This window comes from Saimiri boliviensis, chromosome 2, assembly GCF_048565385.1.
Source record: "Saimiri boliviensis isolate mSaiBol1 chromosome 2, mSaiBol1.pri, whole genome shotgun sequence".
Taxonomy (NCBI): Eukaryota; Metazoa; Chordata; class Mammalia; order Primates; family Cebidae; genus Saimiri; species Saimiri boliviensis.
The window spans coordinates 45,598,298-45,670,386 of record NC_133450.1 but is presented as its reverse complement, the minus strand read 5'-3'; the positions used below and the strand labels follow the sequence as shown (position 1 = coordinate 45,670,386).

Here is a 72,089-nt window from a genome sequence, read left to right as displayed (position 1 = left end):
TGTAAAACTCTTTACTGTCCCAATTAAGTCCTTCTCTATTTTATATGAACTGATAACAAAAATGTGTTCCCCACTAGAAATATATTCAACAAGGATAGAACTCTATTTATTCACAGTTCCCTGCAGCACCTAACAGCTATTTGATAATTGTTTGTTGAATAATTAATGAATTAAACTTGTGACTAAGTGGTGGGTGGGAAATATCATCTTCACATTATAAATGAGGATTCTGAGGTAAGGGACAAAGAAAATGACTCACTTGCTGGAGATGATATAGCATATTTATGACTGGAAATCAGCTTTTTTCTAATAACCTTTTCAAAACCTAAATAAGAAAATGATATAAATAGATACTATTGAATATGAGCAAAATGCACAATTAAATTTACTTTAAGAAATTGGAACAAAATATAAAGGATTAAAGAGCATAAAATGTCTTTTTTGGACATATTTTGGTTTGACTTTGTCAAGATTTTCCTTTATACATAGATAATATAAGAATAAATAGCACTCAGGGTGCAAATACCCTTTTTGACAGAAAGTCTTATCACTAAGTTTAAGGGATCCTTTATCTAGAATTTCTGATTCACTGATTCCCTGATTTAGGGATTAGGATGTTAGGAATTGTTATGTTTAGGACAGAGATAGCTGCTAGACTAAGTATTCATCAGAATCTTTAACTTTTTTGGAAGTGAAATCACTTTGATTTATCAAGTGTATGCTTCTCAAAACCATGTTACAGCAAAACACATAGCCATCTCTACCTTATTGTTGAGTCTTCGGATTGCAGATACATTTCTGATTTCAGGCTTCAGGTGCCTGGTAAGCACTGTGTCTCCACAGCATAGAGGTAAGTGCCTGAGTCTCTGGTCAAGTATGCAGAAAGCTCTGACCATTCTTCATGGTAATAGAGACCATTTATTTTTCCTCTTTCTTCTTTATCTCCGTTTAAGTTTGTTAGAAAAACTATCATGGAGCTTTTCCTAGAATTCTGTCTGTACTAAAGTAAGCCATAAAAAAGATGTGGGAAAGAAAGTACAGGTGAGATTGGTGCTTTCTTGCTCTTGGATATGGAGAATTGAGGACTCTGCTCACCCTTATGCAGAGAGATATGATAATATATGAAAGAGTTGATTAATCAATACATTCTGCCTAGTAGCACCGTTCCCACAGCAATCTCCAGGGGAACTGTTTATGCACCTGCACCATAGTGTCAAGTTACAACTCATTTAGAAATGCTTTCCACGTGAATCAGGACACGCAAGGAGATATGGGCAGTGGGAATGCAAGGCTAATCACATCAGGACCTACTGCCACTCTCAGGGTTGGGTTAGGCCTTCAGCTATGGTTTCATGTGACCTGAGTCCTCAGGCTAGGAATCTCCAATGTATAGGTGGCTATAACGTTCCTCAGCTTTGACTACGGATTTTATCTTCCTTTTTGCTGCATTCCTAAATTAATGTTAAATAAGGAGATGCAGAGTCCTCCAGGCTTTTGTTGAAACCACTGCACACAGATCATGTAAATAGAACAATTGCACACCAGGAACAAATTTCTCCCCTCTTGGAGGATCAGGACCTGAAGACTCTGCTCCACTTTGATTTGTGCTTTTACCTCTGTTGAGAAAGAGAAAAGTAAACACAGGTGAGAGTCATCACAAAATCACTGTAGTTGTTTCCAAGTGCAGGACATTTCTGTCGTTTCCTCTCGTATGGTAGAGGTCACAGCTCAGTTGAGAGTTGTGTTCTTTCTCTTTCTCCATCTCTCCCTTTTCTCCCTTGCTCCTTTCCATGTTCAGCTGTGACACTCCTCCAGGTTTCCTCTGGGACGTCCTTAACTCACAGCGAATCTGTATCCACAGGAGGCCCAGCAAGATTCCTATTAGCGCCTTCATGATTCTTTACTTTTTGTTTTGCTATAGGGACACACCTTGATATCAAGTTCCTTTAAATATTGGTAGGTATCATATCTTGAATTTGGAACTAATTTTGTTCCTGTGGCTGAGCAATTTCATGAGACAGATTCAGCAGCAGCAGCTCTTGGGAGCTGTCACCCACCTTTGTAGTGGAAATCTCCACCTACCTGTGGTTTAGTCTACCTTCTGCACACTGTAGTGTGTGTGTGTGTGTGTGTGTGTGTGTGTGTTGGGGATAATGGAGGGGTCATCTTATTAGGGTTTAAGAGTCTTTTGGGGGAAGAATGGGAATACAGTAGCTTAGAGAGAGAATAGAGAAACAGTTTATATGTCTTTGAGAAGTCAGAGATAAAATATATTGACTAAGGCAAAATCTGGGACACGATCAGACTGAAAAATTTTTGCATTGTGAATGAATTGTATTAAAAGTTATATATATTTATTTATATATATATACATACACACACACACACACACACACACACATATATATATATATATATATATATATATATATATATATCCTGCAAGTTTTTCCAGCTCTATCAATTCAACATTTAATATGTAGACATACAGACCATTGGTTTTCAACCAGGGGCTATTTGCCTCCAGGGACATTTGACAGTGTCTGGAGATATTTGTGTTTCCCACAGTTGAGGATCTTACTGTCATCTAGTGGGCAGAGACCAGGGATGCTGTTAAACACCCTACAGTACCCAGAGAAGCCCCTTCCCCCAAAAAAATTACCTGGCCCAAAATGCTAATAATGTTGCTCTTGACAAACTCACAGAGACTATGCTTTTCCATTTAGACAATCCTCCACAATTTTCTTCTTACCTTTATTTCTCTATCCTTTTCTTCCCAGCTCCACCTTATATTTTCTCAATTTGCTTTTTAAAAAAATTTTATTGGCCTTGAGTTTTTTAAATTTTTCATTTTTGTGAGTACTTTAGTAGGTGCATATATTATGGAGTAATGAGATGTTTTGATATAGGAATGCGATATGAAATAAGTACATCATGAGAATGGGGTATTCATCCCCTCAAGCATTTATCCTTTGAGTTACAAACAATTCACTTATTCTTTATTTTAAAATGTACTATAGTCACCCTCTTGTGCTATCAAATAGTAAGTCTTATTTGTTCTATTTTTTGTACCTGTTAAACATTCCCACCTGCCTCCCAGCCCCCCACTACCCTTCCCAGCCTGAGGTAATCATCCTTCTACTCTCTGTGTCTATAGGCATGGTTTAGATAAGAACAGTGATCAGAGATTAGAAATAATTTCTGGACAAACAGATCAAGTCTCATATTTGTTCTTGATACTAAAATATATTAATACATGAAACTATAATTAAATAAATGTTAAATTATCTTCTTTAAATCTCAAACTTCATTTTGGCTCTTAGAGATAAAACAGAATTGGCGATAAGAAAGCAGGATCATGTGTGTTATTAAGAATTTTATGGTCCATATTCTCTCTTGCTACTGATCCCCCACCCTCAGCCTAAATTATTAGCCCTTTTCATGTTTCAGAGATTTTTATTCTCCATTCACCCGTCAATCCTCCTGACAGCCTAACGAGTCTTTTCTCAGGTTAGAATACCCCCTAGAGCTAACACCACTTCTGCAGCAAGGCAGATGTTCCACCCAGGGGAGGTACCTGAGTCTGGTCTTAAGCATCAGCAGTGTGTTTTCAGAAAGGCACACAGTGATGCAGGAGCATGGAGAATGTCCAATTTCTCTCAGAAATTATTGCTCTGAATGGAGGCTGTAGGTCAGAGGATTCTTCAACTTATAGCCCCTGGAGAATGATGGCTATGGGAGCAAGTCTATGATTGTCTATTACCATCAGAGTGAGTTCCTTGGAAGCAGGGACTGTGTCCTTTCCATATTGACAGAGCAGGAGCATTGCCATCTTGGACAAGTCCCTCATTCTAAAGTTCACTTTAATAAAAAAACCTCCTAAATCCAAAGGGCACCAGCCTAATGGCTAAGGTCAGCATGACCATAAACCACAAATAGCATCTCCGACCAGAAACTTTCCAAACTCCTCCCCAACCAGGGACATGCTAGCCCTGAGATAACCCCTTCTGGCCAGGAAGGTGCCAACCCCGAGATAACCTCCCTCTTGCCAGAAAGATGTCAACCCCAAGATAACCTCCCCTCCTCCCAGAGAGATTCCAACCTTGCCATAAACTTCTCCTCTACACATAAGCATTCCAAGCTTGTGATAAGTCCTCTCACCCTAAAACCAATATATACTCTTAGTCTGTAAGAGAAAGCACTCCTGAATGAAAACTGCCAGAAGCCCCTCTCTGATTTCATCTATAGTAAACCTGTCTTTAACTGCCAAGCCATGTTTCGTCTTTCTTTCCTCTTACTTTAACTCTTACTCATATTTCTGGCTCAAAACATATATCAGAACATAAATGAGGTTTTGAGTGTACCTCATGGAAGCTATGGCCCCAATTTCAATTTTTTAATTTTTAAGTCCCTTATGCTAGGCATTTCCAAAAACATTGCTTATCTTCACAATAATACTGTAAATTAAGTATTTATACTTACCCCTGCAGTACTTATGAGGAAATTGATGATCATGAAGTTAATATAATATGCCCAAATTTACACAGCCAATAAGGGGCAGAGCCATGAGAAACCCTTGCTCTTTTCATAGTGTCAGGCACTTTTCAAAAAGAGACATGTAAGCCCAGTGATTGTGGAAAGATCCTGGGATATCTTGTTAAGGAAGTAAAACAGAATCTCCTGGCCAACCATAACACCTTTCTACAAAGGTAGAAGAGAAAGAAAACACTTTTGGCCAAGCATGGTGGCTCACACCTGTAATCCCAGGACTTTGGGAGCCCTGATTGTGCCACTCACTCCAGTTTGGGCAATAGAGTGAGACTCTGTCTCAAAAAGGAAAAAAAAAAAAGTTTATTGAATAAGCATTAAACCAGAATGTGATGCATCTCACAGGCAATCCACTAAAGAGATTACAAAGAAAGAGAGAAACCTTATCCTTTTATATAGCACTGATCGTCTACAATTTCTCAAGATAAACAATAACTAGTCCTTAAGAAAGAGGACTTGACAGCACCATTTGTCACACATAGTTCATCCTCTATTTACCTGGTAATTGAGGTAGCCACTTGTTTTGTAATTACCTTCATGCAAAGGAAACATTTCTCATATTTTTCCTACTGAAGGTTGGTTTGCAACTGGCAACAAAGTATCGGCTGAATTTAGGCTCCTATCCTCCACTAAAACTGTATTAGGGCACTACCTCCCTGCTTGATTACATTTCAAAAAAATTGCTCTCAGGTCCTTGAGAAAGACAGTCCTTGGTTGTAAAACTGGCAAGAGGTTTATTTAGCTTTTAAAAAGATTTACCTACATTTCAGAAAAAAAGAACTCACAATTACAAATTTTCTAAAGTACGTGCTTTAAGAAAAGGGAGAGGTGAGTGTCTTTCTCTTTTAGTATCAGAGAGAATTGTTTTCTTATTTTTATTTGTATTTGCCTTTAAAATTTTCAGAATGAAGGAGTTTAATGTGATAAACTTTTTAGGGGATGCTTTTAAAATGAATTACTGGGTAAAGTTAAGAAAACAAGAAAAATAACCTTTGTAATATAAAAGTAAGACAAATGTAAGGCTACAATTATTATTTGCATGAAAATTGTCTGTGGTTAAAAGACTTTAGGATAAAAGCTGGATTCCACAATCTTCCATGAGGATAAGAAATTGGTATGGAAATTTAATAATGAGTCCTCTCTAAATGAAAGGTGAAGTATTTTTTTCTTCGTAAAAAATTATGGGAACATTAATACTTTAAGAAATGGATATGATCAATATAAATGGAGGCCCCATGTGTGTATAAACAGAGTAATTTGTTTATATATCTTTTCCTGCTCTTACACACAGACAACACACACAAAAAGTCACTTTATGTCCGTCTTACTACAGTTAGAATTGTGTTTAGCTACAGCAACAAAAAAACTCAACCACATAATGATTTATGGAAAATGTTCATGCAAAATAAATCTGGGGGCTGGGTTTGACTTGGCATCTAAAAGACTACCAGGCATGGGATAGGGAAAGGGGATTAGGTATGTGCTTTCATTTACAGTAAAGTTATCACTTCCGTGTTTAAAAAAGAGACAAGGAGGGTTAGGGAGATATGTACTCGTACCAGGAGATAGAAAAAAAACATTATGGGAAGGCCCTAGCAGATTTCTGGTCCCACCTCACGGGTCAGAACTGTTCTATATGTATATGGCAATCCCTTGCTGCAAGAGAGGGTACTATGTGTTGAGTTTTCTTTAAGCTGGACATACGGTTGCTCAAATAAAAATTGAGGGTTTTGTTAATAAGGAGGTAGAAGACAATTGTGATTACGTTGGCAACTTGCAGTGTCTGCGTTCCTGACTCCTCTGGTGAAGACTCAGAGTATTAGAAAGAGAATAACTCATTTCCCCTTAAGTAGTCAGAGAAAATTCCACTATAGGGGTGACATTTACATAGGAGCATCAATAACAATATTATTTTAAGAACATTTATTGAGTGTACATGCTATTCCTAGAACTTCAGACAATTTTATGTATTTTATCTCATTTAATTCATAGCAGCTCAGGAAGATAGATATTCTTATTAACATTAATTTATAAGGAAATGTAGATGAGGGTGAATAATTGCCCAAGGACACAGAGCTAGAAAATTACAAAAATGAGATTTTGATCTAAGTTTTTCTGATTTCAAAACTTGAAAACTCACGTGCATTGTGCTGTATCATCTCGCTTTATAGAACAAATACAAATTTTTCAAGTATGAAATGGGCCAGTGGAGGGCTTGCCATGTGGAGGAAACTGCCAACTTCTTTCTTCTTCAACTTTGAACACTTGAAGTTATTTATATTTGCCATGCAAAGTCTCATTCCCAAGCCAGTCCTGTGCACATACAGGCCATTGTAGTTAGCATCTGGGCACTTTCTGAACCGCCAACTGGGATATTGTTTTGAAACAACAGTTGGATGCCATTGAAGTATACTTTCAGCATCTTTCTTCCAAAAAAAAAGTGTAAGTTTCTTCTAATTTTTAAAATGATACTTTGCTTTTTACTGGAGTGGAAGAGTCTGGAAACAGCAGCTTCATCATCTCCAGAGTACTATAAGAAAGCTGTGAAACCATCCATTTCTGCCCCACTGTACTAACGGATTCCTGGCTGTGGTCTTAAGGAAAACGGAATGATCAATATGAACCATGATGTATGCTGAAATTCTCCATGTTGATCCTTTGGATTTAATTGACGTGCCAGCTGAAGATGTTCCCAGTTAAATTAACAGGAAATCCTAAAGAGATGGGAAATCCCTGATGCCAAGTATGAAAGGAAGATTTAAGGGAAAAAGGAAGAAAGAGAGAATAAGGAGGTGAGAAAGGTGGAAGGAGGAAGAAAAAAATCATTTCAGGTTGGGAAAGAATCCCTAGTTCCTTTCCTTGTTTCTACACAGGGGTGGAACACTCAGAAACAGTCTGTCCCATAGCTTCCATTTGTCCCTCCATTTCAACGCTTTGCTCCTACCTATGCTGGGGAGTGCCAGGCCCAGATCATTTAATGATCCTAATAGCAGTCTGCATTTCCAGATATTTGTGTTATAGTAGAGGGGTCTTGTCCTCCAGTGCGTGTGGAAAATGTTTTCTGAAGGGCAGTAGAAATGGTTCCTTTAGGGGCTAAGGTTGTTATCTCTATTCATGCCATAAGCTGTGTGAGGGGGAACTGGAGGCATGTGGCAGCCGTGTGACTGGGGCTGGCAGCAGGGTTTGGGTGCAGGCAGCAGGTGCCTCAAGAGCACTGTGCTCCTGCACAGAGGTAGAGGCCTGTGTCACCAGGCTGGGCCGCAGTGATGTGCAGAGAGCTGTCCTTTCTTGCATCGCCAAACTGAAAGGTTAGTCTCTTCTGCTTCTTCACTTCTCCACCCTTAACTAACATCACCAGGAGGACAGGACCTTCCCCAGGGTCCTGTCTGTACCATTGTAAGTTGGTAAAAGCACTTGAGGAGTTGCAGTACACAGTGAAATTTTCTCCCTCCTGGATGCTTAGAAACCGAGGGCTCTGCTCCAACTGCTGGGCGCTCACCCCTGTTTAGAAACAAAGCAGAAGGCACCAGGGAAGGGAATTAGGGATTCTTTCCCAACCCGAAATGATTTTTCCTTCCTCCTTACTCTTTTCTCCTCCCTCCCTTACTTTCCCCCTTTCTTCCTTCTTTCATAATTCGTCCTTTTATACTTTGCCATAAAATAACTTGTCATCGGGGATTTTCCGTCTCCTTAGGATTTTCTGTTAAAAACCTTTCAACTCACATGCCAACTGAATCCAAATAAATGACACAGAGAATTTCAGAGCCATCTTGTCTTTCTATCACACAGTAGACATGGACCCTGATTTTAGCTGCTTCTGAAAGAGACCCTCCTGGAACAGGCTTCTCTGAGCTAGAAGAGCCTTGATGCCACCCACTTTGAATTCCGTAGAAAGGCAGGAGCCTCAGTGTGTCAGCCAATGGAATCATTCGCTCTCCACCCTCCCCTTCCTTCAACCCAAAGTGTGTGTTGCCTTTTGAAATACTACCCTCCTGTGGAGAGAGAGAAAAGTGATTTATTTCCAGTAATGCTCTGTTTCTCCCAATTGCATTTGGTATGTGTAAATATCAAGATTAAACTAGAAATGTAACTGGGGACCTCACCCACTTCCTTTTTCTTCCTTCCCTCCCCTCTCTTCCCTTCACTTCTTCCCCTCTGGACACTCCTTCTCAGCAATGCATGCTTGTCTAATTATTCTCTTGCTTAAGAAATCCCAGAGGCTAACGTTGAAACAAACCAGGCACAGTCCCCATTGCGGAATCCTCAAGCTTAGGGGGACTTGTGAACGATTTGTCCACCACCACCAGGTTGAAGTCAAGATAACACCAGCCAGGCCTCCAGAGGGGCAATTACCCAAGATAGCATTCAGAACAAGACACGTAAACCCTGCACCCTGCACCATTCCTGCGTATTTCTCATACTACATTTCCTTCTTAAAGCCCCATGGTGAATTTTAAAATTTAAGAATGTACTTTAGAATGCTAGTGTGCCATCTTCTCAGTTTGACGGCTCTCGTTAAACCTGCTTTTCCCATCTACCCTTGCCTCTTGTGTTTGGCTTTCAAATGGCGAGCAGCTGGACCTGGGTCCAGTGACAGAAAGAGTATTTAAAATCCTTAAAGAGTATATAAATATCCTTATTTTAAAAGTGGAAATACATCCTTTTAAACATTGATCATTTAAAAGCCAGAATAAAAGAATAATAGAAGATGATGAAAGTATCATTGTTTCTGATATCCTCAACAAGCGTGTTGAGCCATGCAGTATCTGAGAGTAACTATAATTGTAGTGGGGGGCATATGTGGTGTGAAATGATACTATATTTACAGGGCCAAAGGGCATGAGTAAGTACTGTGCTATAAACCTATTTTTACCAAATTAAAAATGAATAATTCTGTTGTAGATTATTTAATTTGAAATCCTTTGATATTCTGCATTACTCTATTATTAGATCCCTGGTTCATGCCTATCAAAATCCTCAAGACACTATCTTGTATAATTGTGCTTGTTGAATTCATCTATAAGTTCCTCGTGGAAATGGTTGTAGATTTTTTTCACTCTTGTAACCCCAGCAGTTACTAGGCAGAATGATGTGAACACATAATCATGAATTAATATGTAAAGTGTTTGTGCATGATATAGTGATTTAAGGACATAGATGTTATGGTGTGGGTGTATTGTGTATTCGAATATCACAAAATCTTGTGTACCGAAAGTATTGTTTCAGCCACTGTGTACAGTCATTAGTAAAGATAGTCAGCACTGGCCATATGACTGTTAATATCTTAAATGGGAAGATACAATGCATATGCATTTTATTTTAAAAAATTTTACCTCTAAGTGAGGTGTGTGGGAATCCGGATTACTTAAGAGGCCTATAATAGAGGAGGTCAGCCTGTGGGCCTCATGGGAACAAGAAAAGAGCTGCTCAAGGATCATAAGCTATTGACTGCTTGTTTGAGGCATCCCATAACCCAAGCCCTTTAGATATAATATGCATTTCTTTCAAAAATAGAATGACAGATTTAGTTTCAAGATGGGAATGAGAAGAAATTTTCCTTGACACTAGGATTAACTATCATTGTCATACTGATTGGGAATATGGAATGATCTTTTTTAGTGCTTGAATCTCCTGACACTTTCAGTCAGAAGAAAAATTCTGCCGCAGTTTACAAAGGGGATGGAATCCAGAACAGCGTGACTGGAGTCATGCCTGGGGTTGTGTTCTAAGTAAGAACTGCCAGGTATAAGAAAAGGAAATATAGTCATGAATTGGCCTGAGGGATGTAATGAACTAGAGGCACCTCAAGTGTCCCTACAGTAAAATGTTTCCAGCATACCTAAGCATAAACCAGCTCTCATTTAATCCGGGCCCTTGTCAAAGTACACTAGGGCCACGCTGTAGGCCAATTTTCTGAGTGCTTCTTTCATGGCATGGATTGTTAATAACAGCTGAGACTGAAGAGATGAATATGAAAGGGTTTCTGTCTTTGAGGAACATGAGCTAGAGAGGAAAAAAGAACCAAAAAATATTCATAACATGATGGGTTTGTGCTATTGCAAAACTGTAAAATCCTCAAAGAGGGGGAGGGAATGGCTATAATTTATTAATAGATTACTTGGAAAAATCTTTTTAAAAGGATATTGTGTTTCCTGGGCCTTCATGATTGCACAGAATTTTGCCAAGTTTATAAAGGAATAATATATAAAAGAAGGAGGTGTTAGAGTGAGGTCATCTGATGGTCTGAAGTTTAAAGATCTGGAGGCAATGATAGGACTGAGGATAAAAAGTTACTGGGAGTAATGATGTTGATGGTCAAACAAACCTTGAGTTTTACTTTTAGGTAATGAAGAGCTGTGGAAAGTCTTAAAATAGGTTAGTGATCTAATCATACATGTGTTTTAGCAGGTGTAAATCTATTATCCAGAGGTGATAATAGATTGGAGAGGTATAAACTAAGTGGCAGAGGATATACTTAAGAAGATATTCCAATTATCCAGGTAAGAAATAATGAGAGTCTGGATCAGGATAGTAATAAGGATATTGAAAAGGTGTGATTAAATATGAGAAATCTTTGAAAGATAGAGAATGAATATGACTTGTATATCAGTCAATTCTGACTGGTGAGGCTCAGTGGAAACCATCTCAAAATGTCAGTCCTCACAACTACAAATTTGTGTCTATGGTATGTTAATTGTGGATCAGCTGCATTTCTGAGGCTCTGGGGTTATGCTCCTGGTTGCAAGTAGACACAGCAGGTCTATTCTATGAGACATCTTTTCATTCTAACCTATGCAGAACTGAGTCTGCATTATGAGTTAGAAGCTGTAAGAGTGACTATTATATGATACATGCAGAACAGAAATAGAAGGAGCCAAACTACATGAATATATTTAGTTTCTGCTTTGATGTGGCATGCTTGTTATCCACTCACATTTCATTGGTCAAAGCTAGTCATATGGCCAAGAGCAAAGTCAACAATGTGGGGGGAAGTATAGGAAGTATACTATGACTAAATCATGGTAAGGATGGGAGATAAATAGTTGTCATCAAATAATATTATCATCTACTACAAATAAGAGTATGTGAGAGTGAGCTTAAGGAGCTCTGAGATTAACTGATTTATGAAAAAGAAAGTATATTCACATGATTCTAAAACCTTTAAAATTTTTATTATTTTTTTCATAGAGATGGGGTCTTGCTTTTTTGCCCAAGTTGGTCTTGAACTCATGGGCTCAAGCAATTCTCCTGCCTTAGCCTACCAAAGTGCTGGGATTACAGGTGTGAGTCACCCTGCCTGACTACTCTAAAATATTTACAAAAAGATATGGTGAAGACATAGGAAAAATCAAAGATGATAACGATTTGCTTGTTCCTTCTCTCTTTTTTCTTCTTTCTTTTTGTGTTGGAGGACATGTCTTCAGGAAACTGGTTCACATCAACAATGTTCTTTGTAAGATCTTGTTTCACTTTATCAGAGCAAATGGCTCTGCCCTGGTGACAAAGGCTCTGTGGTCTCTTAAATAATTGGAATCCAGAAGTGAAAATCTGGAATATCCAGCAGCTGGAAACTTTTTTTTTTTTAAGCATTAACAACTATTTAGGGTGAACTAGGATCTTGCTTTAAAGCCATGTACTCCAGCTTTTAATTTTATTTCCACAAGGTATCACAGTAAGTGCAAATGAGCCAGATTTGGTTCCATTCTTTCATCTTTTGGCTTCTGAGGACTGCCCTATGTCCACTTTGTTTACATTTATGGAAGTCTCCAGATTAATAGTTCATCAGAAGCCACACCACATGGCATCAAAGAAAACTCCCAAGAACGTTCCTAATAGCTCTTCCACCCAGGTTTGATGAAGATTTGGTTTGGGATGATGAACATCCAGATGAAAGAGATTTTGCTCTTTCCCTGCCATATTCTGCTCCATCGAATACACGAAAATATAGCTCATTTTCTCAGGAGCTCTATTATTCCTAATATATGACAAAGTTAAGTCACAGAATTTAGCTATTCATATTTTGAGATATATATTCTATCCCAAATGTGCCCCTTATAAAAGATGTTTGTTATCAATATGTTAAAAAGAAAATAAAAACACTTCCACTCAAACTGTACAATTATCACTCTTGGTATATAATTACAAAAAAAATGTGGCTTTGTAGGAGTATAGACAAAGAAGCATAAAGTTCATTCTTGATTAAAATATTCTAAGCAAGCCATTTCTTCAGAATCTGATTTTCCAACTCATTCTTCATTTAATAAACACAGTTTTAGGCCATGTGCTTGGTTTGGGGAAGATAAATGTGACAAGATATGGTCTCTGCCTTCCAGGTCCTTACTATCCAAAGGACCTGCTGTCAAAACAATTTTCAAAACTAATATGTCAAAAAAGACCTGCAGCAGCATTACAGGCAAACATCAGACATGTAGTAACTGCTAACAATGGGGCCATGGAGAAAGACTTTATCCAAGGTTTAGAAAGGCAGCCCAACAAAGATTTGGAATCTAACCTGCCTTTACACATAAAGTAGAGCTCAGTGACATGTGAGAGAAATAGAATAGCCCTTTGGAGGTTGCATCTGAGAGAAAAGGGTCAGGATCAACTGTCGACCACCCCCTCAATGACATTTTCCACATTTCTCAGAGCTTAAATAGAACCTCTAGCCACACTCTCAAGTCCTCCAGAATCATTCCATGGTGAGAGCCTCTGGTCCACATGGACAATTCTCCTTCTACTCTGAGTCTGCCCTGAGTAGCCTCCAGGGAGGTGGAGGGAAACTGAGTTCAAGGTGCCAGTTCTGTGAAAGACTCTCTCTAGTGCCACCGATGTCCTCAAGGGAGCTCAGGATGACCAGAAAAATTAGAATACTGAATATAAAACATTTTGGATATAAGAGAAAACTTTCACAAGTATTTTTAACACTTAAAACTCTTGGTATAGGAGTGATGAATTCTGCCTAAATTACTTGATACCAGATTCAGACATACTTATATTAATACTCCATCATTACCATTTGTTGGCTAGGTCACATCAAACAATTTACTTAACCCACTCCTATAATAGTTTTCTAATGAATAAAATAGAAATTATTATTACTTATGCCACAAGGATGTCTTGAGGCTGCGTTGAGATTGTATATATAAACCGGACTATGTTTTGACTAATCTGTCTAGATGATTCCCTTGAAGCTCAACTTTACTACTCCAATTCATTCTCAATAGACCCTAGTAAAAGACCCAGCCTAGATGAATCCTCATTGAGAAAAATCCAAGAATACATCAGCCTCATCAGCCACACTCACCCTAAGTGAAAAATGCCCAGAATATAAGACCATATTGTTCTGTGACAAGGGTTATGTGAAAAAGTGGAACAACTATGTAAAATTCAATAATTAGTCACTTTGTCCCTTTTTAAACAACTCTAGTACACAGATACCAATCAAAAACACATAGGTAGTTTGTAGACAGTCAAAAACACACATATTTTTGATATGGCAAGCTTGATAATACATACAATTAACAATGTTATTGAATTTTCTAAACACTTCATATAAATCAACATGTGTAATTTTCGCAACACTAGGAGGAAGTTAACATTATTCCCATTTTTCAGATGAGGACACTGAGACACAGAGAAGTTCATTAATCTTCCCATAATCATACAGCTAGTAAGTGGGCAGAGCCAGGCTTCTAATCTAGACAGTATGGCTAAAGAATGGACCTGCTTTGCTCCTGTAGAATACTGCCTCTCAGATAATGTAAACCTTTCTCAGCAAACCAGCAGCATCAACATGACTTTGGAGCTTTTTAGAAGTGCAGAATTTCAGGACCTACTGAATCATAATCTGTACTTTAACAAGATGCCAGTGACCCACATCGAAGTTTGAGATGTAGAGGTGGCACACAGCCCCAGATCATTGTGTTAATTATTAACAATTAACATCTAATCTAAGTGGACATGTATACTTACCTATTTTAATTACTTTGAATGTATGAATGTTTTAACATATATTTCCCTTGTCAGCATCTGTGGATATTCATTTCCTTGATCCACTTCCTCAGTTCAGCTATTGAGATATTTTTATTTCCTTAATTTAAGTCTGTAATGTAGATACTGGGGATATCTTGTGTTTTTGTCTCTTTAACCATTGCAGGGAAATCTGTTCTAACCAATTTTATCCAAAGCTGAGATTATTACATCTTTTCCTTCAAGGAAAATACCTCCTATTTTAGTCAATGTCTGTAAGCCAATTGGTAGCTTTACATAATCCTAATTTTTTTTTTTTTTTTTTTTGAGACAGAGTCTCCTCGCTCTGTTGCCCAGGCTGGAGTGCAGTGGCACAATCTTGGCTCACAACAACCTCCATCTCCCAAGTTCAAGTGATTCTCCTGCCTCAGCCTCCCAAGTAGCTGAGATTATAGGTGACCGGCTAATTTTTGCATTTTTCAGTTGACACAGGGTTTCACCATGTTGGCCAGGCTGGTCTCGAACTCCTGACCTCAGGTGATCTGCCTGACTCGGCCTCCCAAAGTGCTGGGATTACAGGCTTAAGCATCTGGCCCATAATAGTAAAATTCTTAAAATGACTATAGTGTAAATGTCTAGAGCCTAATTTTGAGATGAAAGTTTTAATTTCTTTGGATGTTAACAGGTGCTATAAATTAATTAACTGGTTTGTGTTCCTGATTAATTTATCAAAGCAACTCTGTTTTACATGCATAACTATCTCTTTAGTGATTTAAACCTCTAACCAGATTGAAATTTAATATACGATCCATTTCAGAAATAGCCTACATTTTACTTCACCCATGCAATAAGGCTTATCTCATCATATGTATAATTCTTCCTAGTTATATATTATTTGATACAAATAAATCTTCATTTTGGAAGATAATTCAGAATAATCCTGTAAGAGGTATAGTAGGTAAAATTGTCTCCATATGATAGAGGAGGAAGCCTATCTAAGATCACAGAGTAGGTATGGATAGATGAGAAAAGTCGGTTTCCTCTTACCTGATCCTCTCAAGGGAACAGAGAGTCAGGAAAGAAAAATTGTGAGGTGGCACAAAGAACAAGCTATGCATGTTGTTGAAATGGAAAAGACTGGGAAAAAGTCACCATAAATTAAAGAGATCAGCACTGCATTCACTGGTAGGAGATTGTTGAGATTTAAGCCCAAATGTACGTGTAAGAGGGGAGTGCTCATATCGTAGGTCCCAACTATTCAGGAGCAAAAAATAAGATAATATACATTAAAACACACCCTGAATGAAGAGACATCCCCAAACAGGCTTCATGTGGGCAACCCATGGCTATTTATTCATCTGGGTGCAGGTAGGCTGAGTCCAAAAAGAGAGACAGCAGAGGGAGGTGGGATAGGGGTTGGTTTTATAGGATTGGGGTAGGCAGTGGAAAATTACAGAAGTTGCAGTTTAGGGCAGTTTTTGCAAGCTGGGAAGAGGTCATAGGGTCTGGAGTCACGAGGTTGATCAAGGTCATGTACAAAGTCCAATTGCCTTATCAATTGAGGTGGGAATAAGGAACAATATAAGAATGTCCAAGTTAATTAGGTGCTGCAGGGGTTGATCATTCTTCCCCTTTTCATGGTCTTCCAGTTGCTTCAGATTTTCTGATTCCAGGAGGCCATCCAGAGGTATACGTGCAGATCACAGGGGTCCTCATGGCTCGACTTAGTGTATGGCCTATGGTGCAGCCAGTTCAAAGAACCTTGCAACATAGCTAACATTTAAGGGATAGAAACAGAAAAGCAACTATTATAGGCCAATGTATATACTTGAATAATCTTGAGTATCATATAATGCCAAAACATGAAAGAGAAAACCGAGTTACTGACATGGCTAAGGCAGAGGAAGAGAAGTTGATAATGATCCATATTATTTCTTTTTCTTTTCTCTTTTTTTCTTCTTTCTCTTTTCTAGGTCCATATAATTTATGAATAATATGTATTAAATGTTATATGCTTGTATTTCCAGATCGTTTTTTCAGAATATTAAAAATATTTGATTCACTGAGTTTGCCTTTCCCTATACACCTGTTGAGAATAAGTTTGCTGCCTTGACACTGGGAGCCATAAGCCCAACAGCACCACTCGGGACAGACTCCGGGTGCCAAAAGTACATAGCACACAGAGGTCGGTGGCTGAGCCTCAGGGTGGAAAACAGAAAGGTGGAGGAAGCTCTGCCTCCTTATTAGTAAGGAGAGCTCTTATCTTCTCTCTTCTTTTTCACTCCAGTTGAGATTTATTATGAACCGGATATTGGTAGTCCTTGGAATGTTGCTTGTATCTGTTAAAGCATGAAAAGAGGCTTTGATTTCCTTCCCCCTTTGGCATGCAGAGATCAAGAATTTTGCTCCCTGTTGATGGGCAGAACACATAAGATTGTAAATTCAGGATTACTACAGAATTTACATCCTTTTTATGCCTTTCTCATAGGGAACTCTGAGTAATCCACAGTAAGCATGACTGTTTGCCCTATCCTTTAGCTGTTGAGAAAAGTCTTTGACAACCTCTGCGCTCACATCCAGTGTGAAAGCCACAAGGGCTGAGCTGGGGGATCCCCAGGTCTTTTCCATCTGTCCTGGCCAAATATCCAAACTTAAGAACTGTTGAGATCTAATGCTTCAAAGAGACAGACCTGTGTATGTGATTATAAAGACAACCAAGACAAGCTCTCTTCTTTGCCCAGTAATCATTCTCACAAACCAATTTAACTGTAAATGGTGTCACTAAGGTCTGTGAGCGGAAACACAAAAGTAGCTTTCTTATCCACTATGCTTCTATTCATGTTAGGTGTGCATTCCAAGTGGAAGCTTTCTGTTTTTCAGGTTTATGGGGTCCCCAAAACCTTTTGCAAGCCTGGAAATGCTTTCTAATTACAAACAGCCACCCAGCTCTTGGGTCTTACTAATTCTCAAAGAGTTGTCAAGAAACGACGGCCCTGCTGCTCAGGACCCACAGACCCCTTTCTTTTCTCCTGGAACAGCCAAGTTCTCTTTTCTATTTATCACCCAAAACCCCCTTCCACCTTTCCTACTTCCATAAACCCTATCATTCTTGAATGAAAGTAGATTTTTCAAAACAAGCCAGAAAACTCTATAGGGAAACATAGCTTTCTGTCTTCCCAGGCATCATCACTTACCATGTTGAAGCACAGAGACATCACCTGCTTAAAAAGAGGTGAAGGAAGGAGAAACACACAGATAACTAAAACATAAATTAAGTTGGCAAAATGAGAGAAAACGATATAATGTATATACAACTGTGTCTATACACCTGTATAATACCTATTACATAGGTCCTCTCTTTTTTGAATAATTACTTCAATAAAAGAAGAGTTAATCTAATTTTTTCAGGATTTGATTTTTTTTAATTGTCCAATTCTATTTTTTCTTATCATTGAGTTATGCTTACACATTTATCTATACCACTTTCATGATCCTCTTAGATTTATTTTTTTCTTCTAATCACTAGAATTTCATGCTTACTTAATTGATCTTGCTTTTATTTATTACTAATGAAAATGACATTAAATGATGTAGTTTAGCATAATTGTCTTTATTGTTATTGTTACCTGGTCAGTAGACCAAGGAAGCATAGGACAGATGGGCTTTCTTATCGAAAAGAAAGAGTAAAGCATTCTGTCCTTGCTGGTGTGTTTTGTGTGTGTTTTCTTCAACTAGCTTCCAAGGCTGCCATACTTTTAATTTTTTTTCATGGGGATATAACATGGTAGCAGCCTCATCTGTCACTCTCATGCCTCTCGGAGTATATACAACAGTGTCTCTCTGTTTCACCCTGGAAGGTTCAGATTGCTGGCCCTTCTGTTTGGAAAATTGACAAATTGTTTATGTTATTTGTCGCACGAATCTTGTACCTTGAATCAGAAAATCTAGTGTTAGGAAAGGATGCTATTAGCTCCAGACTATGTTTTCGTTTGTTGCTGAACTGGTTGTAAGATCCTGGGTGACCACTATGAGAGACTGTGGGGTCTGAATGCTGTTTCCAGGACTAGAGGAGAGCCATGGCATAGAGGCACTGCCGAGCCTCAGTGAGCATTCATCCCCAGGAGAGGATGCAGTGGGGGCCCGGCTTCCCATTCCCGCTAGAATGGAGGCCATACTGGGAGACTGGGACTTGTTTTCAATGAGGTCTGTGATCCCAGAGGACACATATCCTAAAGTGTAGCACTGACTAGGGAAAAGGTAAGAAGAAAAAGATTCAGCCCTTTAGGTAATGCTTCATTCAACACACAGGGGCTTCAGAGATTTACCTACTGAAGAAAGGACATTTGGAAGAAATTCAGAAGTTCTGATGGTCCTCACAGGTCTCCAACGCCCAGTGCATACACTCTTTCCTTAGGACCTCATGTGTTCTCTGTCGTACCTGCAGTCACAGAGCCCTAGCACAGAAATAAGGATGTTTACGAACATGCCATCTCTGTTCATCTTGTCTTGCCTTGTATTTTCTGGCTCAGCTCTACATCCCATTCTGCCTTTTGCTTCTATCACTGAGTTTTTCTACATAATTCTTTCTAGCCTGACCCTATCAATCTGTTTGTGGTAATATGTGGTACACATCAATCCTTTTTTAATTCCCACATTAAGATCTTCCAGGAAAGAGCTTGCTGCTATAGAAGGTGACAGTGGGAGAGAGAAGAGTCATGAGAAGCTGTAATACACTGAGGTCTTAATGAAAGGAAGCTTACACAGTGTAGGAGTAAGCTGCCAGTCTCCCGCTTCATTTATATAAAGGCCTGTCTACTGAATAATGGAAAAATTTGGCTAACTATCATGACCTTCTCTCTTGCTAATTGGATTAAATAATAGTCTTGAGAATAAAGAGAATACTTTCCACACAGTTCATATAACAATAAAAGAAATATTGTGACCCCAGTTAATGATCAGGGCTGTGTCAGGGCAGAAGAGAAAAGATTTTCCACATCATTAGGACAAGGAGAAGTAGCTGAAAAGAACATGACATTCATAACCTTGTAGAGAGATGTGACCAGATCTAGGGCAACAAATAAAGATTACAGAATGTTGTTCTAGGTTTTCTTTTATCAAGTCCGGCAGACCTGGTACAAATGGCCATCAGGAAGTGTGCCCATCTGTGTGATTCAGTATCTGAAGAAATAATACATGTTTGGTGGTTTCAAAGTGTTTCTCCTGCTTTCTCTCTACTTTTCCTCTATTCTAATCATCTTTTACTCCCAATAAGTATATTCAAGAGAATAGATTAATGATATCGTAAGTTGAAGATACTTGGCTTAAATTTTATAGCTAGGGTTTCAAAACTCAGTGTTCTTTTCATAATGTACTAGATTTGTGACTATGAGTAAAATTAGTTATATTTTCTGGGTCTCCATTTCTTTACCTATGATAATTTATTAAATGTTTACATTGTGCTAGAATATGAGCTAAGGCCTTGAAAGATATTTTATTATTTGATAATCGGAACAACTTCTGACAGGATGATAATGATGATGTCCTGTAAGCAGATGGTAAAATTGAAGTTTAAGGTGTTTATTAACTTTTCTACTATAATTCAAATAATGACAGAGTTGAGAGCTAAACACATTCTATCCAATGCATAAACTTATTCTTTTAAATTACTTATTATATTGCTCTTTCTAACAGAAATTATTTCTACCTTTATGTTATTATAATTAAATTACACAATATAAGCAAAATTTTACATAAGGCATGCTGCACAGTAAATAAACAACCAATGAAGCACCAACACAGACAGTTGAAGAGAGCACCCAAAACAAGAGAGTAAGAAGTGATCTGAGCTGGCTGTAGTAAGTATTTTCTATGAGATGGAGCTCATTGGATCGATTTTTCTTTTTTCTTTTTAACTTCTCTATTAAAATTGATCTTTCAAAGTTAATAGACTATTTTAGAGCAGTTTTAGGTTTACAGAAAAACTGAGCGGAAAGTACACAGAATTCTCATATACTCCCTCTGTACCTGCCCACAGAAAAGAATCAGATTTTTATACTCTCAAAGATCAAATAGGACAAGAAAAGCTGATTGTTTCTTCTGTCATGTCCTATAATGCTTCTGACAGTTAAATGGGATGTCAGTGTGTTGTTACATGGTTATATTGAGATGCCTTCAGCAAGAAATAAAGAAAAAGGTGGGCACACTGACATGGGGAAGAGTTATATACTCCTCACATCCAGTCCATTCTGCACTTACAGACCTATTATATGCTAGTCCCAGCTAGTCCAGAACCTAGCCGGACGGTTCTTTGTTATTCTATCAGCTTTCCCATTTGTTCTTAGGCTTGACTCACTGAATGACTTGAATATTCTTGTGCTTATTCCTTGAAAAGTTAAGGAAAAACATAATGACATAGTTCCATTTAATAACTAGTGATAGCTCATGTGGTGTGAAAATATGTAGATGTGTTGTAAGGTACCTTATAATGTATTATATAATTCATCATGTGTATAACAGAATTCATTTTGTGTCAATCTTCATAACTGGCATCTTATTTAAAGATGAAAGACTAAAGTTATCTTGTAACCTTTCTGATATCATTAGTATAATGAAGGCTTATAACCTCCTCCAGAGCTGTGAACTGTGATGTAAATAAAATTAATCTCATTTTAATCTTTGAGCATAGAAGAGAAATATGAAATATGAGGCATATCTTTTTCCAGTTGGGTACCCGGTGCAGTAACAGCAGAAAATACTCGTTTGCCTGAACTCAAAAACAGAGTTTCTTGGATTGCTAGGATTATTTTTTTTTTCTATGTAGGATATCATCCCTAGAGACACATCCAATGAGGAAATAAAATTATTGATTTGAGCCTTTTTTGTTTTTCTAATGTAAATGTTTACTGTTAAAAATTTTCTTCTAAGCATGACTTTATGTGCTTTCTGTTGTTTAGTGGTGTTCCATAAATGTCAATACAATAGTGCTGACCAGGTCTGCTGTATCTTTGCTGATTTTCTAACTACAGTACTTAGTCTATTATATAGTGAACACAAAGGGTTTAAGTCTCCAAGTGTAATTGTAGTTTTGTCTATTTTTCTTTTAGTTCTAACAATTTTAGCTTCAAATATTTTGAAGCTCTGTTGGTAGGTACAAACACTTTAAACATTTTTTTAAGTGAAGAATCCTTTTATAATTATGTAATATTTCACTTTATTTCTGCAATATTTCTTTTTCTAAGTCCCATTTGTCTGATATTAATATAATCCTTCAAAATACTAATCTTTTGGTTAGTATTTTCATGGATATCTTTTTCCATTCTTTTACTTTTAATCTTTGTCATTGTATTTAAAGTAAATTTGTGTGTAAATGAGTCTTCTTTTTTGTTGTTGTTTAAAAGAAAGAATGCATACTGACCATCTCTGTCTTTAAATATCTATGTTTAGACTATTTATATTTAATCTAACTATTAATACAGTTATATTTAAGTCTATTATTTCAGTATTCATTTTCCACTTCTGCCCTTTGTTTTGTTTCTTATTATTCTATTATAATGTATCTATTTGATTTTCCACTATTTCTTTGTGTATTATATTTTTAGTGGTTTCTATTAGGATTGCCTGCTACTACTATGCTTACTACTTAATCCTTCACAGTCTGTTTATATTTATTATACTGCTACATGAAAAATATAGAAATTATATATAGCTTATTTTACACTAATTCCTTCATGTTATAGTTGTCAGATGCCTTCCATCTTTAGACTTTGAAAACCTAAAAGGTAATTTCATAACAATTTATTTCAACAGTCATATGCATTTTAATTAAATTAAGAAGAGAAATTATTGTGAATAATGCTTAAATTAACATGGAAGTACAGATATCTATTTGAGATCCTTATTTCAATTCTCTTGGCTATATACCCAGAGGCGGGATTGCTGGATTATATGGTAGTTCTAGTTTAAATTTTTTGAAGAATCTCCATAATGTTTTCTATGGCAGCTGCACCATTTTATATTCCCAACGACACTGTACAAGGATTTCAATTTTGCCCCACCCTTACCTATACTTACCTTTTTTAAAAAAAAAAAAAAACAGTGGTCATTTTAACATCTGTGAGGTGATATCTCATTGTGGTTTTGATTTGCATTTCCCTGATGATTAGTGATACTGAATACCTTTTCATATACCTGTTGGCTATTTGTCTGTCTTCTTGGGAGAAATGTCTATTAATGTCTATTTGAGTCTTTTGCCCATTTAAAATTTTTTTCTTTTTTGTTATTGAGTTTTAGGGTTCCTTACATATTTTGTATATTAGCCCCTTATGAATATACGGTGTGCAAATATTTCTTCCTTTCCATAAATTGCTCCTTTGCTGTGCAGAAACATTTTAGTTTGATATAATATCATCTGTCTCTTTTTGCTTTTGTTTTTTGTGCTTTTGGTGTCATATCCAAGAAATCATTGTCAAGTCCAATATTATGAAGCTTTACCTCTACATGTTCTTCTTATAGTTTCACACTTTCAGGTATCATGCTTAAGTCTTTAATCCATTTTGAGTAAGTTTTCGTGTATGGTGTAAGATAGGGTCCAATTTTATTCTTCTGCATGTGATATTACAATATGCAAGACATGGAAACAAAAGTTTAATGACAGATAAACACACATAAATAAAATGTGGTATATTCATACAGTTAAATATTACTCAGCCTTGAAAAAGAAGAATATCCTGCCATTCATGACAACATGATTGAACTTGGAGGAGATTATGCTAGGTGGAATAAGCCAGTCACAGTAGGACAAGTAATGCATGATTAGACTTATATGAGGTATCTAAAATAGTCAAATTCATAGACGCAGAGAACAAAATAATGGTTTCCAGGAACTGGGGGGAGGGGGAAATGGGGAGTCATTGTTCAATGGTTTTTAAGTTTTAGTTGCGTAAAAACAAGTTCTAAAGATCTACTATACAACATCATACCCATAGTTAACAATACAGTGTTGTGCACTTAAAAATTTATTGAGGGTAGATTTCATGTTAGTTTTTCTTAAAACAACAGCAACAGTAGCAATAACAACAAGAACAAAGAGTCACAGGAAACTTTTAGAGGTAACAGATATGTCTATTGCCTTGATTGTGATGATAGTTTCACAGTTGTATGCATATGTCCAGACTCATCAAATTGCATATATTAAATATGTATCATTTTTGTATATAAATTATACCTCAATAAAGCTGGTTGTAAAAGAGTAATGAAAACTAGTTTATTGTATCTTATCATATATTTACTATTTCTGTTGTTCTTCCTTCGTATTTGAAGTTACCAATTTTCCTCTGGTATCCTTTCCTTTCAGCCTGAATAACTTCTTTTAGGAGTTCTTTTACAGCAGGTCTGCTCACAATGAATTCTCTCAGTTTTCCATTTGAGAATGTCTTTATTTTACTATAATTTCTTTGTGATATTTTTACTGGTTTAGAACTCAGGGTTGCCAAAGTTATTTTTCTGTTGGTGTTTTAAAAATGTAACGAGAGACAAATCATGCATCCTTACAGGTCATTGTAAGTACTTTGATGTTACTCTGAGCGAAATGGGAAGCTATTGCAAGCATTTGAGCAGATGAGTGACCTATCTGTATTTGAAAGATCTCATTGGCTGCTGTATTAAGAATGTTCTGTAGGAGGACAAGCAGGGAAACCATTTAGAAGGCGATCACAGTAATTCATTGGGATGAGGGTGGCTTGACCAAAGAGGTAGCAGCGGTCAAACTATGGGTCAATCTTTTAGTTAGGACCAACTGAATTTCTTGATGGATTCAATGTGAATAATGAAAGAAAAAAAAATAAGAGTAAAAGGTAACTCTGAGGCTATGGCCAGAGATTGTGAAAGAATGAGTTGCTGTCAATTGAAAAACAAAAGGTAGTAGAAGCAGCATGGTGGCGGTGAGAAGGATCAGGAGTCCAGTACTGCTCACACTAATTTAAAATCCTGACCCTCAGGAATGCAGTGTTTCCAAGCAGAAGGAGGATACTCATACAAGTCTGACTCTTGTAGATCTTGTCTGATGTGACCCAGTAGTAAAAGAAGGAATGTGCTGAAGTTTCCATTTCTTCTCAGGAGCCAAGCACTCCCCATGGCCCTGTTCTTCCACCTTCCCCACTTTCATCAAATGAGAGACCGTGCTACAAACAGGTCAGGCTGTGCCCTTGAATTGCTGAAAACCTCATGTCTCAGGAAGTTTGTGTTCAGCTCCGCCTGCACTCCCAGGCACTGTGTCACTCGCAGCACAGAAGTACACAGCTGTGTCGCTCACATGGGCTGATGGCTTCCTCAGATGGAAGGAGGTTTCACTCTTCCTAAATTCAGCCTCAAAACCTTTGATGCCTTTCACCTGGGTGGCCCCTGTTAGGTCCTTGAGGAGAAGCTGGAGGCTTTGGCTGGGGTATTGGACATACCAGAAGAGATAAGGAGTTGTACTATAGGAATAGTTGCACCTCAACTTCAGAGGAGCTCCTTCAGAGACAGTGATGTGGCCATCAAGCTGGGTCACCGACTGGGCTCTGGTTCCTCCTGCAACATCAACACTCTGTTAGTGAGACCAGAACAGACCTACCTGTAATGAGACAGAGTGTCTATTTAGATTCGGGTCGGAATGTTCCTTGCATGGAGGCGGGAGCAGGGAAAACGATATCATACTTACTCAGTGTGAAGAACATTCCAGTCAGCAGAATGACCACTAAGAGCATGGCTAGGCAGTGCAGAAGCTGAGAGCTCTATTCTAGAAGATCTCCTGAGTGGGAAGGAATGTGCCAGAGGATAATGAGTCCTTTTAATGGGGAAAATCTAAGATTCAAGAGTTTCCTGTTGAGGTAAGGCCTAGAGACGGTTAGTAAGAGCCGCTCTCTTGACAACAACCACTCTGGTGTTGATCCTACTCAGAATGTGCACCTTAGTGAGCTGTGAGGTAAAGCCGCTCAGGATTGACAGAACTCTTCAGCAGAGACATTTCCGGTCTATGAAACATTGCCCTCTGGAGGTCAAATACGGAAACACACTTGAGTCTTCTGGGTTTCTGCTCCATTTCCTTGGTTTGAATTTCTTAGCAGTATAATCCGGTGAGGGTGTTTCTGGAGGTCTGCTTATAAGCAAGCTATTTGAATCTTATAAAGTAAATAATATTATTTTATCCTATGAAGTAAATAGTGTTATCATCCTCATTTTATAAACGGGGAAACTGAAGCAAGGAAGAAAAGGTGCACTTTGTCCAAGATCACAGTAAGTGATAGTGATGCAGGTGATCCCCAAAACTGGGGCTCAGCCCAGCAGAGTTCTCAGCTTCGCACAGGAAAGAATTAATGAATGATCTGACAGAGCAAAGTGAAGGCAAATTTATTGGAGCTACAGAATACAGGAAAGTTGTTGCTCCATAGGCAGAGTAGTAGCAGCAGCAGTGACAGCCCTTGTGGATTGTTGGCTAGCTATATATATGGGTATTCTTTGATTATATGCTAAATAATAAATGAATTTATGAATTACCTGGGAAAAAAGTAGGGAATTCCCTGAACTGAGGGTTCCTCCCCTGTTAAGCCATATAAGGTAACTTCTGGGAGTTGTCATGGCATTTGTAAACTGTCATGGTGGTGGGAGTTTCTTTTAGCATGCAAATATATTCTAAATAGTGCATAATGAGCAGTGGGGGCAATCAGAGGTCACTTTCATCTCAATCTTGGTTTTAGCTGGTTTTGGCTGCTCTCTTTGTTGCAGCCTGTTTTGATCAGCTCCTGTTTTGTTCAGCAGGGTCTTGTAACCCGTGTTCAGAAAGCAAGTCCTGATCTCCTATCTCAACATAATTGGAGTTTGTCTCATAAATATGATTCAATAATCCACATTATTGACCACTGATAACTATTGCACATTTTACACTATAGCCCTTTAGAATAGATCTTATCTTTACTGAACAGACAGGAAACCAAGTCTTTATGAAGTTAAATAATTTGCCCAAGGACACACAAGGATTAAATTCCAATTTTCTTTTCCACTCCAAGCTCAGTTCCTTGCCCACCATGTTATCTGTGATGTAGTACTACTCTCTAAGACTAGATGCAATTTTACCAAGATGAATACTTAGAGCAAAATTTAGGAGAGAATAGGGACTTTAAAAAATCCTCAAGGAACCCAAACACTGAAGGGATAGATAGTGGAAAAAATACTAAAGAAACCTCAAGGCCAGGTGAGGTGGCTCACACCTGTAATTCCAGCACTTTGGGAGACCGATGTGGGTAGATCACCTGAGGTCAGGAGTTCAAGACCAGCCTGGTCAATGTGACAAAACCCTATCTTTACTAAAAATACAAAAAAATAGGGCGGATGTGGTGGATCGTGCCTGTGGTCCCAGCTACTTGGGAGGCTGAGACATGAGAATCACTTGAATCTGGGAGGCAGAGGTTGCAGTGAGCCAACATTGTGCCACTGCACTCCAGCCTGGGTGACAGAGTGAGACTCTGTCTCAGAAAAAAAAAAAAAAAAAAAGAACACCTCAAAGAGTATCCAGGGAGGTAAGTGGCAAATCAGAAATGGCTGGATTTCTTAAAGAGAAGGAAAAAGGAATTCCGAAAAGAAATGAATGGCTAACAGAGTGAGTGTTAAATAAATGTCTACAAGATTATAACTTTTCAATGCCTATTGATTTTTTATTGATACATAATAATTGTACATACTTACAAAGTGCATGTGACATTTTGATACCTGCATACAATGTGTAATTATCAAATCATGGTAATTGAGTTAACCATCACTTCAAACATTTATTATTTATTTGTGTTAACAACATTCAAAATCTTCTAGCTTTTTGAAATGTGTAATAAGTTATTGATAACTACAATTACCATACTGTGCTATTTAAATATTAATTTTTTTAACAGCACAAAAATCATGATTTTGGTCTTTTCAGCAAAAGGTTAACTGTAGTGGGAGGAGGCGAAGACAAAGAAGAAAAGAATAGAATGTAGAAATACCCTTCTAGAGATGGCTAGATCATCTGAAGATGAGAAAAGAGGCATGGTGTTAACTGGATGAGGATGTTGAAGTGGTAATGGTAGGGTTTCTAAAAATTGGAGTATATTTACATGCTTTTAAAAAGAATGTATAAACAATGGATTGAAGTTCTGAGGAGACAGATGGGATTGGAATATGGATTACAGGTAGAAGGACAAAGTTTTGGTAGGAGGAAAAACAGTTATTTTCACTGTTTTTCACTCCTTATTGCGTTTTAGTTTTGGGATACATGTGAAGAACATGCAAGATGACTGCACAGGTACACACATGGCAGTGTGGTTTGCTGTCTTCCTCCCATCACCTGTATCTAATATTTCTCCTTATGTCATCCCTCCCCAACTCCTCACTCCCTGCTGTCCCTCCCCTAGTTCCCCCCACCACAGACCCCAGTGTGTGATGCTCTCTTCCCTGTGTCCATGTGTTCTCATTGTTCAACAGCGGCCTATGAATGAGAACATGCAGTGTTTGATTTTCTGTTCTTGTGTCAGTTTGCTGAGAATGATGGTTTCCAGTTTCATCCATGTCCCTACAAAGGACACGAACTCATTGCTTTTTATGGCTGTATAGTATTCCATGAAGGAGGAAAGGATTAGAGTTGTTTAGATTTAAGTGATTCTTTGGAGTGTAAAGGCAGAAATTGGAAATTTCTATTACTTTCTAATGGAATCGTTTTTGTTGTTATAAGCAGAGATTAAATGTCTCCCAAGAGAGCAAATGGAGGAGGATCTGGGTTAGGAAGTCTGAGGTATATGAGAAGTTTTGAAACAGCCAGTAGAAAACGGCAGTGAGATGTGATAACAGAGAAGAAGGACCCTTTCCTGGAAACACTGTGGGCCTAGTTAGTGTTGAAAATAACATGTTTTGTTTTGTTTTGTTTTTATTTGTTTGTTTTGAGACGGAGTCACACTTTGTTGCCCAGGCTGGAGTGCAGTGGCATAATCTCAGCTCAGTGCACCTCTGTCTCCCAGGTTCAAGCGATTCTCCTGCCTCAGCTTCCTGCATAGCTAGGATTACAGGTGTGTGCCATCATGCCTGGCTAATTTTTCATATTTTTAGTAGAGATGGGGTTTCATTATGTTGGCCAGGCTGGTCTTGAACTCCTGGCCTCAAGTGATCTGCCCACCTTGGTCTCCCAAAATGCTGGAATTACAGGCATGAGCCACTACTCCTGGCTAATAACAATATATTTTAATGACACTAGTTGTCACACCTGTGTACTCTGATCACACCAGATACACATTACAATAAGGAAGATATGGATCCATGACTGGGAATTAATTAGCTCACTGCTATGACACAGAATTGGCATGAGATTAATAAAGTTAATGACTAAAGATTGAAAGCAATGGGTCATAGATTTTAAGCACTATAGGTAAGAAAATAAAAGATAAGCTTCTGAGAAATAAGTTAAAAATAAAGGGGAGCAAAGCTGGAGGCATCACACTCCCCAACTTCAAACTATACTACAAGGCCACAGTAACGTAGGTCTCAAAATAATCCTCATTTAACCAATGGAGATTAAAATATGTAATATATTCAGGGGTTTCCTAAAAAGATATTGACCTTTCAAGACTAAAAGAAAGGAATCCTTGATAGATTAAACCAGGCGTCCCCAAACTACGGCCTGGCCCGTGGGCCGCATGCGGCCCCCTGAGGCCATTTATCCGGCCCCCACCACCGCACTTCAGGAAGGGGCACCTCTTTCACTGGTGGTCAGTGAAAGGAGCACAGTATGTGGCGGCCCTCCAAAGGTCTGAGGGACAGTGAACTGGCCCCCTGTGTAAAAAGTTTGGGGATGCCTGGATTAAACTATGTAAAAATTTAAAACTACATTAAAAATAAGCAACAAAAAAGGTAGTGTTAAAATAAAATATTTAAATAAAAATAAAAGTAATGTATTATTTAAGATATGAAAATAATTCTTATGAATAAAAAGAAAAAGGAAAATAACTAAATAGAAAAGTATTCAAAAGGTAGGAATAAGCATATGGCCAAATGAAAAAGTGCCAATACATGTAGAAAAAGTTGCTCAAAAACAGCACAAATTGGGAAAATGACTAAAGATAAAATATCTTCAGACTATTAAAAACTGGGCTGGGCATAGTGGCTCACGCCTGTAATGCCAACACTCTGGAAGGTCAAGGCTGGCAGATCTCTTGAGCTCAGGAGTCTGAGACCAGACTGGGCAACATGGTGAGACCCTGTCTCTACAAAAAATAGCTAGGTTTGGTGGTGTGTGCTTGTAGTCCCAGCTACTCGGGAGGCTGAGGTGGGAAGATTGCTTGAGTCTGGGAGGAAAAGTTTGCAGTGAGCTGAGATCCAGCCACTGCACTCCAGCCTCGGTGACAGAGTGAGACCCTGACTCGAGATAAATAAATAACAAAATTAAATAAAAATAAAAATTGTTAGTAATTCTCAATTTTTATAAGAATGTAAAATGAGTCCTTTCACCTACTGTTGGTTGGAAGTTATTTAACATATGTATTATATTTATTAATTATATAATAATTATAATAGGTACATTATGTGTATTATAATACATATATATGTATTATATGGAGTGTAGTTACATCATTTGGAGGGCAAATTGCCACTTTCTCCAGAAATTTTAAATGCACCTTCCCTTTGACATAGCAATTTTAATTTCAGAAATCTCATTAAAATAAACACTTCCACATACACACATACTAAGGTGAATCTATAAAGATGTAGAACACAATATTCTTCATGTCAGTGAGGCAATAGAAACAAATATGCATAAATAAAATGTAATTATATGATGGAATGTCTCATAGTACTAAATAGGGACCAAAAATAAAGCAAACTTCTCTATTGATATAGAAAGATCTCTAGGGCACTATTAAATGAAAAATAAATGGCAAGTTAAAGAATCTAATACATCCCATTTACATGACAAAACCATGTGCATGTATATAAGTTTGTGTGTGATTGCATAAAATTATATGCAAAGATATACAACTGAAATTAAACCGGCTATCATGATATACCTTAAACTGTCAAAACTAGTGTTCTTTGAGAAGAGCGGTGTAAGACAGGAATGAATGAGGAAATGCAGTGAGGTCTTTCACTTTTGCTTTTTCTAAGTCTTTTATGGTGAGGTGGATTTGTGTGCTACTTAGAAAATGAAACATCATGAAAACTATTTATAGATTCAAGACTTCAAGACAAATAAAAATAAGTTAATAAGTTAATATTCCTTATTTAATTTTTGTTTCTTTCCAAAGGGAAAAACCTTCATCACAAATAGGCATGCTCTAATAACTAGTGTTACTGCACCAGTAACAGAGAACATTGCAGATTTTTCTTTCAGAAACATCAACTTGTTTCTGGTAATTGGGACAACTATAATAGGATGCATTTCAAAGCTTGGTCTTGCCACCGGATCCATATTGAAAAAGCCTTAGGGACGAGCAGAATTATTTTCATTTTCCTTACTCGTTCATTTTTACTAACAAACTGAAATGAACTTTTTTTTTTTTTACATGAAGTGGAGTCGTCTAAATTCTTAACCTTCTTTATTTTATTGCTATGCTCAAATTATAATTCACAGTCTCTTCATCATTTTTCTCAGCCACATCAACAAATAAAATTCTTATTCCTGTCTTTTTAGCCTTCATCCCATCTCCCTTATTTACTTTACCTATTTTCTTCCTTCTCTCATTCCCTTCCTTTTCCCCTTTTCTTGTTACTTTTTGACTCCTATTGATATTTGGTTCCAGATGAATGCTACCCTCCTCCTCACTTGCCACCAGGGAGATATTGCACAGGTGCAGCCCCATCTGTCCCAATGTGCAACTCTCACGATGCAATAATACACAGCAGTGTCTCTCAGCGTAGCATGAGGCAGGATCAAGATGCTGGACTTTCTGTCTTCTGCAATGATCAGAGAGGCCATTTCATTGGTCTCATTGTTTTTTAGACCATGAATGACATACTGTGGCTCCTGGGAGTAACTCTGTCGATACCAATGTATGTACTCATTTCCACTGATGGTAGAGTGATTACAGGGTAGGTTTGCAGCTCTTCCTTCAGCACAATCCATGGAGGTGGGCTGAGTGGTCTTAGCATCAATTATAGTCCCTTTGGGGTTAAGAAAATCAGATTAGCTCCTGACTCTCAAGCCAATGTAATTCTGTGGATCAAGGATACAACACTCCCTTAACACTTCAAAACTTTTATGTCCTGGGAGAACACAAAAAATATCATTAGTGTTAATTATAAAGACCAAAGATACATGCCAACAATCTGAGACTCTCTAGGCTGTATTCCATTGGCTCTTGACTTAGTAAACCCATAGATTTCTTACAACGGTATACTACCAATGGCTCTTCTGGGATTATGGTTATGGTCTAGTCTGTCAGGCAGCAGTATGCACTTCCTAGACAAATGCACAGAACAATTCTCAATTATATTCCTAGCATGCTGGATAAAGCACAGGGAGAGTGGAAGGCAAATATCTTTTGGGGTCCCTTGTCCTCAAAAGCCCTCCCTAGGTAGACACAGAGTACTTACCAAAGGTCAGAAACACAGTTACTCTTGCCACCAGCCTCATACTTCAAGGACAAATGAGGATTGGGGACCCAATCAGTTTTTGTGTCTGATCCTAGGTTTAAAGAATTTCCAGAGAACAGAAGTAACAGCTACTAGTAAAGACTAGCAAGGAGTACAGCTCTCATTGTTTTGCTGTCAGGATCTTGTCAGCCAATGACAGAGCTGTTGCTTTTCTGTGTCTTCCTCCCCCGGGTTAGTCATGTTCCTGAGAAGAGAGTGAGGTTATCAACCAGACATCCTCAACTCAGGGGTTGTCTACTGAAATCATATATGAGGTTTAAAGTCCAAGAGGCTGACACTGAATAAGGAAAATCCATCATTAAGGATGTGTTTATTCAGACCTTTTCTTCCATCATTTCTTCCACAATGTACCAAAGAAATTGTCCTCTGCTTCATGGAGCTAGTGGAAAGTGTCATTTAATCCCAGAAGCCTATACCGAGCTTTGTGTCGTAAAGAGTTGAAAATTCCCATCTACATTCTAGAAAACAGAAGAGAGAAAAGGAGAAAAGAAAAAGTAAAATTGACACTGAAAGCTAAATCATCCAAAACTTGGGTTTTCTATAGAGGTCCCTGGAATCAAATATTGACTGCTGTCTAGGTAGACATTTCTCCATGCATCTGTTCTTGATATAGTGACTAATGACATAAATGGTGCTGGCTCTCTTCCCGCTTAAACGCATGGCCTTAATGTTCATTTCCTAATTCCTATGCCCATGCCTATGGCTACTGTGTGTTGCCAAGGGCAGTGAGGCAAAAAACAAAGAGTCCAGGAAAAGCAAACAAGAATGGCGTGGTGGTGGTAAGAATAGGTAATGGAAAGGAAGGAAAAGGTGTAAGGAATAGGGGAGGTGAGAGATGATTAGAGAAGAGAAACTTGGAGAAAGCAGTGTTATGGGAGGTGCTCTGAAAAGACTTAGTTCATCGGTATAAGGGCCCCTGAACTCTTAAACCCATAAACACACTTATTAAGAGATCATAAAGCATGATTTGTCTAAAGAGGATAAAAGTGTATCTTCTTTTTCCCGTTTTCTGTGGAACTTTAGTGGAAAACATAAGCTTAGCATCCCCTCTCCAAGGAAGAAACTTTAAGTTTTAAGGTGAAGCAGCCCCCTCTTGTGACTGTCTGAATGAATGAACTGTGTAGCTAGAATCAGGCAAAAACTCAGCCAGCAAACTTCTAATTCTTTTATCCAGTTTGAAGGTAGATATCTTAGTTGTAATACCTCTGTACTCATTTTTGTTTTATCAGTCCACTAACACTCCAAGAAAGGTTTTAACTATTTTTTAAATTACGTTGTTATTTCAATAATATCCCCATTATGATTCTCAACTGCTGACTTGGATTTAATTTTTCTTTTGTTTCTAATCTTCCCATAATTAAAAGCTGGTTCAAAAGCCCTTACTATTCAATGTTTATAAGAGATATTGGCACAGAATAAGTACTCAATAATTACTTGCTTCATGAATGTGTAGGTGAGTCATAATTGACAAATATACTGAGAGAACTTAAGCCAAGCAAATCTTCGAATTATTCTGTATACACTCTTTCAGTCTTCTGGAATATGTTTTGAACAAAAGACTACAATGGGGTAAACATAGGGTCAGATTTGTCTGCAAAAATTCAATGATAGACAATAAATTTCCCCAGCATGGGTGTGAAAAATTGAGCTACAAAGATAAGGAGTAAAAGTCATAGTAATAATATTCCATTCATTTAAAAAATATTCACCATGAACATACTCTGTGCCAGATCATAAAAACGTAAGTTAACAGGATGGTACTGCCAAAAATATAAAAAACAAACAGTTACTTAAAGTAGGGAGGACTATATCATGTTGCTATATTTAAAAAGGCAGAAGAAAAGTAATTAACACAATTTTCTTTTTTTGCTTTGGTTTACTTGCCTTTATTTTTTAGAAGACAATCAAGGCCACTAATAGGTGATAGTTTTAATGATATTGAAAACCATTAAGTATTTTGCATAGCACTAAAGAACAAAAATATATTTGTTTAATCTATTGAGTATTTGCAAAGTATCTTACATTTTAGAAGATTATTTGATCTCTGAGATCATAGTGGGCAAAGTTTTTCCTCTTTTGCCTGGTGAAAAACCAAAATAATGGGCTCAACTTATTTTAAACTTATCATTTGCTATCATAAAATATACACACATTTATTAAAATTTTGAATTTATAAAAATGTACACACACAAGAGAATTTGATACAAGGCCAATACTCTCCCATGATGAATACTCTCAACAATCTAGAAATATAGAAAAGAGTTCTTAACCTGATAAAGGGTAGCTATAAAAATATCCAAGGCCAACATTATAATTAATGGTAAAATACTGAACAGTTTCCCTCTGAGGTTAGGACCAAGATACATTATCACTACTTCCATTTATTATCACACTGGAATAACTGGCATCAAGTCAGGAAAAGTCAATAAAATGCATCAAGTTTGGAAAGGGATAAGTAAAATTCCATTTCTTCATAGATAACATAATTATGAATGTAGAAAATTTAAAAGAATCTATAAAGAAACTACCAGAACTAGTGGGTGAATTGCACAGTCATTGAATAAAAAATTCAATTGTATTTCTAAAGTCTAGCTAAAAGCGATTGGAAAATAAAATAAAAATGCCATTTGCAATAAAAATAGCAAATGAATGAATTTAAGGATATGAAATTTCATTAAAATGAAAATTATAAAACATTAATCAAAGGAATTAGGCAGGACCTAAATAAATGGAGGGCTATGTTTATAAATCTAAGAAATTCCATAAGTCAAATTATCAATTTTCTCAACCTGGTCATAAACTCACCAAATCTGAATCAAATTACCAGCAACTTGTTGTGGTAGAAGTTTGAGAATCTATTTTGCAATTTCTGTAAAGGAAAGAAATGTAAAGTCCTATAATAAGCTGAATAACCCTGAATAAAAAAGATGGGGAATAGTTGGAGGACTCGCATTTCCAGATTTCAAGACTTATGTGAATCCTCAATAATTAAGAGAAAATGGTCTATTGGTATGATAATTTTTAAAAAGATGATTAAGCAGAATTATGTCCAGAAACAGACAAACACATATGTAATTACTTGATTTTCTCCAAAGGTGCAATGCAATTCAATGGGGGAAGGAATGGTCTTTTCGACATAAATGCTAAAGCTATTGTTTCTTCATATATATAATCACACACATACACACACACGCAGGCACACACACACACACACACACTCGTTCCAGATGGGTCACATACCTAAATGTGAAGGTGAAACTGTAAAGTTTTAAAAGAACACAAAGGAGAATAACTTTATTATATTAGAAGTGGACAGAAATATCTTTAAAAGTACATTAAAAAAAAACCCTAACCATAAAGAAAGAAAAATAAATTACAGTGTCAGTGGAGACTACAGTTGTCCCTTGAACAAGTTTGGACGGTATGAGTCCACTTGTATGTGAACTTTTTTTCAATAAATATATTAGAAAAAATTTGGAGATTTGCAACAAGTTGAAAAAACTTGCAAACACACCATGTAGTCTAAAAATATCAACAAAACTAAGAAAATATATGTCATGAATGTACAAAATGCATGTAAATCCTAGTCTGTTTTATCACTTACTACCATAAAACATACACAAATTTATTATAAAAATTTTAAATGTATCGAAACACACAAACATAGACTGTATGTGGTGGCACTTGAAGTCCAGAGAGATGCAAACTTAAAGATGCAGTATTAAATCACAACTGCATAAAATTAGCTACAGTACCTACTGTACTACTGTAATAATTTTGTAGCCACCTTCTGTTGCTATTGCAGTGAGCTCAAGTTTGTGAATATCTACGTAAAATGCAAAGCTAATTACCTCCACATGAGCAGTTCATCTCTTCAGTAATTTGCCCATTGTAGTAAAAAGTAATCTCTCACAGTTCTCAAATACTTTTCATTGTGTTTAGTGCAATAGTGTAAACCTTGAATAAAATCATGGGATCCATAGAAAATTCCACTGGTGATGCTGGAAGTGCTGCCAAGAAGCAGAGAAAAGTCATGACCTTACAAGAAAAAAACTTGATTGCTTGATAGTCTGCAGCTGCAGTTGCCTACAATTTCAGACAGATGATTCATTTTGTAAATGGCTGCATAAACTTACGTGACTGCTGTATAAAGTATGGTACTGTAAATGTATTTTCTCTTCCTTATGATTCTCTTAATATCGTTTACTTTTCTCTAGCTTACTTTATTGTAAGAATATGGTATATAATACATATAACATACAAAATATATGTTAATTGACTGTTTATGTTATTAGTAAGGTTTCTGATCAACAGTGGGTTATTGGTAATTAAGTTTTGAGGGATACAAAAGTCATATACAAATTTTCAAGTGCAGGGGGTTGATGCCCCAAACCGTCATGTTTTTTGAGACTCAACTGTATATAAGGACCCAGAAGTCCAATCCCCACCTGGCAGTTTGAGGATCCTCCCTGGCCTCTGATGTCAACAAGGCTGAATGGGGACCTTAGATTCTATCTCTACCAGGCAGTGAGGTGGTGTTCCCCTTCCTCTGCTGGAGTGGCATCAGAGAAAGGCAGATAAAACAAAGATTTTAAATAAGATCCAGAGTTTCAAACACAATACTTAAATGTTCAGATTTTAATTTTTAAAAATCACTCAATATACTCAGAACCAAGGACAACTTGGTTCTGAGAAGAAGATCAATTCAGTTTGAGAAGAGAACTCAAACTGAATTTTATAGAGACAATCAATAGGTGCCAACCTTGAGATGAAAGAGATGGCAAAATTACCCAACAAAAATGTTAAAACATTCATGACGAAAATATTTGAAAGAGCAATTACAAACATGCTTGAAACAGATGAAAACAGAAAACTTCAGAAGGAGACAGAAAGTCTCAGCAAAGAAGTAAGATTCGGGAGCAAATAGAAAGTCTCAGCAAAAAAGTAAGAAACTCAAGAAAGAACCAAGAAATAAAATGGAAATTTTAGAACTTAAAAATATGGCTGAAATAAAAAGCCCACCAAATGCACTCAATAGCCAAATGGATGGGACAGAGAAAGTTATTAGTGAACTGGAAGATAGAACGAAAGAAATTACTCAATCTGAATAACCAGGAGAAAATAGAACGATTAAAAGATGAACGAAGCCTCGGAGAATTGCAGGACTATAACGAAATATCTAACATTCCTTTCATTAGAGTACTAGAAAAGAAAGGGAGTAGGGCTGAAAAATTATCAAGGAAGTAAAAGCCAAAACTTCTCAAATTTGGTAAGATATAAAATACAGCAGTATGCTGTGTTTAAAAAGTCAATCCTAAAAGGTCATTTATTTAACACATATGAAATTACAAAACTGTAGAAATGAAGGACAGATCAATCGTTCCCAGGAATGAAGGAGGGGATGGGGGTAGAGAGGAAATAAATATGGCTACAAAAGGACAACAGAAAGCATCGTTGTGGAGATTGAAATGTTCTGTGCCTTGACTGAGTCAGTGTCAATATCCCGGTTGTGATATTGCACTATAGTTTTATACTATTGAAGTAAACTGAGTAAAGGATACATATAATCTCAATTTCTTAACATATATGGGAATTAATCTCAAAATAAAGTTTAATTAAAAATGCATGTTAACAATATTAAGTACTAGCAAGGTTATATAGGATTAATCCTCCTTTCCATAATGATATAACTTCAAAAACAGCTTGATAGTTTCGAATAAGGTTAAAGATATGCCTGTCCTATGACCCAGTAATTCTACTGTAAAAAAACTTATATAAGAATGCTCAACAATTTCACATGTCCACAAAAAGACTAATATAAAAACATTTATAGAAGTTTTATTCATAGTAGCCCCAAACTGGAAACAACACAAATTTCTATTGCCAGAGAAGTAAACAAGAAGGCATTTTCATACCATGGAACACTATTCAACATAAGAAACATATAAAACGTAATGTATTATTTCATTAATATGAAATTCAAGAAAAAGCAAAACTAGCCTAAGGCAATAGAAATCAAAATAGTGATTATTATCTTTGGGTGGGTATTGATTGAAAAGAGGAATGAAATACTTTCTGGGTTGGTGAAATATTCTGCATCTTGATTGGTGAAGGATTATTACATAGGTGTATGCATAACTAAACAGTCACAAACATTTGATGAATGTTTGTGTAATTTACTGTATACATATTATACCTCAATACAAAGACCAAAGAGGCATGTTGAATTGATCAGAACTAAATATGGTGACAATACAAATGAAATACTGTATCTTTCCTAATATCAAGACCACCGAGGTTTTCCAGACATTTCTTATCTACTCTGCTGAAAGTCTTTCAGGCTTTTGAATCAATTCAAATAAAGTAACCATAGGCTTGTCCTTTGTTCTTGGGCATCAGAAAGCACTCCGTCTCCTAACAATTTTATTTATGTATCACCCTATATGTACGAATGTTTAAAAAAACATGAGTTCAACTCCACTGGGTCTGCATAGATTTCTCCCTTCATTATTAATTACTTTTCCAAACAGTGAGAATTCTGGCTCTCATGATTCATGATCTATTATGTATTTTACTTATATACATTTGTTCAATCCAAATACTCACATAAATTAGTTTAAGAACTGCTAACCCATACCCCTTGAGAAACAAATTTATTAACTACAGAATGGTATTTGTGTGTCATTCTTTTGCCTTTAGCCTTACAATATTTACTCGAAATACTGTTTGCAAAAATTATTTAAGTTAATTATTTTCTTCCACATTAAAGAGAATGTCACTGTGTTTACATTATTCACTGTAATATGGTTGGGTGCATTTGTTACAGTTTCTATTTCTTTTGGGGTTCCACTTATATTCTGGTTATCGAAAAATTTTATACACAGTAAGATTTACTTTTGGTGGTATACAAGTCTATGGTACAGTTCTCACCAATCCCAGGCAACATTTGATCTGTTTCCTATCTTTACAGTTTTGCCTCGACCCATATGTATTAATAATATAAATAAACTCACACAACATATAGTCCTTTGGACTTAGTTTCTTTTATATACCAAGACACATTGAAGATTTATCCATGTTGTTGCATGAGTCAATATTTCATTTCTTTTTATTGCTGAGTAGTCCTCAATCACACGGATGAATGAAAATGTGTTTAACCATTCTCAAGTTGAAGGACATCTAGTCATTCCCAGTTTTTAGTGATTGTGAATTAAGCTGCTATAAACATTCACATGGAAATTTTTATGTGAACATAACTTTTATTTCTCTTGGCTAAATGTGTAGGAGAGGGATTCATGAATCATATTGTAAGTGAAATTTAACTTTATAAGAACTGACGGACTGTTTTGCAAAGTGCTAATCATTTCTCTTTCCTATCAGCAATGTGTGAGAGTTCCAGTTGATGTGTTGCCTAACCAGCACTTGATAATCTCATATATTTGAATTTTAACCATTTTTATATGTGAGTAGATATAAGTTACTTAATATCTTGAGGCTTCAATTTCTTTCTTTATAAGTTGGAAATTATAATACCTGCTTCATAAAACAATATTATTCTTACTTGTTTTTAATCTTATCGGAAAGCAGAGATGTGAACTAATGGACCCCGTTATGGAATAGAGAATCACTCTAGACAGCATGGAGATACAGATAGGATGTGACCAAAAAAAAAAAAAAAAAAAAAAAAAAAAAAAAAAAAAAAAAAAAGACAGAAAGAAAAGAAAAGAAAAGGAACAGGGAAGAAATAAAGACATGATGAATGCCTTCTGATGGAGGTCTTTTAATCAGATTCTAATAATATGTTTTTATACAGTAGTTAGGTGTAGTCTTCAGGAAAACATTCAAAAAAATCTCCTATGAAGAAAGGTGCTTTGGAGGAAGAAGGCAAATACTTAAATTTGACACTAAGTCAAATAGAAATTGTCAGTCCACTCCTTGTTTCTGTACACGGTGTCTCCCAGACAGAAAATTATGGAGCATCAAAGGATGAGAGCTCCTCATGTGTGCTTAATAAATACACACTGGGAAGAAAAGAGAAACAGTCAGTGATGGAAACCAAGAAATATCAGACTATACTCTCCTTAAATTTGGTAAAGAACCAGAACTAGATCCTAATTATACTAGTAAGGTGGTGGGGTTTTTTGTTTGTTTGTTTGTTTGTTTTGTTTTTTTGTTTTTCTTCTGATACGAATCATCTCTGGGAGCTGTTTCGATGGATGAAATTATTCCCCCACTGGCTGTAAAGGGCACTTTTTGATCTTTCCAGAATTATTTATGAGGCCTTTTATAATTCATGTCTGTTTTCTAATGCTTGTGATTTTGTTAATTAGTGTTATTTTTTATTTTGGTATGGTTGTAGCAGAAAAACACAGAAAATGTATAAAAGAAAAAGAGAAAGGAAGGAAAACTGCGAGAGAAAAACAGAACCTCCCACCCCACCCTGAGCCAAAAATAAATAAATAAATAAATAAGGTAATAGCTTAAGAAGATCAAAGTGCAAAAGGGCCAAAGCTATGGCAGGAGAGGAGAAAATAATTTTTAGAATAATTTTAACATAACTGTTTTTGGCACAACTCTGTAATAGCCTTGGAAATTTATAATGGATGGTAACAACTACTAAATAATTATGGTACTCTTAGAAATTAGCCTAAACATGCATGTGTTCCCATCCATATTTTTCTATATACATATGTTGTTTTGTTTTATAAGTGGCATAGTACTATTTTGTATTTGGCTTTGTTCATTTGATATATTAATTCCTATGTTACAAAATTTTCATCACAATAATTTTATGGCTACAAAATGTTTTATTAAAAAGGTGCAAACAAGCCAGGCGCAGTGGCTCACGCCTGTAATCCCAGCACTTTGGGAGGCTGAGATGGGTGGATCACAAGGTCAAGAGATCGAGACCATCCTGGTCAATACGGTGAAACCCCGTCTCTACTAAAAATACAAAAAATTAGCTGAGCATGGTGGCGCGTGCCTGTAATCCCAGCTACTCAGGAGGCTGAGGCAGGAGAATTGCCTGAACCCAGGAGGCGGAGGTTGCGGTGAGCCGAGATCGTGCCATTGCACTCCAGCCTGGGTAACAAGAGCAAAACTGTCTCAAAAAAAAAAAAAAAAAAAAAAAAAGGTGCAAACACTTTATTTGTCCTTAACTGGCGAATCTCACTTGATTTTAATGTTTAAACTCTCCAATACAGTTGCATTTATCTTCTCTTTCCCAGGACAAAAACTTTTGTAAGTACTGAGAAATAAGGTAATTGGTCAAATCAGAACACACTTCGAGATCTATGGCTAACTTTTCCCCGTGTTAGACCAATGAACATGGCTACCAGAACTTCTGTCATCAGCTTCATCTGGCCTTGGGGAATGTAATTGCAGATAGAAGAGTGAAAAAGAGACCGGGCCCAAATCTTTTCATGGGTCACCTTCCGGTTTCGTCTAAACTCCTTATTTTAAAAACAGCTCTCTTCACTCAGTTCTCTGGAAAGGTAGTTACCGCATGCATAATCTTTATGCTATGTTGGACTGCATTGCATTGAAGTAGATGAGTTCTGCAGGGGTGACTCTGCAGGGAATCGGTGATAAACTTCTTTTAAATTGTGCATACATAATGAAAAATGTTTAATTTTCAATTTTTTAAAAAAAATATGGAACGCTTCACGAATTTGTGTGTCATCCTTGAGCAGGGGCCATGCTAATTTTCTCTGTATCGTTCCAATTTTAGTATATGTGCTGCCGAAGCGAGCACATAATTTTCAAATCTTTCACAATACAATTGAGCTAAAACCTTAAAGAAACTGCTTGGAAACATCTGGTACCACCCAAACAGGGGTCCCAAACCCCTGGTGGGGGGAGGGAACCAGGACCGTTCTGTGGCCTGTTAGGAACCTGGCCGCAGAGCAGGAAGTGAGCGGCAGGTGGGCATTGCTGCCTGAGCTCAGCCTCCTGTCAGATCAGCAGCGGCATTAGATTCTCGCAGGAGCCCGAACCCTATTGTGAACTGCACATGCGAGGGATCTAGGCTGCATGCTCCTTAAGAGAATATAACTAAGGCCTGATGATCTGAAATGAACAGTTACATCCCTAAACCATCCCCACACCCCGCTCCGTGGAAAATTGTCTTTGACAAAACCGGTCCCTGCTGCCAAAAATGTTGGGGACCACCGCACTGCAAGATGAACTTAGACTTTTTATACAAATACCTGTACCACAACTTGTTAAAGTCCACTGATTCTTCCTAAGACAATTAGAATTACTTGAGACACCTGTGTTAGAAGAAAACCGATAGTTAAGTTTTAGGAAATAAAACCGTTAACCTCTTCCAGGTCCTACAGAGTGAATTTCTACATGCATCCTTATGCTGTGGGAAAGAGTTGCTCGAGATCCTCACGGGCATTGTGACTTCGGCTTTCTCTGCCTCCTGCTCTTCGGGGAGAGTAGGATAGTCTGCTCTTGAAGACCCAGGGCAAGATTTAGAGGCAGGCAGCAGGTGGTTGGGAAGCACTGTGCCCCGTGCAGAAGTAGGTTCCTACATCTGTAGTCTGGGTGGTTGTGATGAGCAGGGAGCTGTTCTTTCTTGCTTCTCCAAACCGAAATGTCAGTCTTTTCTGCTTCATCATTTCTCCACTCTTCACTAACTTTATCAAGAAGACAGGATGTCCCCCAGGCCTTTGCTTATACCACTGTAAGTTGCTTAAAGCGCTTGAGGAATTGCAGTATATGGTGAAGTCCTCGCCTTCTTGTACATGCTGGAAATGAGGAATTTGCATTATCTGTTGTCCATTCACCTCTGTTTAGAAAGACAGTGGGAAGCATCACATAAAATCAGATTAGATCTCTAGTCCCTGAGCTACGCACGATTCTCTCACTCCTTTTTTCTTTTTCCCCCTTCTTTCCATGTCTCTCTTCCCATCTCCCTCAATCTTTATTCATGCTGTCTCTCTCTCTCTCTCTCTCTCTCTCTCTCTCTCTCTCTCTCTCTATCTCTATCTCTTCTTGTTTCTCAAACAGAAAGTCCATTCCCTGCCTGCAGATACTTCTCTACCCTGTTGGATTTATTCTCTGGAAGCAATCAGGGAAGTCTCAAACTCACGTGGCAATTGCGTCCATAAGACCAACACTGATGTGATGAGCAGCATCTCCCTCTCCCTCGTCATCCAACTGCTCCTAAATGGGTTGCCTGGTACAAGCTTCTTGCAGCTCAATAGAAATAGTTGTGGTCTATTTTGGAAAGTAGATGTGTGCGTTTTGGAAAGAAAGGGGAAGAGATGACTGCAATGTAAGAAAGCCAGTCAGGCTATTTTGCCCACCCACTTCAAAAGAGAGTCTACGTTTGCTGATGCTACCCCCCTGTGGCTGGACTCAAACATTGCTGACTTGACAACCGATTCTTTTATTAGTAAAGTTGCCTTCTAGTTTAGGTGGTATGTATGTGTGTCAAGGATTGGAAGGAAAGAGTTTGCCTGTAGTGACATTAATTTGCCTCTTAAAAACGGAGTCTGTGATTTAAAACTAGGGCATCTGAGGAAAAGAGAAACTCCCATTTTGTCGCTTCCATTGTCATTAAGAATCATGTTGTGCCAGGTAGCCTGTGCTTGTAAGCGTGCTCATGGGACATATTAGGTCACAGACATTTTAATAAATGTGAGAGACACTCGTGAATTATTGTTAGACAACCCATTACCTCAAAACAGAAGAAAAGAAATACATATTTCTCTTGCCACCCAGATTTCCCTGGTAAATTACCCAATTTAGAGATCATATCTACCATCCCATTATGTTACTTTTACACGTCAGCAATGACGAGGAAAGACATTAATATAATTAGAAAAAAAGTCTTGTTTAACAAATAATCAATTTCTATAGGAAGGCTTCCTGAAAACAAAACACTTGGATAAAGTAGCTTCCTGTTCTGATCTGGCTGATAAACAGCTGCAGTAAGTGGTGGGAAAGGTTAGAAGACAAAAACAGAAAGTAACTTAAAAAAACTGGACTTCCACAGAACTTCAGTCACACTTTTCACAGTGTTTATATTCTACCTGTATAACTACTGATTAGTTATCTGAGTTAGCCTTTTTGTACCTTGAAGGTGTGCACTGTATCATCTTAAAGCACCGTCCTATGTGGTAGCTACTAGCCATATAAGGATATTAAATATAAATTAAATAAAATTTAAAATTTAGTTTCTCATTCACACTAGCCACATTTCAAGTGCTGAGTATCCATATGTGACTCCATACAGATGCAGAACATTTTTATCATCTTTGAAAATTCTATGCGACAGTACTACTCTAGAATATAGGGTCTATGAAAACAAGAAATTTCATTTCTTTTGTTTGCTGATGGATCACTAGTATACTCCTGATATGTGGTAAGCCCTTAATAAGTATTTGTCTATTATTCACCAACACATCCTACTCTAATAGCTGTTGAATTATGGATACTCAAGTGTTCATTAAATGATAAATAAAAGTGTGTGTTTATATGTATACCATGTGATTATTTAAACTAAAAATATCTCAAAAAATAAGATGTTAGAACCAATGCCATATTCAAATGGTATTGGTTTGCCATGTGCCCGTCTATAAAAAAAAAAGTTTGGTTGTAGTCATTTAGAAATATTGGCCGGGCGCGGTGGCTCAAGCCTGTAATCCCAGCACTTTGGGAGGCCGAGGCGGGTGGATCACGAGGTCGAGAGATCGAGACCAACCTGGTCAACATGGTGAAACCCCGTCTCTACTAAAAATACAAAAAATTAGCTGGGCGTGGCGGTGCGTGCCTATAATCCCAGCTACTCAGGAGGCTGAGGCAGGAGAATTGCCTGAACCCAGGAGGCGGAGGTTGCGGTGAGCCGAGATCGCGCCATTGCACTCCAGCCTGGGTAAGAAGAGCGAAACTCCATCTCAAAAAAAAAAAAAAAAAAAAAAAAAAAAAAAAAAAAGAAATATTACCTTTGGGAGATACTAGTTTCCTAGGGTTGTTATAGCAAACAAACTTGGTGGCTTGACAAAAGTTTATTTTCTTTACAGCACCAGAGGCCAGAAAAGGTGTCAGCAGGGCCATGCTCCCTCTGAATGCTCTAGAGAAGAATCCTTCCCCATCTCTTCCAGCCTCCAGTGGCTCCAGGCATCCATCACTTGGATGTGGCTGCACAACTGCAACCTCTATCTCTGTCTTTAGGTGCCGTTCTCATCTGTGTGTTTCCTTTTTTTTTTTTTTTCCTTTTGTTCTGAGACAGAGTCTTGCTCTGTTACCCAGGCTGGAGTGCAGTGGTCTGATCTTGGCTTACTGCAACCTCTGCTTCCCAGGTTCAAGCGATTCTCCTGCCTCAGCCTCCTGAGTAGCTGGGATTACAGGTGTTCACCATCATGCCTGGCTAATTTTTGTATTTTTAGTAAAGAGAGGGTTTCAACATGTTGGCCAGGCTGGTCCTGAACTCCTGACTTCAGGTAATCCATCTGCCTAGACCTCCCAAAGTGCTGGGATTACAGTTGTGAGCCACTGCACGCGGCCTCATCTGTATGTTTCCTAAAAGAACAATTGTCATTGGATTTAGGGCCTACCTTAATAATCCAGGTGATCTTGTTCCTGATATTCTTAACTCAATTACATTTGCAAAGACCCTTTTTCAAATAACACCACATTCCCTGTTTCTAGGGATTAGGACATAGACATATCTTTTGCCAGCATTCACCCACTACAAGAAATCTAATGCCTTGAAAGTGTTCCCATGTAAATGTCTTAATGGCAAAAATCTCAATATTTTGTGTAGGGTCAAAAGTGAATCTAAATCTAAATTACTGCATGAAATGGAAACAGACCAAGAAGCAGTTTTAGAATATGCTGAAAAATTACAAATCCCATGAATTAAGAAATTTGAAATGCACAACATTGGGATGCTTTTTCCTTCTTAGGAATACTGGATTGGGATCTCAAAATGAAGACAAAGCTAACAATTTAAACTTCTTTTCAAAAACCTTCCTTGTGCTTCTGCACCTTCCCAGAAGACCTGGTGGAAATGATGAGAGGTAACAAGAACTCTGCACTGCCACAGCACAGGATCAGGTGGCTGATTGCTCAGGTTTGGGCCCTGCAATCAACAGAAATCTGTGTTTCTTATTTAACATGATTTTTATATCTCACTCACTCTTCTCATTCCACATGGCTAAACTAACAAAATTTGCAAGAACACACCTATCTGTGTCTCTATAAATAATCAGAATTTAACCACATTATTTTCAATTTTAAGATCAGTTTTAGAATCTGAAGAGACTGAAAATTTTGATCCATATTTACTTGGTTACATACAGCTTTCATAAATACGTAGATACTTTTGTAAGGACCTAGCACTACAGATTTACATTTTTCTTATGTTTATAACAGATTTTCCACATTACATATCAGTATATCCAGGAATTAATCAAGTGTGTGGGAAGATCTCTATATCATCGCAGCCTAAGGCAGGCAGAGTTCTCAAGGAAGTTGGAATCATGGGCTGGTTTCAAGCAGCGTCATTCCACACTGAAGTGTTGCATGAATGTAATCAGTTTCTATGTGTGCTTTGACATGAAGGAGACTGAGGCATCGTGTTGCAGCCATGCACAAATGAGCCAGGGGTTCATCTTTTCTTTTATCCAGGCTTTTGATTCTACCAATTCAGAGTTAGTTCAAACTACAAGATCATTGCTGGAAATATTAGAAGTTCTTCCATTGGTCTTTTTGACAATAATAATGGAGAGCTGGTTTGGAAATTTGTCCAGCAGCTGGAAGAGTGATCAGTCTTCTTTTGCGTAGTTCTTCTCCACCAACAGTAGTGTACAATGAACTGTAGCTTCTCTGCACTTAGTCCTGAGCTATATGCTCCCGATTCTGTATGTGTTCAGATAATATTACAAATTTAGCCTCTCCCAATCTGATGGTCAAATAGACTCATTACTATCTTGTGAATAAAGTTTGAAAAAAAATATTTCTATGTATATATCTCTAAATGGATTCAGTCTAAGGGATGTGTATACACTCTAGTATTATTTTTTAAATATATAGTTTTTTCTAAATATATGATAACAATAATAAGATTTAAAAAACGAATTCACAAAAGAGAGAGAAAGTGCAATAGCAGCATAATTTAGGAAACTGGACAGGAGTTGGATAAGAAATGATTAATGTAGATGTTTACAGAAAGCTGAAACTCCAGCTTTTAGATGAGGAGGCCCAGAAGCAAGTTACTTCATTTAACCCCCCAAGGAAGCTTGGAATTAGAGGCCTCTAGAGTACCAGTGGAACCTTAAACTGATGGGTTGTTTGGAAATCTGCAGAAAGAGCAGAGCACCAGCACCAGATGTTAAACCTTCTTCATATACCTGGAAATTACAAATGAAGAGACTTTGATAATAGAGTTCAGTTAGTCATCCAATATCACAATCACAGTACAGGCTGGGAGATAGACCATATTAATAGTGAAGGTCCTTCATCAGTGCTCCTTTATGATATTATGAGTGATATTTAAAAATGAAAATAGCCACATGTGAGAAGAAATAAAAATGCAAATGTTCATGTAGGGGGAAAGTTGAACTGAAGCAAAACCAAAATCCCCAATGGATTAAAGGAGGCAGCATCACCTGCTCTGGTATTAAACATGCATATTTCCATGCCAGGTGTGTGAGGAGGGGGCATGCCACATGCTCCATTTGTGCTTGTGGAAAAAATACGATAGAAGAACTCATTTTTAGGACATAGGGATAATGAGAGGGTAAACATTACTTTTATTTACCCAATTGTTTTAGATAGGTTTGAGTGACTGTTGGGTCCTTTCAAAATCATGCCAAGTGAGCAGACGATGGGTCTGAGTGAATGATGTAGTTAACGTGTTGTTGGGAGTTGGAATTAGTATTGTTTAGTAACAGCCAAGTTACCAGGTAATGTATTATGCTTCATTAGCACTCTGATATCTATCATAAAAAATAGGTTTACTTAATTAGCTTTTGTGGTAGTTAGCTGTGATTACTAGCATGCTTATTTTCCTGTTTCCATAATCCTCTTGAAAAAAAAACTGTAATTCAAGGAATTTGTCTTTTCCATCCTATCTTTTCCATCCCACTCACGGTTCTTTGTCAATACTGAGTAGCAGTGCAACACCAGCCACAGGTTTGCGTATGGGCTGCAGGTGTCTGAATAGCACTGTGTAATGGCACAGAGGTATGTGGCTGAGTCTTCAGACTGGGATCCTTTGATGTACAAATAGCTGTAACCCTCCTTTGTATTAAGGGTGACATTTATTCGTCCTTTCTTCTTTTCATCCCCATTTAAACTCATTACAAACAAGTTCTTGGGGCTTTTTGCAGTTTCCCATCTGTACCAGTGTAAGGCATAAAAATTGCTGGAAGGGAAGCTGCAGGTGAAATTGGTGCCGTCTCCCTCCTGAACACGCAGTAACTGAGGACTTTGTTCCACGTTCAGTATGCTGCTCACGCCTGTTTGTTAGAAAGAGTCAGACATAGAAATTGGTCTCTCTACAGAGTTCTCATTTTCTTCACACATCCCCAAATAAAACCTAGGGTGTCTGACTGCATCCTCCTGTTTCCTCATCATCACCCAAGACTACTCAGAATGTCTCCTGTAACTCCTGGACTTACAGTCAAGATGAAGCCAGAGGATTAGTAATGGGGCTGCCAAAAGATTCTTCTCCATGTTTCCTGCTCATGTGCTCTCAGCAGAAAAATGTTTTGCACCCAAAATCTGTGGAAATATTCTGCTTCAGAAAACAGGATCCTGCATCTGGTTGCCCAGCCAATCAGAGACCACCTCCTGTAAATGTCCTAGAAACACTCTGCCCTATATTCCGTTTCCTGTGGTTCGGAAAGAGGGGTTGAAGTAACTGTTTCTTCAAGCCAACTTCATTAACATTGAGGAAATCCCCCTGAGTCGACACAAAGAGAATCAACAGCCTTTCAGAAGTGACTGCCTTACTGTTGACTGCTGTTATTCAAATTTAGAAGGAGTTACAGGTGGGATGGTAATTTTTGGTAGGAAAAATACTTTTCTTTGAATCTTCAAATATTAAAAACCAACATTTGAATCCCCCTCAAATTATAAATGTGTACATATCTAAGTGCTAAACTACCTTTTTCTTTATGTACATTTTCTAATACAAAAGTCATGAAATAGAGATAGTACCATTTCCAATTTACAAACAGACAAACAAAAAACCCAAAGCTCAAGGAGATTAAGTAATTTACTCAAGGAGATTAAATAATTCACTCAAGGTCAGTTAGCTAATGGCATATTAAGAATTAGAACATATATCTATCTATAGCTCTAGACTCTATAATATTTGAAATCTGACATACCACCTACGTTTGTGATGCACCATGAATGTTTTACATGTTAGCTATGTTCTAAAAATAATGGAAGTCTAATTTGTGGATATCCTTTATAATGGCTAAAAAAATGAAAACAACCCAAATGTCCATCAGCAGATGAATGAATAAACAAAGTGTAGTATGTTTATACAAGATATGAATGATATTCAGCAACATAAATAAGCAAAAATAAAATATATAAAATAAAACATCGAATATATGCTGTAACACAGATGAGTCTCAAAAATACTATTTTAAGACAAAGAAGGCAGACGCAAAAGATTCCATGTTGAGTGATTCCATTTATATGAAATGTTCAGAAAAGGAACATCTATAAAGACATAAGCTGGTTGCCTGGGGCCAGGGTTGGGTTAGAGATTAACTATAATTTGGCATAAAAGATCTTTCTAGGGTTTTGAAAAGTATTTACAAATAAATTATGGTAATAGTTTCATAGATCAGTGATTAATTAAAAATCATTGAACCATACATTCAAAATGGATGAATTTATAGAATGCAAACATACTCCAATAAAGTTATTTAGAAGTAAATAAGAATTACGCTGTCTTGTTCTGTCACAGTCCAGATATAATGTTAGTTTGATTCATTATACCTGTATTTGTTTAAACAGTAATTTTTGTGCTTTGAGTTTCCCTAGGAGCTGTGAGGAATTAAAAATTACAAAGCTACAGCCTCATCTAGGGGAAAGGAAAAGAAAGAAAAAAAAAATTACAAAGCAGCATTCCCTTCCCTGTGAGCCCAAAATGTAATTGGAGAAATAAGATATATCCAAGGGAAATTTACTAGTACAAGATAGCATTAATTAATTTTTTTCAGAATATAAATTCAACCTCTGGGTATTTGGTGTATGAAATGCCTTTAAAACCTTTCCAGCGAACAACTGTAATAAGCAAAGGGAACAGCATGGGGTATGTACTAAAACCAGGGGACAGCACTTTCCACAAACATTTAAACCATGCTCTAAAAAATTAGGACAGGATTAGAAAGTATCTCAATGGTTAACTTCTAGCTTTCCTTCCCAGGAACAGAGATAAAGGTATGGGTAGTAAAGGAAATCCTGGAAGCCTCAATAGTGACTCCCAGTACAGAAGCATGAGGACTAGGGTTAGGGATGGGCTGCTTGGCAAGCCATTCCAGACAAGGTAGTTTCTTTTCCAGATCACAGCATTCAGATTACTTCATCATAGGAGAGTGAAGGCATGGCCACAACCACTCAGAAAGCCTACATGCTGTGGAGTTCATTTCTGGTGAGAATACTGAGCCACTGAAAAAGTCACCCACAAGTTGGAGGAGCAGTGTCCAGACCAAGAAGGACAAACCTCTAACAGCAGGGAGAATTCCTCTGTCTATAACAGTTGGACAGAATCCTACAAAGTGGAGCCACACATTTGACGTAAAGCAAAAGCCAAGCCTGTTGGCAACTAAATAGAGCCTTACAGGAAAAGTAAACAATGAGGTTCTCTTTCTGGAAGAGTGCATGATCCTAGTTTCCTTCCTCTTCACTTTGGCCACAAAACAACTCAACTAGTACTATCAATCTTTATCATTCTTAACAGCCTAATATATCAAGGGAGGATTCTAAATGTACCCACCTTGATAATGAAGAGAAACAAGGTCAATTTACTTTCTCTGTTTTGAGCAAATAGTGGGCCTGTATATCTATTCTTATGGAAGGTGTGTGTGTATGTGTGTGTCTGTGTGCGTGTGTGTGTGTGCACAGAATTTTTTAAAACATAAATATATATACATTTACATGAGGCCTCTGAGAAACTTTTGCACATAAAAGACAAGATGCATGTACTACAGAGAAAAATATCTCAAAATTTCTTCCACCTTATCTCCCCAATGAGTAAAGTGAGGGATTTATAGTAAAAATTTTTAGTAAATTATTTATTAATTCACCAAAAGTGTAAAAAAAAGCAATGGAGATAAACCAAAGCTAGCGTTCACTATTTAGCATTTACTTATTTAAATATTACATTAAGAGACTTACAGGGTAGAAATCCTGACAATTCTGGATAAATAACACAAAGATCAATCCAGCTTAAACTTTTATATTAATATTTGAATTGCAAGACCTCTGGACATAATTTTACCTTTCATGAACTCACTCAACAAACATATATTGATTATGTCTCCTGTGTGCTAGGCATTATTTTAGGCATGGAGAACATGGTAGTGAAGAAATAGAAAAGGGGCTAGCATGCAGTGAAAAGAAACTAAATAAATGAGTTTTTTAAAAATAAGATAATTCTACATAGTGATAAGCTCTATGAAGACAATATAAAACTGTAATGAGATAGAGAGTTATTCTTTGGGTGAGAAAAGGTATCTGCTCTACATAGGGGATGGAGGAAAGGCTCAACTCTGACATTTTGTGATGCTAGGCAAGACATTAAACCTTTCTCGTATTCAATTTCCTTTTCTGTAAGTAACCAGTAGCTTCTTGTTGGTACCAGGCTAAGCATTAGGATTTGTCATCTTGTTTATTTCTCAAAATAACCCTTAGTAGTAAGTACTATCAATATCCACATTGTAGGGATAAGGAAACTGAAGCATAAAAGTTATTAAGTAATTTGGTCAAGATAATTCAACCAATGAGTGGTAGGTCCAGAAATCCAATCCAAGCCTATGTAATAGCTATGCCATTACTTTATAAGTAATGGAAAAAAACAGAAATTACTTTTGTGCAACCTAATAAATCATCTAGTACAATAACTTCTGTGTCTCAGGCACTCAACCAGATACCTTCAATATAAAAAATATTGGGGGGGAGGGGGTTGACACAATCTGAAACTGCAGTGCAGTCTATCTACAAGATAAAACTCAGTATTTTTCCAAGAGATATTTTGCAACTTGCATAGCATATTTTATTTACTGTAATAAATATCCATGTTCTATCATGTTTCTTACTGATAGTTGGAAATCAGTTGGATTATGATGCTTGTTGGGAGGTTGGGAGACATATGATAACGTGGATAGAGTAGGCTACACGGAGTTCCGTACAGTGGCTTATTTTTCTGCATCGTTGACTCTTGCTCCCACTTCTTAAGATATTTCTATATGACAGTAAGGGACAGCAGTAGACGAACTCTCACTTAATACAGAAAAAGCTCCCACTTCGTGCGATAATGCCAAGATTTGTTTCCAAGGTATTCTGTTAGCCTAAATCATCCCAAATATTACATTTGTCATTTTGAAATCACTCGTCTTCACATATTCAGGGAAAAGATTTTAAAAATGAAAAAAAAATCCCAGCCAGTCCTGCTGAATCCTGTCTCACATGGTTACTGTAAGGGAGGGTTACTGACATTGGTTCAGAAATGTTAGCTCCTGTTGGAACCAGGCTTCACCACAACTTAGCCCACGAACACTGGAGGGCAGCAGGGAGGCCAGCGTAAACCTCACCAAATAGTTTCGTGGGACACCAGGTGGCAGTGCTTCAGAACTTGGTGCTTTAGTTCTCAACACATGGACTATGCTAGAGCCTGATTCTCAAAGAAGGAAAATATAAATGAAAGATTTTGATAAAGGCTTCACAAGGTGGTGAATTTTGTGTAAAGCCATAGAGGAGTTCAGAGGTACACCATGAAGTTTTGTGGGGGTACAGCTTTGCAGGCAGAGTGGGCAAAGGCCAAGGGCAAAGGTCCTGATAGAGAAGCCCACTTGGAGTGTTTAAGGCATAGTATCCCGTCTTTCCCTCTAGCCTCTTGTGCTTCACAGCGCACTACTGTGGAAGAGACTTGCTAATACATTCAGGACTCTCAAATGCTTAGTCGGTGATTTCCCCAGTCTGTTGATCATGAAGCAGTTTGTGCTTAGATTGGGCATCATCTTGTCACCCTCACTGAGAAAGCCAATGCTGCTTTGGGGCCAGTTGCTTCTCCATAGTCCAAACTTTGCTTTTTCGGAGCCCTCTAAGATGTTACACCTGGCTGATTTTAGTTAGAGATGCTTTTCAAAGTTAGGGAAAGTTGTGTCTCATTTCCCAAATATAAAAAATTGGAACACTAAAACCTATCTCGTAGGGTGTATGATGCTTAAATTAGATAATAATATGAAATGTATAAATAGTGCCACCTGACATATAGGACGGCCAATAAATATCAACTTTCTTTTTTCCTAGTAAAACCTGCTTTTCTGTCTGTGTCCCAGTCTGGTGTCTATTACTGCTTTTTCTTCTTCCATTGAACATGCTTCAATGATGGAAGTGTTAAAGAAAAGCTTTAGATCAGGCGTCCCCAAACTTTTTACACAGGGGGCCAGTTCACTATCCCTCAGACCGTTGGAGGGCCGCCACATACTGTGCTCCTCTCACTGACCACCAATGAAAGAGGTGCCCCTTCCTGAAGTGCGGCAGGGGGCCGGATAAATGGCCTCAGGGGGCCGCATGTGGCCCGCGGGCCGTAGTTTGGGGACACCTGCTTTAGATGCATTAAATTTTACAAAGTTTAATTGAGCAAAGAACCATTAGAGATTCAGGCAGTGCCCCAGACCAGAACAGATTCAGAGGGACTCTGGCACTGCCACATGGTCAAAGAAGAGTTACGGACAGAAAAAGTAAAGTGAGTTATAGAAAAAGGAAGTAAGGTACAGAAACAGCTGGATTGGTGATAGCTTGGCATTTGCCTTATTTGAATGTAATTTGAACAGTTAGCCACCTATGGCCAAAACGTAGGGGTTGGTAGAGGGTAGACTTCAGCCTGTTTACGTATCCTGTTAGGTTACAGAGAACTATGTATGGAGAAGCCTTTGCCCTGAGCTTAAAATAAATAAGGAGGCAGCTTTAGGCTAAACTTAATTTAACAGAAGTTTCTAGAAAACCTACTTAGCCATCCCTTTCCCTGGAGGTAGTGACTATTTTTCATTATCCTCTTGTGATCGTTTCCTTCTGGCTACATTAATACAATTTGGGTGCTGAAAGGGCACAAGTGGATCATTCAATAGTGTTTAATTTTCATTTACCTAATGAGTAATTATATTAAGTGCTTTTTGTACACTTATAACTATTAGATAACATATTTCTCAAGTGTCTCTTCAAGTTTTTGCGATTTGTATTGGTTTTTCGTTGCTTATTAACTTGTACAAATTTTTTATATATTCTGCATTTGAATCTTTTTCAGAAATATACCAATGCAAATGTAATTTTCCAACTGTGCACTGACTTTCCACCTTCTTAACAATGATTTTTGACAAAGAGGTTAAAGTTAGACTTTCATGTTCACAGGGAGCTAGCTAGAGAGTTTTCTTTTGTTCTATAAGTACTTTAAAAATACTTTTTCTTCTTTGGCTTTTGTTAATTTTGATGAGAATTCAGGCATTATTCTTAAAGACATTTTCCAGAACATGATATATCAACTTTCTCTGGCTGTTGGCAAGTTCTGTTTTGTTTTATTTCACTTAGACACTTTGAATATGGACTTGCCTTCCACATCTTCAATGCTTCTGGCAGAACCACAGTGGTAGACTTAGAGAATTCCATATTCAACTTATGACATTCTGTATAGCACTGCTCCTAACCAAGGAGCTTGTTTTATAGAAAGTCAAGTGTACCAGTGAGTGGAGGGGCTTGCTAAAAACAAACAGATTATGAAATGGGTAAGTGAAGAAATGGGTTATGGAAATGGTAGTTATAGAAACCAGCTACAATCATGTGACAATTTGTGGGAAAAAAGACTATAATGTTGTAAACATTTCTTTTGAATTGTGATATGAAAATATTAAAATACACATTAGCCATTTTTTACTCTCCTCTCGTTTGCCTATACATGGTAGTGAAAGGCATGTTAATAAGTTAATCTTATGTCTCATATCTCAGAAGCTAAACAACAAGATATCAATGGGAGAGTATGACTCAGCTGGAAGAGGAAAGAATATCACCCAAAGATGAGTAAATATACTTTGTATTCTCTTTGGGGGAGAGAGTTAGGGTGTTTGTGGTTGAATGAAGAATAGTGACATCATCTTGTCAGGAAGCTTGCTTTTTAAAATTCGTTATTTGAAAGCTAAGTGTTATTTAAAGAGACACATATGGATGTCAAGTTTACAAGGTGGGGGTACTGTGGTAACTTTGTACTATCTCATCGTAACTACCTAGAAATATATTTCCAAGAAATTCCTTCCCTATATTGTTCTCAATTAAGTTGAAAAAAAGTTGTTTAAGACAGGTGCCAGGCTCCAGGCACTGTGGCAATTCACACATGTTGCTACTGATCTGCTAACTCATCTTATTGTTGACTCACAACTCCTCCACTACCCCCCAGATCACCTACTTCAGCTTCTCTTTTTCTTGGGCCAAGTACCCAGAGAGCATGATAGCAAATAACATCATTTCTTCTGAAGATCACCACCACTATGAGATTGAAGGAGATAAGAGACAGACAAGTTTTAGTTTGTCCTCATGGGTTCCATCTGTCACCACGGGTTCCAAAATGTCCTTATAGATCACAGTTTTTGCATGCTCTTGTCTACCTTCAACTTTCCTTCCTAAATGTTAGTCTAGCTGACCCAGAGTAAATTCAGGCTCAATACTAGATGCAAAGGCAACAGCTTTGCATAGGATTAAGAGTAGATTATGGCATTGTATCACAGAGAGAGCTAGCATGCTTATCACAACTTTATTTTACAAATAAAAAACATGTCCAGCCACAGAATGTAATAAGTGAGACTGAATACTTTGGATCAATGAGATAGAAATGCAATATCAGGACAATCCTAGGACACATGATCTAAGAAGTACAATTCTACTTCTGAAGGCAACAGGACTGAATATCCCGATCCTCTTCAGTCCAACAAATAAAACTCAGTGTCAGATTTTGAAAAGATTGCATTTTGTTCCTGTTACAATTTCATAAAACATGAGCAACTCAGTAATTTCTGAGAGCCACCAGCTCCAGAAATTGCATGAGTTTCAATCTTTATAACTAATCTTATTCTACATCTTTCATGGTGGTTCTGCTTCTCTGATTGTACCCTAATTGACATAAAGCCTAAAAGGAAAGGGCTAAGGCAATGATTTTATGATGATTCCGGATAACTAGACCCAGATTTCTTCTGTGAGCATCGTTAAGTGAAACTGCCACTTTAAGTTATTATGTGGTAAGTCTTTCCAACTTTAGACTTTACACATTTTCTGCATGATATATTTTAAGCAAAAATTTAAGTATTAGAAGAAAGTTCCTCTGAACACCTGTTTCCAAATGATATAAAAGGAGATTTTACTTAGAATTAAATCATCTGATCCAGACCACAGATTAAATCCACAGACTGCAGTTGCTGCCTTCTCTTGCCTGAGATCTGCACGTGTGCATTGCCAATTGGCTCCTGTAGCAAAGGATGGGAGTAGAGGGGTTCTCTTATTGAGCCTAGGGTTTTTGTTTTGCTTTTACTGCCACTTCAAACACTGTGAGTTCCCAGAGAGCACAGAGATACGTTGCTGAATCTTCTAGCTGTAAGGCTGAAATGATGAAGTCGATGGATTTCCTTGCTTTCTGGAAGTTGACAGAATAGCGATCATTTTTTACATTCTGGTCAGAAGAACACTGGCGAATAAGGAAAACTATCTTTCTGCTGGGAAGTTGCTTGTACCACAAAATACAGTAAAACTCCTGACGTGTTTCATACAGGCAGTTCAGGGTGACTGTTTTCCCCACTGGCATGGATATTGGTAGCTGGGCTTGAGTAACCTTCTGGGCCACACTGAATCCTGTGGGAAAAATCAGAAAACAGAGCTGATCCTTTGATGTAGTGAAAAAAATATTATAAAAACTAGACTAATTTAGGAGCCGGCGACAAACCAAATTAAAATCATAGTATGCTCGCTTTTCTGCATTTTCTCCTTTCCTTCTCAAGTCCGTGAGAAATACCACATGCCTGTTTGTAATCCTCCCATCCTTAACATTTTTACCCACATTTGGAACCGTCCATACCAGAGTAGCTGAAGGCCACAAATATGCACAGCAGGTTGGAGAACTGCATGTGGCTTGTAGCTCTCTGCACAAATGTGAGCTGTGCCGCCTCAAGCTCAGAGTTTAGTGCCTCCGAGGGCTCTGTGGTGTGTATATAGTTCCTGGGTTCTGATGCTATCTCCCCAAACAGGAAATTGAGTCTTATGTTTACAAACTACATGTCTACGTACAGATGAGAAAAAATGTCTGGCTCACCCCAAATCTTTACTTTGCCTAGCTGTCATTCCCTCGTCATTAGGCCAGACAGAACCTAGAAAAGAGATACAAGAAAAGCAGTTTCTATTGAGGGTCGTAGCTGAGGGGAATTGCAGTTGAACCAGTTGACATACATTGATATTATTCAATGGAATAATTGTGGGGACCCATTTAAAGTAGTCATTCATTTAGCATATATTTACTTTGTGCCATCAGAAACTCATTAAATTTAAAGGAAAAATCTTAAGATCTTTGACTTCTCTGTGAAAGGCAGTCCTATTCTAAATAATTACTGCATCTCTTTCTTCCTCCTTACTGAGTTCTAGGGTCCTAGTTAAGTTCTACAATAAGTAAAGCTACTTCAAAATCAAAGGATAAAAATCAGTCCTTGACTTTCAGAAGCTGTTCAGTTGACTATGTTTTTATGAAATTCTAACAGGAATAAAATGTCATCCTTTCAAAATCTCATGTTAAGTTTTATTTACTAGACTGAAGAAGATCAGGATATTCAGTCTTGTTACCTTCAGAAGTAGAATTGTACTTCTTAGATCATGTGTTCACGAATTGTCCTGATATCACATTTCTATCCCATTGATCCAAAATATTCAGTCTCACTGGTTACATTCTGTGGCTGGGCATGTTTTTTTTATTTTTAATGATAAGCAAAAGATATTGTTTGTCATGATAAGCATACCAGATCTCTCTGTGATACAAGTGATACAGTGCTATAATCTACTCCCACAGAATGTGTTATCTAAAGGTTTCAATAATTTTGTGCATATCAATACCACAGAAGTTGCGGATAAATTTTTTGTATACTGTTATGTGATTGTATGGAATTTAGATGTTAACCTTTCATGTGATTTCACTGTCGTTTTAAAAATTTTAAATTAAAACAAAATTATTTTAGAGTCGGGGTCTCTCTCTGTCACCTACACTAAAGTGCAGTGACACAAACATAACTCATGGCAGCCTGGAACTCCTAGGCTCAAGTAATCCTGTCACCTCAGCCTCCCAAATGTCTAGATCGCCAGTTGCGAGCTACCAGGCCTTGCTAATTTTTAATTTTATTTTGTAGAGATGGAGTCTCTGCACGTTGTCCAGAGTGGTCTCAAACTCCTGGTCTCAAGTGATCTCCTTATGTTGACTTCCCAAAGTGCTGGAATTATGTGTGTGAACCCAGCCCCTGGTTTCACTGTCTTAACGGATGAATTAATATAAAGGGACCCAGAGATAGCTAAAAAAAGAAAGTGCAGACAAGTTCTCTAAAGCATTTCCAGTTCTTTCTGAAAGGTCAAAATAACATATCACCGAGTGGTGCCAGGAAGAGTTTCTCATTGTTTGAGGCATCGACTCCTCTGTCGCCATTTCGCCTCTGAGTGCTGACAAGTAGCCATGCTCTGGTTTGCGATTATTTGTACCTAAGTAGATGGAGACCATTAATACCCACAGTAGTCTGGGAAGCAGTATGACGGCAGGATTTCCTTCCTGTTGAAATAACCCCACTCTGTACCCTGACAGTCCAAGTGCAGGGTCCCTCCGTTCTGTATAGAAGCTGCCTCTGAAATGTGGTTTCTGGGTGGGTCAAGCATGAATGTGCTGTGATAACCCCTAGGTTGGGAAATTGGTCCTATCCTAAACATTGTTTTGCCCCTTGTTATAATTTAATTAACAAATGACAAAGTATTATATCTGGTAAAGGACATGCATAAAACAATATTGAAGGAATTGTTAGAAGGATATTAATCATTTAAAATTTCCAAGTTTAGTAAATTGATCTGTGATAAATCTGAGGGGCTTATTTGAAATAAATTTATTCTGAATCATGGCTTTGATTGGGAATATTCGATCATGTTTTGATTGTTCACTTGCCACCAACCTGAGTCTAAGGTGAAGCTGCTTACTAGTCCTTGGCTTAGACACAGGAGACAAACCAGAAGTCATCACCTTCCATCCTTCCTACTTACCCAGGAACTGGTAACTTCACAATGGCAAAGCTCAGACACATGAGATTTAAAAAAAAGACTCCCAAGTTCTGTATTTTCTCCAGTTATGTGAGTGTCAACAGTAGCAGCAAAACTCTATGCTTAATTTTATTAGAAGTTCTAAGGTGGAAGAATTCATGGGCCCTCTAAATTCAAATATTTGGTCATGCTGTTGCCATGAGTGCATGTGTACTGTTTTGTGCAATTCTACAATTTTTCATAGTTATCAGGAAGACAAGGCCTCTCACAGAATGTTGCTTTATCAGTGAAAATATTAAAAACTATTAATAGTTAAATGTCCAAAACAAAAATATTTCCGTCTTTGGACATTGAAAGAATTAAGATTCTGTTCCACTTTATGCTGAAACTTCGTCTGGTAAAGCAGTTTATGTAAAAGCACCAAATTGCAAAAGCTGTATTTTTGCTGCACTGCCCCATAAAGAAATCCAAATGGGAATAATTGAGTTATTCTATGGCAAACTGTCCCCACACTCTTCCTGGTTCTTTATAGAAATCCTGAAACTCACATCTGTATGAAGCCACAGAATCACTGTTGAGATTTCCAGCTCTTCCCGATTCTTCCTCTCTCTCACATCCTTGACAGCAGCCTTCCTCCCATGCTGACCACGAATTCCAACCTAGGCACTGTATTCTACTTTATTCTTGAATATTTCAGTCCACTGAAAGCCACTCCAATCAGACATAAATACTATCCCAATTTCTTCTTCAATTTTTCAAACTACTAGAAAAGAAAGTAAAATAACTTTGAGAGCCCAGGGGAGTTCATAGTCACAAAATACTGACATCTTGCGGGCACATCTCCCTTTGCTAAGAGGTAACTGATTGAATTTTTTTTTCACTTTCTCGTTTTGTGTGTTGAAAAAGTATGCATTGTGGTTCAGGGGAAGGAGTCTCAGGTTGTTTATTTCAGGCTGAACATCCTTTTATTCATAAATTAGAGTTTTTTTCCAATTAGATCTTTATTGGCATTTATGTGGCCTACCAGAAATACATCTGGCAAAGTCATTGGCAATAAAGGTGCTATTCTCCATTCTGTGGACTGATGAAGACAGTAAAAACTGTGGTTGTTGCTGTCCATCTAAAAAATATTTTTTAATGTATTAAATAATTATCATGTGAAAAAGTACAGAAAATTATATAGCAGACACCTTTGTATCCAGCAATGAGAATAAACAGATAAACAGATGCTTAATTTTGCTATGTTTTCTAAAAATATTCTCTCTCTCTCTCTCTCTCAAACATTTCAGACAAAGCTGGAATAATAGCCCTTGTTCCTGTTACTCTTTCAAAGATAGTAACCACTCTTGGGAAGATTTCATGCATGTCTTTTAGAATTTAACCTTTGCAGGCATGTATTACAAAACAATATGCTACATTATGTTTGTATTTTGAGATTGATAGTGCCATGCAGTATGTATCATTCTGCTTTTACGTCAACATTTTGTCAGATTCATCTAAGGAAATATGTATAGGACCACTTATTTGCTCGTAACAGCTAATACTTTCATTGCACGGATAAACCACTGTTTTTTCATTCCACTATTGATTATACTTATTTTTAAAGAGTGTTGCAGTGAGCATCCTTGTAAATGCCTCCTAGTTTACATATTGACTCTCTTGAATATCAGAAATTTGTATTGCTGGATTTTTAAATATGTGTATATTTGTAACTGGTTTAGGCAAATGGTTCTCCTAAGTTCTCTGTGTGGTGTTTTTCTCCATCTGGAAAAGTGCAATAGGTTTATCTCCATATCTTCCTACCAATGCTTAATGTTTTCAGACATTTTAGATTTTGTTGATCTAATAGAAATGAAATAATACTTTCTTTGAATTTGATTTCCTTGAGTTCTGTGGATGTTGATTTTTTTTTTTTTTTTTTTTTTTTTTTTTTTTTTTTTTTTTTTTGAGATAAAGTCTCACTCTATCCCCAGGCTAGCGTGCAGTGGAATGATCCCAGCTCACTACAACTTCCGTTTTCCGGTTTCAAGCAACTCTCCTGCCTCAGCCTCCCGAGTGGCTGGGACTACAGGCACGCGCCACCACCACGCCCAGCTAACTTTTGTAATTTTGTAGTAGAGACGGGGTTTCACCATGTTGGCCAGGATGGTCTCGATTTCTTGACCTCGTGATCCATCCACCTCCGCCTCCCAGTGCTGAGATTACAGGCATGAGCCACTGCACGCGGCCGGATGTTGACGTTTTATATATTCAGTGGTCATTCCTATTTTTTCTTTTTGAATTGCCTTTTATGTCCTTGTCTCTTCTTATTTTGGATGTTTTCTTATTTATTTGTAAGAGTTCCCCATCTAACCTTAATTTCTAAAATCTTTTGGTTATATTATTTATAAATACATCTCAGCATGTGTCTTGTTTTTAATTTTGTAGTGGGTACACATGCAGGTTAAAAAATTCCTTTCTATTACTAACTCTTTAGGGATTTTCATTTCCAATTATCAAATAATTTTAATGGTCATAAATCTACTTTTTAAAAATTTCTTCTTGAATTACTTTTGGTAGTGTATGTTTTTCATTCAAATTGTTTCTACTTTAAAAGTTTTAAAAATTATTGGCTTAAATTGTACTTAACTTTTTCTGAACTTTTTTTTTTTTTTTAGTTTCTACTTTATCTCTAAACATGTCTGCTTTTTCATCTTTCCTGTTACTCAATTTAGTAGTTTTCTATTATGGCCATGAGAAATTACCACAAACTCAGTGACTTAAAACAACACAAATGAGTTCTTTTGCAATTGTGGACGTCATAAATCCAAAATCACTGGGCTAAAATCAAAGTAGAGAAGGTCTGAGTTCCTTCTAGTGGCTATGGGGAATAATCTTTTTTGTTTTTTGTTTGTTTGTTTGTTTTTGCATTTTCCAACTTCAAGTTTGTCCTTATACTCTCTTCACATTGCTTTCTTTCATTCTGACTCGACTGCCTCCCTTTTAAGAGATCCTTGTGGTTACATTGGGTCTGCCTGGATAATTGAGGATAAATCTCCTCATTTCAAGATTCTTGAATTAATCACATAAAGTTCCTTTTGCTATATGTTATTTGGTATTATATCCCCAGAAAATTCATATGTCGAAGTGCTAATCTCTAGAAGCTTAGAATGTGACCTTTTTGGGAAATAGGGTCATTGCTGATGTCATTAGTTAAAATGAAGTGCTACTGAAGTAGTGTAGGACCTTACTTCAACAAGACTGGTGACCTTATGAAAAGAACGTTACGTGAAGACACAGAGACACACACGGAGGAAAGACGATGGGAGGAGACACAGGGAGGACATGACCATCTACAAGCTAAGGGATGCCTGTGACTGTTAGATACTTGGAGCAAAGTCTGAAACAAATCTTCCCTAGCTCCCTCAGAGGGATCACGGCTCTGCAACACCTTGATTTCCTTAAAAGGGAGGCAGTGGAGTCAGAAGACTCTTGGCCATTGGAACCTGAAAACAGTAAATTTCTGTTGTTCTAAGTCACCTAGTCCACAGTACTTTGTTACTGCAGCCCTATGCAACTAATATACCATGTAAAGTAGCATATTTATAGACTCTGGGGATTATGACATGGACATCTTTGGGGACCAGAATTCAGTGTACTGCATTGTTTGACTATTTTCTGTTTTTCCCATTATTAACATTACCAAGTATTTAACTTTTTTGCCCATTATTAACATTACCAAGTATTTAACTTTTCTATTTCTTCAAATTTATCCAGCATTTGATTTCCCTTAATTGCTTTGTTTTTGTTTCCTATTTGATTAATTTCTCTACTTATCTTTATTTTTAATTGAAGTATAGTTTACATAGTGAAATAGATGAGTCACAAATATGGAGTTAGATGAGTTTTGAAAATTGCAAACAGCCTTGTAAACCACACACTTATCATGAAATAGAACATCTATTCTCCTTTATCTTATGAAAATTTCTTGTGCCCCACCCAAATAATTCCCACTTACAGATTTAAACACTAATTGGCTTTGTTTCACTGTGGATTAATTTATCTACTGATAAATTAATTTAGAAATTAGAAATTCACATAACAGGAGTCAAACAGTATGTACCCTTTTGTATTTGGCAGTTTTGCTAGGCATTATGTAATTTAGGCTTATTCATATGTGTATCAGTGGTTCAGGCCATTTTATTGCTGATTAATATTCCATTGAATGTATGTGCCACAATTTATTGATTTAGTCTCTTGTTTACAGACATTTTCTCAAATTTATGGCTACTATGAACAAGACTGCTGCAAACATTTTTGTACAAGTCTTTGTGTTGGCATGCTTTTATTTTTCTTGGGTAAATGCCCAGATGTGATGTCACTGGGTCATTGTAGAAATGTATTTAGTTTTATGAAAATCCACCGAAGTGGTTGTCTAGTTTCTGTTCCAACCCTGTTCCAAAATTCGACATTCCAAAATTTTATATTCCAAAAAATTTTAAATGTAATGTTTGTTTGAAAATCTTTTTTTCCACATCCTTACTTAAAAAAAATTATTATACTTTTAAGTTCTGTGGTACATGTGCAGATTGTGGAGGTTTGTTATGAAGATATACACATGCCATGGTAGTGGTTTGCTGCATCCATCATCCCATCATCTACATTAGGTATTTCTCCTAAAGCTATCCCTCCCCAATCCCCCCACCCTCTGCTATTCCTCCCCTAGCCCCCTACACCTCAGGCCGAAGTGTGTGATGTTCCCCTCCCTGTGTCCATGTGTTCTCATTGTTCAACATCCACTTATAAGTGAGAACATGTGGTGTTTGGTTTTCTATTTTAAAATAGTTTCAGATACACATAGAAGTTGCAAAAATGACACAGAGTTCTCTTTCACATTTCACTCAGCTTTCTCTAATAACATGTTATATAACCATAGTTATGCACCATTATCATTATGTACTAGTATCAAAACCAGAAAACTGATATTGATACAATAGTATTTATTAAACTGCAGATCTTATTCTGATTCACCCATTCTTATATTCACTTTTTTTTTTTTGATATATACTTCAGTGACATTTTATCACATGTATAGATTTCCCTACCCACAACTACAATTAGGATACAAAACTGTTCCATCCATCACCCTAAAGAAATTCCCTGTATGCCCATTTCCCACCCATAACCCTAGGCAACCACTGTCCTGTAATTTTTACATATTGACAGTATTGAGATTGACTTTTTTTCATTCAACACAATGCCCTTGAGATTCATCAAAGTTGTTGCATGCATCAATAGTTCATTCTTTTTTACTGATGAATAATATTCCCTTGTGTAGATATGTACCACAGTATACTTATCTATCCACTCAATGAAGTGTAAAGTTTCTGAGATCCATCATGTGTTACCTATATCACTAGCTTATTGCATTTTATTGCTCTGTAGTATCCCATTATAAGAATGCACCACAATTTATTTTTCTATTCCCCAGTTAATGGACATTTGGGTTGTTTCCTGCTTGGGGTTATTATGGTTAAAATTGCTGTAAACAAAAGTCCTTGTGTGAAGATATATTTTCATTTATTGTAGATAAATACTAAAGAGCGGAATTTCTGGTCCTATGTTAAGAGCAATTTATAAGAAACTGCCAAATGATTTTGCAGTGTCGTAATATTGATTTGCATCCCATCAGCAAGGCATAAAAGTCCCAGTTGCCCCACAACTGGTTGGATGCTTATAACAATTTCAAATACCTTAACTGTAATAAAAAATTAGTTTTAGATAGTCATTTACTAAGAAAAGTTTCTTTTATTTAATTACAACTCTCATACTACCACACTAGTGTTTATACATTTATTCATCTAGTTGTGTGTGCAAAAGAAAACTAGTTTACATCTCTGCCCACATAAGCCCCCACTGTGGGGTTTGGCTGGAGCCTCAACTGCAGGTTTGGGTACAGGCTGCAGGTGCCTGGGGAGGACTGTGTGCCTGCTGCACAGAAGTAGGTGGCTGAGTCTTCAGGCTGGGAAGCCATGATATGCAGTGAGAAGTGTTTGGCACTTTTATTGAAGAAGATTTTGAGTCTTCCTTCTTCTTTTACAGTCATAATTGACCGTATGGCTATCAATAATGCAGGGCTTTTCCCAGGGAATTGTCGGTACCATGGAAAGTAATCAAATACACTGTTCTCATAAGTACAGTTCATAATTGAAATCTCTTCTTTCTGGACAATCAAAGATTGAGGACTTTGTTTCACCTGCTGCTGGTCACTTTTCTCCTTCTGTTGTCCACTCACCCCTGCATAGAGAGAGAACAAAATGTCATTAGGCCCCCAAAATAATATTTTCTTCTTAAAGTTTCCACCTTGATGAGTTTGACTGTACCCTAAATTTCTCATTCACTCAAGTGAGTAACATATCCTGGAGTTTCTCCTCCACAACTCACAGCATAGTTGAAGCCACAGAATTAAAAATGGTGCTCCTGAGATCTTGTCCATTCCTCCTGAAACCAGAGCTCAGTGACAGCCGAGGTAGTCTTCTGGTCTTCCCAACCAGCTGAATCTCTGACTATAAATTCACTCTCAACTGAATCCTTTCAACAGGCCCCACCCTTTCACAAGTGCTTTCATTTAAAGCTATGTCTGTCAAAGGAAGCACTTCCCTACTTTGTCCAAATTTAGAATTGCTGAAAATACATTCATCGGGAATCAGTAATCCCCTCTTTACACACAGATAAGGATCAGTTTAGAATGTTGCAGCTCAAGCCCCAACACTTTTCCTCATACCTTTTAGAATATTAAAATAATAAATAATATTTTAATATTCTAATAATTGGATAGGTAGTTGAATCATGGGGACAGGTCTTTCCCTTGTTATTCTCGTGATAGTGTGTAAGTCTCATGAGATCTGATGAGTTTATAAAGGGGAGTTTCCCTGAAAATTGGCATACAGACAAACTCACGAAGGTAGAAACTTTAAGAAGAAAATATTATTTTGGGGCCTAATGACATTTTGTTATCTCTCTAAGCAGGAGTGAATGGCCAGCAGAAGGAGAAAAGTGACCAGGAGCCAGTGAAACAAAGTCTATTGACATATCTAGCTATCCTACTGTATGATTTTTATTATGTTAGATTATTAAATCATTATAAATCGTTATAAATGATTTAATATTTTAGAATATTAAAATATTTTACAATGGTGGAATAGAGGAACTCCTGTGAAACCACAAGATTAACATGTACAGTGGCATTTCTTTTTTATTGTGAATATTAAAATGTTTATTGAGGGCACACAATGGGCATAATACCCTATTACAAGCTAAGGTCGTGGATCAGAACATAGAGAATATGTGGTCCCTTTGTCCTCAGAGAACTTTTATTACAATTTTTCAGATGTATTCATTCCATATTTTACATGATCCTCAGAAATGACAGTCATTAAGTTTATTTTTTCTCCATATGTTTTCTAAATTTTTTTAGTTTATTAAGTTTATTTTTTCTCCATATGTTTTCTAAATTTCAAATTAGGTAAATTAAATACTTTTTTAAAATGTACCTAAAGAAATTAGAAAATACTAGAATTACCTATTCTGGGGGAGCTGTGATCTTTAAATGTGTAAGAGAGGATAGAAAAATTCTGCAGAATTCAGAAATTATCGAGCTATAGTCATCCAGTAATGCAGTCATTTTTGGTGGTTCTTATCCTGAGTTTGAATAAAATTCGATATTTTCTTCACACTTTATAATGGGTCAACTATGAAAATATGAGGAATCAGTTTAACTTTGATGTTAACACAGGCAGGATACACGGGCAGAAATTGAAGATAAATTCTAAAGCAGCCCTAAAACAGGGATCATCTGTGTTATAAATCATAGAAGTTAAAATAACATGAGAAGTACATTTTTTTCAGAAGTACAAAAAGGATTTTGTTGGATCTATGTTTGATGTCATCCCAAATTCAGTTGAAGAAAACACCATACCAGTCCAAGAGCGGACAGTAGTCCACATTCCTCAATCTAGAATCCAATCATTTTCTTCTCAAGTACCCTAAGGTACTTTTTAGAAGTTGTTTAAGTTTTGATGTGCTTTCTTTTCCTTTTCATTTATGTATGCATATCTTCAATACATATATACTGAGTGCTTACTAAGTGCCTACTAAATTAGGCAGTACTTGCATCTCGTTTCATTCATGAAAGAGCCTCAGTCCCAGTCGTCAGTCAACCTAGTCCCAATATTCAGGTATCAGCCAATGATACCTGACAAAGACCCCAGTGTGTCTAGATAATGTGATGAAGGAAAGAGTGATAAAATCTGCTTCTGTACCCACTCAAAGAAGAGTATAGATGGGGAAGATGCTTGAACTGGGCCTTAAATTATGACAGATTTCCCCATAGAAAGAATAAAAGAATTTTAGGCCCAGATTAGTGTGGCTGGAGATTGAGCTGTATATGGGTGAAAACATTATAAAGTTATACTAGAAAAGTTAATGTGGGCTTGAAGGATAACATGTAAAATTCAAAAAGGTGTTGACTTCCAAAGTTGTATTTTCCACTCTGTTAGGCTAGAATAAACACAGATACTTCTCAGGTAGATGAACGGATAAATACACAAATACATTGAATGAAACAGATATGTGAATTGAAACAGAGTAGGAGATAATTTACTAGATTTTGAAAGGATAATCTCTGGCTACCTACTGAATATGTATATTTGGACAAACGTTAATCTTCTTTGAAGAAGCATTGCCCCTTTGTGGCCATATAGGGAGTTTACACAAAACAATTTCCTACAACTTCTTAAAACTGTTCAGCAATCCCTACATCTATCAGAACACTGAAATAAGTGGCTGAATCTTCCTGTTGAACCAATGATTTCTTCAGATGAAAGGAGATTTTGCCCTTGCTGAGGTCAGGTATGTCTCAGGAGGATCTGGAGGAACTGATTAGGATGCTGGAGATACCAGGAGAGAACAGGGCTTTTGAAACAGTGAGACACCACAACTGCTCTGGGGTTCCTTCAGAGGCAGAAATTGGCCGTCACTGCATGGTATCTCCTTTGCCACATAATGGCAACGTCGGATCAGGGAGAAGTCTTCACACTAAAGAGAATATGTCCTTAAATAGATCTAAATTAGATAATTGTACTTCATCTTTGTCAACACTTGGTATAGTAGCCATCTTTTTATTTTTAGCCAACATAGTGGCTACATAGTAGCATATATATACATAAATATATAAATATATATGTATATATACACATATATACATATATATACACCTATCTGTTACTATGTAGCCACTATGTACATATATACATATATATACATATAGTGGCTACATATCTTATTGCAGTGTTAGCTTGCTTGCACTTCCCTGATTGTTAATGACACAAGAGTCAGGAAACCTTTTCCATAAAGGATTGAATAGTAAGTATTTTCAGCCTTGCAGGTGATTTAGTCTCAATGGCAACTGCTCAGTTCTGCCATTGCAGCATGAAAGAGGCCATTGGTAACATATTTTTTAAAAACCCAAGCATGGCTGTATTTAAATACATCTTTATGAAAATAGGTGGATGGCTGAATTTGGCTCATAGGCCATATTTTGTTGACTCCTGATGTAGAGCATCTTTTCATGTGCTTATTGGTCATTTGTATGTTTTATTGTAAAGATTCTGCTAAAGTATTTTGTTAATTCTTAAGTCGGGTCATTCATTCTCTTTTATTGAAGTGTAAGAGCTTTTTACATATGCTGTACACAAGACTTTTGAATAATTTATATGTTTCAAATATTTCTTCAAGTCAACTAGCTTGCCTTTTTGTTTTCTTAAAGATATCCATGACCTCTGCACTGAAAAGTCCAAAAACAATGCTGACAAAAATTAAAGAACCTTAATAAGCAGAAAGTTATGTCATGTTCATAAATCAGCAGATTTAATAGCCCTGCCAACACTTTGACTGTAGCCCTGTAAAACTGGTTTCAGAGTTCTTTCTTCCAGAACTGTAAGAGAATAAATTTGTTTTGTTTTAAGCCACCAAGTTTGCAGCAGTTTGTTAGAGCAGCTTTATTAGTTTGCTAGAGCTATAACAAAGTACCACAAGTTAAGTGGCTTAAACAATAGGAACTTACTATCTCACATTTCTGGAGAGTAGAAGTTTAGAGAGAGACTCCCTGTAAGGGCTGTGAGAATCTATTCCATTTCTCTTGCCCAGCCTCTCGTGGTTTTCTGGCAATCTTTAACATCCTTTGGCTTGCTGAAGTACCACCCTGATCTCTGCCTTCATCTTTAAATGCTGTTCTCCTTCTGTGTGTGTGTGTACCCCAGCACCTAAACCCATTAGATTAAGTAAATTTACTGAGGCTCTAGAAGAAGATCTTCAGGGCTCAGACCTTAGTTATAGATTAAAAGAAGTTAATCACTTATGTCTTTAAATGAATGCACACTAACACTAGACATATAGCTTAGAAAGTATATAAAACTGAAAAAACTTTGTAATTTTGAGTTGGTCTGGCAATAATTTCCAGGCCATCTCACTGTAATTGGATACAGAAATAAAAGCTCTCTTCTTCCCCAGTTCATCTGAATCTCGTTATTCAGCCATGTAAAGTAGCAGCCCGAACCTCAATTTGGTCCGGGAACACAAGGACAGGAGAAACAGAAGGAAGCATCCAGTATGGGAAAAAGTAGGCAGCCAGAAGCCTGGCAAGCAAGGTTATTTATCCCACCTTCTTTTGCCTGCTTTGTTCTAGCTGGGCTGGCAGCCTATTGGATGGTGCCCACCCACACAGAGTGTGGGTCCTCCTCTCCCAGTTCACTGATTCAAATGTCAGTCTCCTCTGGCAACACCTTCACAGACACACCCGGAAACAATGCTTTACCAGTCATCTAGGCATCCTTCAATCCAATCGAGTTAATGCCTGATATTAACCATCACAATTAGAGTCCATTCTAATGCCTTTATCTTAACGAATGACATCTGCAATGACCCTGTTTTCAATTAAGGCCACATTCTGAGGTACTGAGGGTTAGGATTTCATCTTGAATTTTGAGAGACACAATTCAACCTATAAGAGCAGCCATAGAAAACTAATACAATATGTTGTCTAAAGTGACTAGTTTTTAACAAAAATTTATAAAATAGGCCCCAAACAGGAAAGTGTGATTTTTACTTTACAATAAATTGGGTAACAGGAACTGCCTTTTTTTTTTTTTTTACTTACAATAAATTGAGTATTGGCAACTGCCTTTTCTATTACTTAGATGTTGAATTTCACAGACAAAAAATTCAAAATTGCTGTTTTAAGTATGCTCAAAGAAATAAAATCATGCTTAGGAAAATAAAAAAGATATGATGATGACTTCTTACCAGCCAAGTAATATCTATAAAGTGGTAAAAAGTATTTTTTATGAAAGGAACAAAACAGAAATCCTGGAGTTGGGGAAGTGCAATGACCAAATGAAAAATTCACTGGAGGGTCAAACAGTAGGTTTGGGCTCCCTGAACAAGAAATCAGTGAACTTAAAGATAGATCTACAGAGATTATGCAATCTGAAAAAAAGACAGAAAAAAAGAATAAAGAAAAATAAACAGAGACTCAGAGAAATGTGGTACATCATTGAGCACACCAATATATGCATAGTGAGAGTACCAGAAAAAAGAACAAAAAATTTGAAGAAACAATGGCTGAGAACTCCCAGATTCAAAAACAAACATGAATCTACTCATCTAAGAACCTCAGTGAACCCAAGTGAAATGAATGCAAAGAGATTCACACTCAGACACTTCATCGCGAATATGTTGAAAGACAAATAGAATCATCAAAGTAGAAAGAGAAAAACAAATCTTTATGAGAAAAACTCAGTAATATTGGCAGCTGACTTCTCAACAAAAACAACAGTCAAAAGTCAGCGAGAAGATATATTCAAAGTGCTGAAAGAAATATTCCATCAATGAAGATCCTATATTCAGCAAAAGTATCTTTCAGACATGAAGGTAAAATAAAGACATTTCTAGATAAACACAAACTGAGAGAATTTATTGCAAGCAGACCACCTTCAAGCAATAACAAAGGAAGATCTTCAGGTTGGAATCAAGGAGCTTCAAACAGTAATTTGTATCCACACACATACTAAAAAGATAGTGTGACTGCATATATTATACATACATAATTATGTTATTAGACTTGTAGAAATGTAATTTATTTGACAATAAAAGAACAAAGGAGGAAGGCAGATTACAAAACTATTTTGGAGTAAGACAATGACACCAGATGGCAACTTGAATCCACTGAAATAAATGATGACTTCTCGACATTTTGGCTATAATTAAGTGCACAAGAACGAATGAAGAGAACCAGAAATGAGAAGAAGGTTAACAACAAACACTTCAATATATATTTGCTTTCCTTTTTTCCTTCTCGGCTTATATAACATAAAATTATGTAA

At 37.1% G+C, this 72,089-nt stretch overlaps 1 protein-coding gene and 1 non-coding gene across 2 annotated transcripts; both read right to left on the bottom strand.

Annotated features, from left to right (window-relative positions):
* Window positions 1–41,807: 41,807 nt before the first annotated feature.
* On the bottom strand, window positions 41,808–41,914 carry LOC120364063 (U6 spliceosomal RNA). The gene has a single exon (XR_005579416.2). It is a non-coding gene; the product is annotated as a U6 spliceosomal RNA (small nuclear RNA).
* Window positions 41,915–42,638: 724 nt separating this feature from the next.
* LOC101046390 (uncharacterized) lies at window positions 42,639–48,852 on the bottom strand. Its single transcript, XM_074392580.1, has 3 exons — window positions 48,798–48,852; window positions 48,267–48,635; window positions 42,639–42,955 (listed from the first exon to the last, which is right to left on the bottom strand). The coding sequence occupies exons 1-3, from the start codon at window positions 48,850–48,852 to the stop codon at window positions 42,639–42,641; spliced, it is 741 nt and encodes a 246-aa protein (XP_074248681.1).
* Window positions 48,853–72,089: the final 23,237 nt, after the last annotated feature.

Coding starts and splice junctions, on each gene's coding strand:
- LOC101046390 (XM_074392580.1), bottom strand. CDS start 48,852: ATGGAGAAGAATCTTTTGGCAGCCCCATTACTAATCCTCTGGCTTCAT. Junction 48,636..48,797: donor CCTCTGGCTTCATCTTGACT/GTAAGTCCAGGA, acceptor TCTAACAAACAG/GCGTGAGCAGCATACTGAAC. Junction 42,956..48,266: donor CTCAGTATTGACAAAGAACC/GTGAGTGGGATG, acceptor CTTTCTAAACAG/AGGTGAATGGACAACAGATA.